Source organism: Solea solea, chromosome 20, assembly GCF_958295425.1.
Source record: "Solea solea chromosome 20, fSolSol10.1, whole genome shotgun sequence".
Taxonomy (NCBI): domain Eukaryota; kingdom Metazoa; phylum Chordata; class Actinopteri; order Pleuronectiformes; family Soleidae; genus Solea; species Solea solea.
In genome coordinates, this window is record NC_081153.1 from 14621309 (window position 1) to 14690774 (window position 69466).

The 69466-nt window shown below is 42.0% G+C and overlaps 7 protein-coding genes across 11 annotated transcripts; 5 read left to right on the top strand and 2 right to left on the bottom strand.

Moving 5' to 3' along the window:
- The first annotated feature begins 1648 nt into the window (after nt 1–1648).
- Nucleotides 1649–3973, top strand: LOC131446994 (ras-related protein Rab-25-like). The gene is made up of 5 exons (XM_058618429.1): nt 1649–1959; nt 2444–2639; nt 2732–2925; nt 3506–3586; nt 3669–3973. The coding sequence occupies exons 1-5, from the start codon at nt 1923–1925 to the stop codon at nt 3794–3796; spliced, it is 636 nt and encodes a 211-aa protein (XP_058474412.1). The 5' UTR covers nt 1649–1922; the 3' UTR covers nt 3797–3973.
- A 5069-nt stretch (nt 3974–9042) lies between these two features.
- Nucleotides 9043–24372, top strand: LOC131447756 (zinc finger protein 385D-like). 2 transcript variants are annotated; one of them, XM_058619774.1, is made up of 8 exons: nt 9043–9187; nt 12959–13074; nt 18084–18191; nt 19967–20135; nt 21205–21456; nt 21914–22095; nt 23250–23351; nt 23628–24372. In XM_058619774.1, the coding sequence occupies exons 1-8, from the start codon at nt 9178–9180 to the stop codon at nt 23868–23870; spliced, it is 1182 nt and encodes a 393-aa protein (XP_058475757.1). In that variant the 5' UTR covers nt 9043–9177; the 3' UTR covers nt 23871–24372. The 2 variants fall into 2 exon arrangements, with proteins under 2 accessions (XP_058475757.1, XP_058475756.1); XM_058619773.1 differs by lacking the exon at nt 12959–13074 and having other exon boundaries at nt 9096–9187.
- Nucleotides 24373–30784: 6412 nt separating this feature from the next.
- sgo1 (shugoshin 1) lies at nt 30785–36311 on the top strand. Of its 2 annotated transcripts, none has more exons than XM_058618435.1 (9): nt 30785–31244; nt 31942–32153; nt 32249–32301; nt 32392–32456; nt 33089–33946; nt 34034–34165; nt 34342–34509; nt 35601–35703; nt 35807–36311. In XM_058618435.1, the coding sequence occupies exons 1-9, from the start codon at nt 31100–31102 to the stop codon at nt 35964–35966; spliced, it is 1896 nt and encodes a 631-aa protein (XP_058474418.1). In that variant the 5' UTR covers nt 30785–31099; the 3' UTR covers nt 35967–36311. The 2 variants fall into 2 exon arrangements, with proteins under 2 accessions (XP_058474418.1, XP_058474417.1); XM_058618434.1 differs by having other exon boundaries at nt 35532–35703; nt 35807–36310.
- A 524-nt stretch (nt 36312–36835) lies between these two features.
- On the bottom strand, nt 36836–45128 carry kat2b (K(lysine) acetyltransferase 2B). The gene is made up of 18 exons (XM_058618798.1): nt 44800–45128; nt 42890–43016; nt 42657–42802; nt 42464–42550; nt 42179–42360; nt 41896–42087; nt 41656–41759; nt 41414–41539; nt 40999–41132; nt 40661–40869; nt 40452–40578; nt 40245–40355; nt 39945–40088; nt 39737–39851; nt 39609–39639; nt 39316–39379; nt 39140–39224; nt 36836–38278 (listed from the first exon to the last, which is right to left on the bottom strand). The coding sequence occupies exons 1-18, from the start codon at nt 44998–45000 to the stop codon at nt 38085–38087; spliced, it is 2379 nt and encodes a 792-aa protein (XP_058474781.1). The 5' UTR covers nt 45001–45128; the 3' UTR covers nt 36836–38084.
- Nucleotides 45129–45841: 713 nt separating this feature from the next.
- Nucleotides 45842–52917, bottom strand: rab5aa (RAB5A, member RAS oncogene family, a). 3 transcript variants are annotated; one of them, XM_058618802.1, is made up of 7 exons: nt 52735–52917; nt 50462–50502; nt 49840–50061; nt 49517–49668; nt 49252–49374; nt 48997–49090; nt 45842–48295 (listed from the first exon to the last, which is right to left on the bottom strand). In XM_058618802.1, the coding sequence occupies exons 3-7, from the start codon at nt 50003–50005 to the stop codon at nt 48180–48182; spliced, it is 651 nt and encodes a 216-aa protein (XP_058474785.1). In that variant the 5' UTR covers nt 50006–50061; nt 50462–50502; nt 52735–52917; the 3' UTR covers nt 45842–48179. The 3 variants fall into 3 exon arrangements, with proteins under 3 accessions (XP_058474785.1, XP_058474784.1, XP_058474783.1); XM_058618801.1 differs by having other exon boundaries at nt 50412–50502; XM_058618800.1 differs by lacking the exon at nt 50462–50502.
- A 497-nt stretch (nt 52918–53414) lies between these two features.
- Nucleotides 53415–56772, top strand: otud6b (OTU deubiquitinase 6B). The gene is made up of 8 exons (XM_058619254.1): nt 53415–53668; nt 54419–54567; nt 54679–54777; nt 55027–55227; nt 55820–55940; nt 56054–56115; nt 56197–56303; nt 56411–56772. Exons 1-8 carry the CDS (start codon nt 53593–53595, stop codon nt 56493–56495), a joined length of 900 nt encoding a protein of 299 aa, XP_058475237.1. The 5' UTR covers nt 53415–53592; the 3' UTR covers nt 56496–56772.
- Nucleotides 56773–56876: 104 nt separating this feature from the next.
- lrrc69 (leucine rich repeat containing 69) lies at nt 56877–59171 on the top strand. Its single transcript, XM_058619253.1, has 8 exons — nt 56877–57368; nt 57472–57598; nt 57696–57768; nt 57857–58052; nt 58180–58251; nt 58349–58450; nt 58528–58707; nt 58862–59171. The coding sequence occupies exons 1-8, from the start codon at nt 57171–57173 to the stop codon at nt 58967–58969; spliced, it is 1056 nt and encodes a 351-aa protein (XP_058475236.1). The 5' UTR covers nt 56877–57170; the 3' UTR covers nt 58970–59171.
- Nucleotides 59172–69466: the final 10295 nt, after the last annotated feature.

A 69466-nucleotide genomic window follows, 5' to 3' on the forward strand; every position in this document is an offset into this window, starting at 1 on the left:
CACTTAAATGTAATGAATCTAAAAGATAAAAAAAGGTCTTTGATGATATTCTTCTGCCTGCTCACTCTGGAAACATCTTTCTACTGCTTGTAGACTTGACTGCTGTGTGTGTGATCTTCTCTTGTCTGGAGCACTGGGTGGTGGGTATTAAAGGTGTCGCCTTGGAATGGTTTCGTTCTTACCCGGCTGACGGAAGCTTCTGTGTTTTTGCTGATTCTGTGTCTTCAACAGCATCTCTTCCCCCTGTGGAGTCCCGCAGGGTTTTATCCTCTAACCCCTTGTTCTCGCTCTGTCTGCTTCACTTTGGATTTTATTTTTCGGGAAAATATGGCATTCCATTTTAATGCCGACGACTGACTGCCTGCCTGTGTGAGAATGAACTGTGTGTACCGCTGTCGTGGAATGATGATGATTCTGTCCAACCTCTAGTTGAGGTGTCTCAATGACACCACAGCATTGATTGCAAGTTTTACTGACAAAGATGCTGAAGTTGAACAGTTTTGCTGGGGCAGGACGTCTGTCAGCCCCGCTGTTGACCCCGTTCTTTGGCATGGTCACTAGCCTGGGGGCAATAATGGACTCTGATTTTAAACTTGACAAGCAGATTAACTTAAATGAGCTCTGCTTTTTTTTTTCCAGTTTAGGCAAATGGCAAAAATCAAATCTGTTTTTGCTGAGGCATGACTTTTTGCTTTTATTATGACGACACTGGATAACTGTAATGTTCTCTATATTTGGGTTATTCAGGCTTCCTTCGCTCGCCTTCAGCCCGCTCAGAACGCTGCTGCTCGCTTTCTAACAGGAGCTCATGTGAGCTCATTTCCCTTCCTTCTATTTGCTCGCAGTAGACAAACAATATCCACTTGAAGGTGTTATTGTTTGTTTATAAGTCTTTTCATGATTTGCTTCAGCCGTACACGCCATCGCAGTCCTTGAGACTGATCATCTTTTCTTGCTTGTCCTGAAAACAAGGGTGAAGTTCAGGCGAGGTTGGGCCTTTGTGGTCACGGCTCCCTGACAGTGGAACGAGTTGTTTGATTAGGCAGTTGCGCCTTGTTGCTTTCTGTTTTCGGTTTAACCTCGTCGGTTCTCTTTGGCCTTTGACACCGAGTCGTTGCTCTGTGTGCTCTGTTTGTGTTGCATAATTACTGTACAGTACTTTGGTCTTGGACTTTTGTTGTGGTTTTAAATGTGCTTTATAAATAAACTGGATCGGATTGGTACTGTGCACAGACGGCAGTTTGCTTCCTGGTGTTTTAACAAATGAATTGGTTCCAGGAAGATAAGAAAGAGGTCATTACAGACCTATCAAACTAAGCATTAGCCTAGTAATTTGTGGAACAGGAATGCATTGTTGTTCTTTCAGTTACGGTATGAGCCTAAACATTTCCTATTTATAACTAACTGCTTCTGGGCTGTGCTCCACGTGACACTAAATGCAGCTTAAGTGGCAGAATGACAAAGACGCACAGGTGCACCTGTTGTGTTGCTTTTATTGTCATACAAATGAATCGAGTTATGAGTGAAAGGAGACAGTAGGAGAGGGTGGAGTTTGTTCCTGATGACTACCTGAGCAGTTCTACCTGTTTCACCTGCTCTCCTCCCTCCCTCCCTCCGTCCCTCCCTCCCACCTGCCCTGCCTCTCATGTCAGCTGATGAGGGCTCGGCAGGCGGGCAGGACTCCTGTCTGCCTGCCTGTCAAGTAGGAGCTGCCCCATCCACATGTAAAGAAGGAAGCGGGTGGGTACAGCCGAGCCTGTTCCCCCCCTTTTTTTTTCTATTTTCCTCTCACCTTTTAATCTCTGTCCACACTGGGTCAGAAAGAGAGACAGAGAGAAAAAAGTCTATTTTTTTGTGTGTGTGTGTGTGTCATCTTTGGACTTGCTATATTTATTCAAGAGCCTGTCACCACTGCATGCAGCATGGGGTCTGATGACTCGTACAATTTTGTGTTTAAAGGTGAGTGTTGTTTGGTTAAACTGAGATTGTGTGTGTGTGTGTGTGTGTGTGTGGCTGTAAAGTAATGCTGTCAGTTTACAGCTCTGGTTGTAGGCGAGGAGGACAACAAGGAAGTGATTGTGTTCTGTTCATTTAAGTGTAAATTATGCTTGACATAATAAGAGTCTTACATTTCCTGCTGCCCCTTCTAAGACAGTTTTGGTCATTTGTACTTCATGAGAATGTCTTTTTTTTATTTATTTTAATTTCCCATTCCATTCATTCCAAAGTAAACGGCCGCAATTATGTGATGTCAGGTGTCGTGAGGGTGAAAAACTCTACGTGTTCATTCAGAGGAAGCGTCTGTGATTGACTAGTGAACACATACAGATTTTTTTTGTGTGTTTTTTGTTACATATTTGATATAACATCTTAACAAATCCCCAGACAAGCATTAATACAACAACTCTCCCACTTCTACTATAATGAATTATCTCCTGTTCAGTGGTTTTGATAGGGGAGTCCGGCGTAGGAAAGAGCAACCTTCTCTCCCGCTTCACCAAGAATGAGTTCAACCACGACAGCCGCACAACCATCGGTGTTGAGTTCAGCACGCGGACCGTCCAGCTCAACAACTACATCATCAAAGCTCAGATCTGGGACACAGCTGGACTGGAGCGCTACAGGGCCATCACCTCAGCGTGAGTACACACACACACACACTCACTCATACAGTTTCTTCTTTCATCAATCTGAACTTAAAATCCATGTATGTTTAACTTGGTGGTCCCAGGTATTACAGGGGAGCGGTCGGGGCTCTGCTGGTGTACGACGTTAGCAAGCACCTGACCTATGAGAGTGCAGAGCGGTGGCTGAAAGAGCTGTACGAACACGCAGACCCTCACATCGTGGTCATGCTGGTGGGAAACAAGAGAGACCTGGACACCCTCAGGACTGTGCCCACAGAGGCGGCCCGGGACTTTGCAGGTCTGTTCACTTCTAACTGTGCAGCTTTAGGAATTTCATGGCTGGTTTGTTGAACGTTCAGCACTGTGAAGCTTGCTCTTAACCCTGAGCCGATTTACCATGGGAGCAGGTGCACCTATGGTTAATTGCTGTGGGAATAATACACAACTCCTTATATGGACATCCTGGGCGGTGTGTGTTTGTAGGTTGCATATACAGGCTTTAAAAAAACTGTAGAGTCAAAGTTGTGATTCATTTTATATCGCGTTTAGTTTTTGCTTTTCTTTTTGTTCATAAAAACGAGCCAAGTGAACTTTGAACTGTGACACATTTCCAAATTTTAGGAGTTCAATCGCGATTTTAAACATTTTGAGTACTTTTTGCTCAGGTGTGTTTATGTAGTTGGTGAAAATGAAAATTGCCTTTAGGTTGTGCTGAAAATAAAGGATGTAAGACACTCTATATTACACTTTCTTGTAGCCTAAATGTGTGTAATGTGTGTGTAATGTGTGTAAAGCAGCCTAAATGCTGCGTTCTAAGGGTTAATAATGACCACATGTGTTGATTGTGACCTCTGCTTTGCTTTCCCTGATCAACCCAGATAAGAATGGTCTTATGTTCATGGAGACGTCAGCGTTGGACTCCACCAACGTGGAGGCTGCTTTCAACGAAGTCCTCACGGGTAAGAGTTCACTGACTTTGTCAACAGACGCATCCTCTGTTTTTCCATGGAATAGCCACTGACGTGTCTTCACTTCCTGCAGCGATCCATAAGAAGGTGGCTAGTAAAGAGGTGACCCGTGGCTCCATTAGCGCTGTGACTCTGTCCGGCTCCTTTGGACCGACCGGTGAGGCCCAAGAGGAGCGCAGAAGCTGCTGCAAGAGCTCTTAACTCAGACTCTGCTGGGCCCATGTTACAGCTACGTTCTGAGTATGACATCAAGAGCACCGTGTGTACCGTGTGGTGGCTGATGGATGCTTTTATCCATGTGTTGTGAACGTGTGTAATGAGTTGTAAAGTTTATAAAGGAATGCACTGGGATTACTTTGGAATAAATTATTTATGTCATTCCGTGTCTCCATGTAATATGTTCTCTGTTATGCGACAGGCAATAATAACAATAATAATAATAATAATAATAGTACTAATAATCTGAGGCAGATCAGGGGATGGGAGAGAGGCCTGATGTATGAGAGTCAGACCAAAGTTCATGTGATGATTCCTGGAGGGGAAAAGTTCACTTCTGCTGCACAGGATGCTTTTGTTTTGTATACTGAGTACACGGGGGAGTTGTTGCCAGTTCACAGACACGGACGAGAAACTCACTCACTCACTCACTCACTCACTCACGGAGAGAGTGACAGAGTAAGTTATCACAAAGTTGTTAAATTTTAAAAAGCCTCAACTTTTCCCCAAAAAATTGGGGAAAAGTATCACAAGTTGAATGTGTTGTACAGCCTGTCAACCTCTAGGTGGCAGTGCTGGCCCTGAAAACTGAAAACCAAGTATTTAGCCTCTTCCATTTCCTTTCTTTCTTTTACTCTCTGTTTTTTTTTTTAGCAGTACATCTCATCTCTCATTCATTGCATTATTGATCATGGTATTATGGTCATGCGGTGCTGTCGTGTTTGTCGCCATGGCAGCAGCCTGTGATCGCCACTTCACAAACACAATCAACCTGCTTATTAAATAGGAAATTAATTTCCAGTTTCCTCACCAATCTCACCCTGTGCCAGTGTTTATGGACGCATTTTTGACAGACACGCGTTAAGGACATCCTGGACGGTGCTGTGACTCCCCGTGTGTCCCTGTGCTGAGCTGTGAGTCTTTCATTTTCACATTTTTTATTATGTCCCCACTATGAAAGCCTGATAGGGGAGATTGTGCAGGATATTTCTTATGAACCGTGTACAGGCGGTGTAATAATCCACAGGTTGATTATTAAGTCGATAGGACGGCGGTGAAGTCTGTTAGGTGAGGGTTATGTTTGCAGGATTCACAGGTTAGGTCTTCAGTAAGAGAACTGGAACAATTAAGTGAAACAGCACAGAGCATGTGTTCATTTCTCACCCCAGCATGAAGGGAAAGGTCAGAGGAGTTCAAAAGAACTGGATTTATCTTTTTAACGAGGACTCCTGCTAACCAATCAGTGTACGGCACCCACAGATTTTTATTCTAGTGTCAGATTGGTTTATATCTCTGCCATGTTTTTAAATAATACACTCTGAAACCTTTGTACTTGTTGCATCTTTGACCCTGGAGATATTCTAACCCTCTTACCTTCTCTCCCCCAGACGTCTGATGTCACAGACTTCCTTCCTTGTGATGCGGCTTTGCAAGTTTATTTCTTCTTCTCCTGTTTGTTTGTTTGTTTGTTTGTTTGTTTGTTTGTTTACACATGCTGGCTCCTACATAATTATTAAAAAAAAATGCATTCAAATGTCCTTTTACACTCGCGGATGCATCTCCACCGTCTTCTCCCTTGTTTATCTGCTTTCTCTCTGTGTGAATGGATGTACTCAAAGCCCCAGAGGCCCACCATATTTCTATATATTCCCTTGTCGATTGGCTTTAGGGAGTAGGAAAAACATGCTCAACCCATTTAAAATCACATAATCCTCTGGTTTAAATTTGGGAAGGTATTTGCAGCTGTGGCTCCAAGAGATTGTCTAATAATCCACGGGTTGGTGGTCCAATCCCTGGCTCCTCCCGTCTCACTCCTCCTCACTCAATCAAAGTGCTCATTGTGCTCTTTTTTTTATCGTGGCTCGTAGTAGAAGATCTTTACGGTGGGTTTTTAGAGGAGAGAAAACCAGAAACACACACATGTATTTGTACTGAAGTTGTGTCATACGAAGGATTTGAACGTGCACCTGTCACTGACGGACAGATTTCAAACTTGTCTCTGTGTCAGAATGGGTGGCTGGCGTGTCATGTGAGGACACGCGTCTGCATCTGTGACCCAAAAGTCTGAATTCCTCCACCGCGCTGCATCTGCTCGAGCGCGTCAGTGCAGAGAGAGACACACACATTTGAGATCGTTACATCAACTCACATCATCACATAAATAGAACTCAAAGTCAATACATACTGATTACCATGGTGATGTTGTTATGGCGACCAATCAAATGGGAAGGTGAGCTGATGGGAGGCTGTGGATTCCGACTCTTTACTCCCCAAAAATGTGCAGCCGTGCAAAGAGAGAGTGGAGAGAGTGAGCTGAGAGGTGGATTATGGGCTGTAGGTGACTGCAGAGTTCATGTCAGGCGTGTGTTTGAGCGCTTCCCTCTCAACTCACCTTACTGCAATTGAATTAAAAATGAATAGCAGTGTCTCTGGATGTCTGTGTGCACCCATTGTGTTCAACTGCATCATATACTTTTGTCAATTAGCTCCATTTAAAGGCTCCTCTTTCATAATGGAGCGTGGAGTCGTGTGCAGCCGTCTGCATTCACGGCCCAGCAGGGATCGCAAGATTCGTTTCCAGTGAGCAATTAAATAAGCGGGCTGCCAGCGACAAACACAGCCAAGAGCCTTGTTTTTGGCCCACTTAACATAATATTGCATACTTCTGTTGCCATGACAGCCACAGTGTTTGTGTGTGACGCTAAACCGCTGCAGGTGTAAAGAAATGCACCACAACTATCGGCGGAGTGCTGCTCTGAGCTGCAACATGAAACCGATAGCAGAGTAAAATGGCAATGTCATTATCTCCAGTGTGTCGGGTCCACATTTGTGCTTAAGTGATGACATATGGAGAGTATGAGACGGATCATGCTTTTGTCAGTGAAGGGCAACATTTATCACTCATTTTTAGCAAACTGACCCTCTGTCATGGGGTGATACTTGAAGCCGCCCTGACCTCAAATGACCAAGACGTTTCAACAGTTCATTTCACACATTACTCTGGTGATTTCCTTCCCTTGGCACCACTTCTACTCTTGAGGAAAGACGACAACTGCGAAAAAAATCCCAAGCTTTCAAACGGATCTGACTCTTCGAGAAACTTGTCAGCAGCTGCCGAAGAGGAGCCAAGGGAAAAAAGAAGGCGATAATACCACCCAGCCCCACAACGCGCTCTGCTGTTTCTCAAAGTAACACAGAATGTCTGGCAACACAGGACGTGACAAAAGAGGCGATAAATTGAGTTTATGAGTAGATCTTTCCATCTCACTGTGTTTTTCTCCTTCATGGCTTTTGTTCCATGGTAGTGTGGTGGAATCAAGGAGGCGCAGTCCAGATGAAATGGCTCAGCCTGGAGATATGTTCTGAGCATGTCATGCGTATAGAAGCTGCAAGTCACATCGGATTTAGTTTGAAATCGTGACGCCTTTGCAGCAGGAAGACACAGGGTCGCGACGCGGTTGGAACAATGGCCTTTCCTACATGGAGTTTGCATGTTCTCCCCTTGTGTGCGTGGGTTTTCTTTGGGTTCTCCGGTTTCCTCCCACATTGGACTCTAAATTGACCTTAGGTGTGAGAGTGGATGGTTGTTTGTGGCCCTGTGAAGGACTGGCAACCTGTCCGGGGTTTCCCCCGCCTTTGCCTTATGTCCGCTGGGAGTGGCACCAGCGACCTTCATGTGGAGGAGAAAGGGGATGATGGATGGATGGAACGTCAAAACATCTCTCGAACAGGACCTAAGTGGGACCCCACCTGTGAGTCAGACTCTGTCGTGCTCTCTCATCACAAACACAGGGATGCAGCCACAACAGTCAAACACGTGGCGGCAGTTTTTAATGTTGCTGCTGATCAGTGTACGTTTTGACTTTGAAGTCCAAGCCTCCAAAATCATGGACAATCATTTCAGGTTGAAAGCGAGGGGAATAGATCGGCACACTTTGAGCTCCCACTCAAATGTTTTTTTATTGCCAGTCAGGCTCCTCCTCCTCCTCCGATGACGATTGATAAATACAGAGCTACCGTCTTAAATACCCACAATCCATGCTGATCAGCTAATGTCATACATCACCTGAGTCATCAATAATGGTGACGTTTTAAAGGCATATTAGTTTAGGAAAATAGACACACACACACACACACCTTCATACATGTTTTAAAGTAGAAGTCCACTGACGTGGTGGTGTTAGTTGTGTGTGTGTGTGTGTGTGTGTGTTCCAGTGCCATGTGCACTCATGAAGGTTCAAGACGCCGTGTGCGTTTGCCTTTATTTTCCCAGAGTTGTTAAATTCACAGCCTTCCTGAGCTTAATCTCTCTGGAGTTTGGTACTGTGGGAAAACACATGTTGTTGTTGTTGTTCACGTTCCTCACACAGAGGCAGGATGCTCGGGCTCGAGGACAAGAAAGTTGAACCGCGCTCTCTTTTGCCAAGAAATACAGTACATGTGAACTCTCCGAGGAAATGTGTGTGTGTGTGTGTGTGTGATAGAGACAATGCAAGATGCAAGTGAAATCTCCTGCATCTCCTATTTTGAAGTTGCTGAAGTCCAAGTGAGCAACATTATGTGCATATATATATATATATATATATATATATATATATATTTATATTCATGCATATGTATGCATAAATGATTACAAGTGTGCCCGCCAGCTGTTGTGATGTTTTGAGCCGGACTGATCATTTTCCTCTCTGCACAGTGAAAGATGCATCTAAAAATACCGCGCGCTCGGGAGGAAAAGGAGTAATGATGGAAACCATTTCCACGAGTCATAAGAAGAAGAAGAAAAACACAGAGCTCCTTCCAAATGACAGCAGTGCATGAGGGGAGCCAGAAAACAAACAAAAGTCCCCCCCCCCCATCCTCTCACACGTTGGCTACACTTTGAACGAGATGAATGACCTTTGTTTCATGAAGAGAGTCTTGCTGTCTTTGTTGTGTTGGATGGACGTGAGCAGCAGCTCTCTTTGAACACCAGTAAGTGCCTCTTGCTTTAATGTGGGATGACACGGTGAGGACTGCATTTATCCAGGGGCGGCACTGAACGCTCATTAACTTAATTTCCATCAATCTGCCGGATTAAAAACAGGTTTCTGGAGGTGTTTCGTTGCAGGGACAGACTTGGTCATGGACCGTGAAGCGATGTGGAGGAGGAGGAGGAGGAGGAGGAGGAGGGGGCAGGTGGTGAGGAGGAGGAGGAGGAGGAGGAGGAGGAGGGAATCCAGATGGGAAGGAGCAGCATCAGCGCTGCTGCAGGAGACACAGAGAGAAGAGTCTGTGGAGGAGAAGACGGAACGGCAAATCTCTGCCCTGGACATGAAAGAGACTTTTATCAAGCACTGAGCAGTTGGATCTCACCTGGTGCAGCCATGTATTTTGGTATGTAAACGATCTCAAAGTGTGTGTGTGTGTGTGTGTTTGTGCGTGTGCGTGTTGATAAGGCAGTTCAGTCACTTGTTGCTATGTTAACATGAATGTAAGAGCTTATTTGTGAACTCGGTCTGCGCTGTGGTTTGTCCAGAGCATCTCTTTGAATTCTCACTAGTGTGCTATTATAACAGGAGGTGAGGATTACAGTTTACTCATCAGCATGAAAGGAGCTCTTGTTCTTCTGAAGATGAAATGAAAGTTTTACAATGAGACGAAAGGTTCTGACCATTGACGGCGTGTAATTATCCTGAGCTAAAGAACTGTGATTCACCATATAATTACAATAATTGTACAATATGCTTTAATATAGTTTGATAATATTCTTAATCATACTTTTGATTCATTTTTGTCAAAGCTTGCAGACACAGAGGAAACACATGAGCTTATGTTACTAATACTAAAATAACTACTTGGTTACCAAAAAGGTGGCAGTGTTATTCAAATATGTATAGATATGCATATATATATATATATATATATATATATATATATACATATATATATATATATGTAAGGGGAAAAACAAGAATCTCAAGACCCGGTCTGTTCTCCTGTCCCCCTTACAGTCCAAAAACATTCAGGGGGTTAATTGGACACTTTAAATCAGGGGGTGTTAAACTCAAATGACCTGGGGGCCAATGAGCGTCTAGTCTGGTCTGGAGAAAATAACAATTCATTAGTGAGTGCACAGTATGAGCTTAAAATGATCATTAACATCATATTCCATCATGGTATCGCAATAAAGATATTCACGATGATATTTCACAGTATTTCCAGAGTAAATATGCTCACTTTGATGTGTGAACTTCACAATTATTATATTATTAAGTATTTATGACACAGAGAACTAGAAATCAAAAATGAAGTGAACCGTAACATGGACATGATTAAAACACCAAACAAGCTTATATTTGTGTACTTTAATGTTGAATGTAATACATTTCATAATGTGACAAATATATTTAGGATTATATTCTGTCTGTGTTGTATCACCTGAGCCTCAGCAACACACACACACGTAACATGATATTAAGTGGTGGGCTGCATGTTATCGATTGGGGGACTGCATTTGGCCTGCGGGCCGCCAGTTTGGCACCTCTGCTCTAAAATGACAAATGTGAGTGTGAGCGTGAAGGATTGTCTCCAGTGTCCCCGCGATACTCATGTGGAGGATAAAGCTGTAGGCAATGAATGAATGAATGAATAAATAAATCTGAGGTCCTGAAGTGGAAAAAAATGCAGGCTCCCCCTTGTGGCATTTCAGAATAAATCACTAGGTCTGTATATTGGTGAGCCTCTATCAGTCGTCACCATCATGCACTGTGAGAGCTTTTTATTGAAGGTTTCTGTTTTTAACAAATGCAAGAAATGTATCACACACTCACTCTCTCACACACACACACACACACACACACACACACACACTCAGGCGATAGCTCGTTAAAGGCAATCAGACTGTGTCAGAGCGGATGGGTGTGTTGTGGTTGTGATTATACATGTGGGCTGGTCCTGAATCAAGCTGTAATCAAGCTGAGAGAGGGAGAACGTGCACGCTGACAAACAAGCGTCTGGAATCAGAACTCGTGACAGTGACAACAACACACAGCACTTTGACCACACTCGACCAGAAGCTGAAACCATGTTAATGTTTGTGTGAGCCGTATATGCACGAGTACGTTTATTCTTAATATATTAACGTCTTTGTGTGTTTTTGAAGTGTTATAGATGAAATAAGCTTCTTTTTTTTTTCTTCTCAGAGCTAATTTATTAGGTGTTAAGTGACGATGGAAGTCAGTGGAAGTGTCTTTTCTTTACAGTTATGAACACCATAATCACACAAACATATATATATATATATATATATATATATGTATATATATATATATATATGTATGTATGTATGTATGTATATATGATGGAAAGTGAAGTGTGGACATTCTCATACATGCACATACATGCCACTTATGTTTAGTTTATTTAAGATAATTAATATCATAACCTCAGAGCGTGGATGTGGAATAACTGATGTAAATGATTATATTCCTTAGCTCAGTCACTTCCCATCTGGATTAGTCAAACTGATGATCAGTCATTTCATTATTAGTGTTATTATTATTATTCTTGTTCAGTTAAAATTTTTCACACCAGACCCAGGTCTATTTAAGTAAAAATAACAACAAAATGTTATTATTGTTGTTGCTGTTGTTATTAATAATTATAAAATGATTAATTAGCTGCAAATAATGATTATTTTGTTGGTTGACCGATCTGATTTACTACTGCACTTAACGAACATGACATAAAAAAAGCATTTTAGTGTGCCTGTATTTCAGATGCTCATGTGTTGCTGCTTTACAGTCTCCATTCAGTTTGTTTCATTTATCTACTTTTGGTCAAATGTCCCCATACTTTGGAAAGTTTCGCTCTCTCTCCATTGCACCATCCATCGTCCATGTGATCTTCTCCATTAGTTTCAAATGCATGACAGACAGTGAAATTGTCCTCAGCACTTCATGTAGCGCACTGAAGTCACAAATGAATATTTATATGCTATCATATCCACCAAGGCCACGTTCACGTCGCCGTCCGTCAAATACGTTTCCCATCAGCTTAGATGTTTGTTGAGATGTACATGACAACAACTCCCCTCTGCAGCAAAACCTGTCAGATGTTGCATACAATGTCACATTTGTGAGATGCAGGAAATATGAACGATAAGAGAAATAAAATAAATAAGCCTTTATTTTTGCTCCTGTAGGGGAGATTCGGAAAGGGAAGTCATCACAGCAGATTTTGTGGGTGAGATTTAGCTCCAGAGGACGACACTCTCCTGCATTGTTGTTTGATTTTGCTGAGCTGCTGCTGCTGCTGCTGCTGCTGCTGCTGCTGCTGCAGCTTCATAATGACAAGGTGTAGAAGCAGAAAAGCCTCACGGATTCTGATGTGACCGCTCTCTTTATCCAATCTAGAACTGCATTCTGAAGCTGAAGTGCCAAAAAAATCTGATTTTAAGACCAGAACTGATGATTAACTGGATCACTTCAGCCTGGTAATGTGAATGTGGCCTTATGCCGTGTTTCCACGACGTGGTCCCAGCTCGCCTCGCCTCGCCTCGACACGGTTTGGTTGGTTTTCCATTACAAAATGGTACCTATTCAACGTGGGCGGAGTCATCATCACTGCACGGCTGTGTGAAACAAACTAGTGACTTGTAAAGCAGTTGTTTTCGATGTAACTGAATCATAAGTTAATTAAAAAGATAAGTTTGGTACTTCCTGCGTGAGCCAAGCACAGACTCCGTCTTTCACAGTCACTGAACTGAAATACAGCGGAAGGGATTGTGCTCGCAGGCTTTCGGCAGTGCTGTGGCTAAATATACCAGACTCTGTTAAAATTATGACATTTCCTTACTAAATGTAACGTTTTTAGGATTTTTAAGTCTTTTTAACTGATCTGCATTTCGGCATTGTTCGCGCATCAGCTCAGCTCGCTTGAAACCTCGCCAGAGCAGGTACTAAAAAAAGTACCAGGTACTATCGCTAATGGAAATGCAAAATAATCTTGCCGTGCCGAGGTGACGCAAGAGTCGTGCTCTTGGAAAAGGGGGCTTTAGTGTTGCAGCCCCTGTACTCTGGTCTATATGTTTTTCCTCATCATCATCATCATAAATCACCTCACCTGGACTGAATCGTGTCTCCACTCTGCTGTGATGTTTCTCAGGTAACACGTGTCACAGTGTTACGCCGCCACTGGCCCATCCTACGCTGTGCAGGACCCAGCCGTCCCCTGACCCAAAGCCCCTCCTCCCCTTCCACCTGCTGCCTGGATTCACTGACGTGAGTACTGTCGGTCACCCGAAGTTGTTATGACAACCGCAGTCTCCTCTACACCACTCAGAAGAAAGCGAAACATCATCGCTATCACGGAAGAGTCTCGCCTGCTCGAAGTTCTTTTTCCAAACACGCTGCCTACATCTTTCCAAATATATCACCGCTGATGCAGGGAGCTGTGACATTTCCACACATTCCGGGGGGTAGATCTGGTTCCTTGGTATTCCTCACACAGAGCTTTTCATAGAACTGTCTGCCCCAGTGTTTGTGACGGGTGAGGATGGAGAGAACTAGAGCAGGTCAAGTGCACGCCTGGAGCAGAGCTGATGTGTCAGAGCTGATGTCTGCGTTACAGAGGAGTCGTGCCGTACGTCTTCATATATTTCTGGTTTAGTGGCTCGATGTGAACCAAGCACAAAACCTGGGGAGACGGAGCCTTCGCCCTCACTACCCCAACCCCAGCCGTTCTGACCTCTCCTCATTCAAATCCCTCATCTCTTCTAGACTGCTTTTAATGTTTAATGGTTTTAACCTATTTGACCTTTTGTCTTTTGCTTTTCATTCTTGTGCTTTTACGGCTAGGCTACGTAAAGTGACTTTGAGTCCCTGAAAAACGCTCTATAAATTAAATAATAATATAATTATTATTATTATTATAGTACTTTTATGTATTTTCATTTTAAAAATAGAGAGCTGAATTACACTCACATCGCAGAACATCCTTTGTGTGTGTCTGTGTGTGTGTGTGTATTTGTTCTGAGCTTATAAAGCCAAAAGAAAAAAAACCATGATGTGTTTTCGTCCTTGACATGCAGAAAACCACTAATAAGACCATCATTGAGTCTCGCTGAAAACCCACTCTGAACCAAAAGTGACAATTTTCCCATTTGTTCCCCCTTTCACTTTACTGCTGCCTTGTCTTTAATGTGTGTGTGTGTGCTCGAGGATGTTTAGAGGAGACGCACAAACAGACAGATTGAGGATTTAAAACAAGCGCGTGTGTGCACATCTACGAGACTTAAAGTGTGCAATGTAAGAACCGCACTGTTGGCGTAGTGTGTTCCTCTTGAGGAGAAATCACTCATCAGTCTGGGTCGTGGCTCCCTCCACTTCCATTTTAACCTGCGCTCTCTTTCTCTCCAACCTCCTCTTACATCCACTCATCTATTCTTCTTTGCTCTTGTTGCGTCGCACTCTTCACTACACCGCGCTGTTTTCCACTTCATCTCCTTCTGTCAATTTCCCCTGTCCTTCACCCTCTTGCACGCTTTTTGTTCCTTTGTAAAGTTTTTAGCTCCTCGCCTTTCCATTAGTCTCTCTCAATCACTAAATCTTCTCTTCTCTTCACAATGTTTGTCACGCTTACTTCCAGCATACTCACACTCAAGTTGGAAAAGCTTTCATTCAGCACATTTCTGTTTTTGATAATTAGAGAAGAAAATGCTCTAATTCCACATGTGCACTGAAAGATGTGTAGGCATGTACACCTTTGTGATGCGCTGCAGGGAAGTTTGTTTTGTGCCCACATGTTGGTTGTCATGGTTATAGTGCCGTTCTGATGTTTGTCATGAGCCAAAGGATCCAAAGCTGCAAACTGGGATTTCATCAGCCTGATTTTAGTTTGAAAGTGTTGTTTTTTTTTCCCTTCCTGAAAATGGAAACAAGAAACGTGTTTGATTCCAGGCAACATACACATTTAAATGACAAAGAAGCCAAAGCAGCAGCTCAGTCATCATAACCCACGTCATGTCAATCAGGAACATTCGTTATTGTAAATGTTGCGACTTGACGGCTCCAAGTGAAAGTCTGTTTTACTTCACTTGTGTTTCAGTCATAACTGACTGACAGGCCACCGCTGCTCTCTGAGACCTGGTTCTAACTGATGCTGTGAGGCACGAGTCACATAGCTTTTATTTCTCTTAATGTAAAAATGTAAAAAAAAAAAATGGATCAAGGCTGATATGATTCAACAGGTGATGCACTACTGTCATTTGCAATCATGTCCACTCATATGTGTCCTACTTAATTATCTATTTTTCTCTAATGGGAAGAAGACTTAAAACTACCAATGAGACCAGTATCTGCTGAGGAAACTCTTTACTGATGTTATCAATTATAAATCAAGTGAGAAGTAGGCTCATTTTCCCATGGACATCCATTCAAAGACTTTGGGTAATGACCAAAAGAATGAGATTGCAAACTCCGGAATTAGTTTCCTCTGCAGGGTAGCTGGGCTCAGCCTTACCAAACTGCTGCTCCTCCATGTCAAGAGGAGCCAGCTGTGGTGGTTTGGGCAGGATGCCTCCTGGACGCCCACCTGACGAGGTGTTTCAGGTGTGGCCTTCTGAGAGGACCCCAGGACTGACCCAGGACATGCTGGAAGTCCTGGGAATGCCTTGGAATCCCCCCAGAGGAGCTGGCAGAAGTGGCCAGGGAGAGGGCTGTCTGTCTGGGCTTCCTTGCTAAGGCTGCTGCCGCTGCGACCCAGATGCAAATAAGCGGAAGGCAACGGAACAGAGCAGAATTTCCATTCAAAGATAGCTCTTTCACACCGGCACGAAGCCCTGCTGTTTCTGCTCCAGAACCTAATTTTGAACCAACCGGCGTTCCAAAAAAATAAATCCAAAATTGGTTCGGAACCTGAAAAGTTTGTTCTCAGCTGGAACCAGTGGGTGTGTTATATTCTGGATTTACTTCCGCCTGAATAACGCAGAGTAACGTCCTCCCACTTTGGTTCCTCTTAAACTGGTGTGAGCACAGGCTGGTTTGCCAGAAAGTACCAAGATTATGAGACTGAGAACTGTGTCTGAAAGCACTAACAACCACCAACGAGCAGAGTTGCCCCCTGTTGGCTGATTGCTACTCCTATTTCTAGGCTTCACTTTTCAAACTGGAATGCTTTTATGTCTTATATATGGTCTATGGTCATGTAGTATCATAGGCATGTTTAATAAGAACATTTTAGCCCATAAAATATAGTGATATTTAATGGTGCGATACTGCGTCGATTCTCTGAAGTGCTATATTGATAGGGAATTATTCTTGACTGTGGTTTTGTGTTGTATTTAAAGCCTCCATCCACTGTTAATCAATAGTGTTTCCCAATCCTGGTCCTGGGGGACCCGGCCCTCCATGTTTTAGATGTTGCCCTGCTCCAACACACCTGATTCAAATGAATGGCTCGTTATCATGATTACACAGAGCTTGATGACGAGCTGACCATTTGAATCCGGTCTGCTGGAGCAGGACTGGGAAACACTGCAATACCTAGAGGAAACAGCACAACATTGTTTTTTGTTTTACTTTGGGAAAGTACTTTGGTGTACTTTGGTGTACGGCGTTTGGAAAACGCCGTACACCACCTTGCTTATTGTTTCCCACAATGAGAGAAAATGGGGCAATTACTAACTTACGTTACTTTTCCACAGGTGCTACCGTGCTAGTCCTTCTCAGAGCGTAAATTGGGAGTGAAGGGAAGGAGAGGGAGGGGAGACTACAGGGAGACAGCGAGGTGACTTTGATCACGCGGAGACTCGGGGAGAGGCAAAGGGTTCAGACGGGAGCAGATGGAGGGGTGAAGTGTGAGGAATGTGAGATGGAAGGTCAGACGGTGATAAAGGAGCCGGGGAGATGAGGAGGAGGGAGGAGTGGACAGAGACACAAACCAAACGCTCACATATTATGATTTCTTATTCTTTTTTTTTTCCATTTCACGTGGGACGCCGTAAAAGACATGTATCTGTGTTTCAGATGCAACATATATATATGTTGCGTGTACACAAATTGCTGCAAGGAAACTGAAGGAGATAAGAGACTGCAGAGAATATTTTCAGAGCAGCCGCCTGGAGTGATGATCAAAGAAAATACAAACACACACACACACACACAGATAGAGAGAGAGAGAGAGCGAGAGAGAAAGAGAGACATCTTCTACTTTTGAAGAGCAAAGAAACTGCCTTCAGCAGTAAAGCAGCAGGCACTATCTCCAGTGCTGTTCCCAGGATTGACAAAACGAGAACATGGCTGACCTGTAACAACACATATACATCCAGACACATTATTTCCACAGATCCTCGGCAGCTGTGCTGCCTGTGTGACTCCTCAAATGTCGTCACAGGTAATATGTGCAGCATGCTGAGCTGCACCGAGCCCTGGTGGGGTTTTTATTGTGCGGAGCACGTGTGCTCATTAAACCGTCCTCCAGTCGGCATAACGTCCATAAGTGCACCACATTCACTGTGTGGTCAGATACAGGCGAGCAGAGAGACACGTGCGACGGCACCAGGAGTTTACGACCTGTGTCTGACACACACACACACACACACTGAGAGGTCACTCATTTTAGCAACACAATCACCTCCACACATTGTGTGATCTTAAAGGGATAAAGCTAGCTATGCGTAGAAGTGAATGCCGGTCACACCTTACAAGGAATGTTTTGCTTTATGCTGCTTGAACATTTAATAGCTCAGCCCTAGAACAGGGCTTGGCGGGGGAAACTCTCACCCCCTCTGTAAGATTTAGAGGGCTGCAAAAAGTTTGTAGTTTGTCCGTTCTGGAGAGCAGAGGATGCGGTTTGAGTTGTTCTTATGTCACGGCCACAACATTTAAAGACATTTTCAAACGTTACATCATCTCCTCCACTGTCTATTTAATCTGTAATGTACTACATTACTGTTATGCAACACTGAGTGTCTCTTTAAACCTGTTATGGTCTGGCCCAGGTCCAGACTCTTTTCAGCATTCTGCTGCCTCAATGGCAGTAAATGTTGCTGTATCTGTGCACACACACACACGTGTGTGCATGTACTGCACCAGCTGTGTGCTGGTTGTTGTGTTGGTGCCAGATCGACTTCATTCAGCTGCTTCTCAGCAAACATATTATCTGTGCCCATCTTAAGGGAAGGTGCGTATGCAGACAGCAGGTATTTCACGACACACAGGTGATCACCCACTAGTCACTCTTGCCTTTTCAGTCGCGGCTGTTACCCCCCATGTTTCTCCTCGGTTTGCAGATGGATCGCGCCCATAAGGCTCTGACTGGTCCAGGCTTCGGGCTAACCTCGCCCCTGAAGAGGAAGACCAGTTCCTGTGGAGTCTGTCAACGCGGGTTCAACTCTGAGGTGGGCGGTGTCACGTGGGAACACTTAACAATTGTTTTTCTTTTTAGGATACTTGTTATTTTGCACGCACGCCCTTGCATGACAGTTGAATGGCTGAGGAGACCTGCCCTTGTGTTCTGCTGTTTGTGCTGGATCAGAGTGGTGAGAGCTCGTGGTGAGAGTGTGCACACCCTAATATCTCACATATGTGACCTTTGCAGAGTTGTTGTTTTTTCATTAGGCTTGTGTACACGTGCTGTTAATTCAATGTAATGTTTAATCAAGTATTTAGCATTGAAACTCACATGATTTAACTGTTATAGGCCATGGAATGGGTTTTTGCAACCAGAAATTCAGATGCCACCTGCAACCAGGACCTTATACCTGATTGCAGGTCACTATAGATCAGAGGTGTCAAACTGGTGGCCCCCCAATCGATTACGTGCGGCCCACCACGTGATATCAAGGTATAATGAAAACATGGCCCGCGACCTCACCTTCTTTTAAAAACATAGACTGAGGCACAGCTGCCAGCGTGGTATAGAATACAGACAGAATATAATACTAAATATGCTTTGCTATCAATGTTTTTACAACACTAATAATAAGACATTTGGTCATAATTATCACATTATTATATGTATTACATTCATCATTAAATGATATCATACACATATATATGTAAGCTTGTTTGGTGTTTTAATTACAGTTGTGAACATTATTATTTTTTACGTAATTTTAAATTGATTTCTCTGTGTTTGATTTATTTCATTGTGAAGTATAGATCATTCCATGTCAAAAACAGACACTTTTACTTTGAAATTCTGTCAAATATCATCATGAATTTCTTCATTGCGACAGCATGATGGAATATTGTGTTTTCATTTGGCAGCAGGCGTTCAAACGTTCATGCTACTGAAGAGTTTAGTCTGGCCCCCTCTTGACCAGACTAGATGCTCATTGGCTCCCTGGTCATTTGAGTTTGACACCTCTCTGCTCTAGATGATACCAGCTGTCAATCACACATGGTGTCCACTCACATGTGCTGTCATTTATCACGTTTTCCTCTAAATGGCAATAGAATTCACAAAATTGACACCATGTTCATCGTTGCGACCTTTAACTCCTCAGGTAAATGTTTACTGATGTAAATCAAATGTGAAATATAGGCTCATTTTCACACTCAGACTTCCATTCAAACGGACTTCTTTTAGCAACCAGTAGAGTCACCCCCTGGTTGTTATTCAATATATTCTTACTTCCTGACCAGCGTCACCTGGGTAACAATATATAGTAACAATAATTGTGCCTTTCAAACACTTAAGGACACTTTACAGAGACAAACAATAAAAACAACGACACAGTAAACAGATAATGGAGTTAAATTACAGAGAGTCTGGATTTGGAGAGCGGGAAGTCAGAGAGTCAGAGTTGCAGATGTCTGGTGGGAGAGAGTTCCAGAGATGGGGGCCAAAGTGGCTGAAAGCTCTGCTCCCCATGGTGCTGAGGCGGGCGGAGGGCACAGGGAGGTGGATGGAGGAGGAGGATCTGAGGGAGAATGTGGAATTAGTAAACTATGTCCACTTTTTATATGTAGCTCATGGTTGCTCTGTGTTCACTTCTCTATTAAAACGTCTGGCAAACGATGTGGTTTTGTGCTGCAGCTTCTAATATTTTTTTATTATTCAAGACAGACATTGTCACATAGAAAAACGCCACACTGTCAGGTTCACATCACTGAATAACGATGCGTCGTTAGTTCACACACACACTCTTCCTTGCTGTCATCCGCACAGGTGCAGGCGTCGTTGCATTGCAGTGGCGCCAAACGTGCAAAAATGCTGAAAGCTGCGGATGCCCCAGATTCAAAGATCAGGACCTCTGAACCCGTCGCCAAGGAAACCGCGACGCAGATCCTCTCGCCGCCCTGCTCACATCCCTCCAGCTCTGACACAGCAACAGGAGGTGTGCGTCGTCCATACACTATATGATGTGACCGTGTGCATGTCGACGTACGAATGTATAACTCTCCTCTTCCCAGTCACGACTTTAACTCTTTGATGTGATAAGCCTTCTGCTCCTTTGAGTTACACAGTGGAGAGATTAAAGGTTGAGCATTATCCTCCGCTCCTCTTCATGTCTACATTTACTGAGCTCGTTCAGTCGCCTCCTGAGATCAAACATACATTGCAAATGCTTTGAATATGATCTGTGGGTAGCTGTGTGTGTGTGTGTGTGTGTGTGTGTATTTGTGCAGTGCCTGGAAATATGTCAGCATAAGGGTGAAACTTCAATGGCTCTCCAACATGTGTGTGTGTGTGTGTGTGTGTGTGTACGTACTGTAAATTAGCCAGTGCTGAAATGCTACGCTTGCATGTGTGTGGGTGTTAGGAAATGAAAATAATATATTTGTTGCTGCAAGCTAAAGCGAGAGAAAAGAAAAATAATAAATAAATAAAAAGAAGGAATCAATTTGCCACCAGTGGGGAAAAAAAGAGAAAAGAATGATCATTTTAGTGTGAGAAAAGTGTATTAGAAGGCGGGAGAGCACTCTGAAGATTATTGTAGCAAACAGCCAGCGTGGCCAAATCAATGGTAACAAACAGACACTTTTTTCAACCAAGCAGAGCTAATCATTGTTATTAGCAAAGAGAGAATCCTTAAATCCGTACACAGGCTCCTCCAGGGAACCTCCACAAGTCAGTCGCACAAAAGATAATGGAGCCAAATAATTTCTGTACAAAAGTGTTCATTTAGGTGCTGGGAGGAGACAGCTCCTCTGGGAAATCATTGATTATTCGTGTGATTAAAGACGTTATAGAACTAGCAGTCACCTATAGTCTGGCGACTTTTCGTTTTGTATCCAAGCAAGTCGTGAAATGTGTGATTCTGGAAGCTGTCAGGGTTCATAGAGTGGAACAATGTTTGTTTCTATCCCATCCATCTTCCTCTCTGTTTGCTTTCTTATTATCTTTTTGGCTCTCCCACCTCTTATTTATGTACTCTGTTTTATTAATGTCGTATTTTCTTTTAGAACCCTCAGTCCTCAGCCCGACTGCCGAGGTGGCCCCTCTGTGCAGCGGCCCTACTGAAACTGTGAAAGCGCCGCCTGACACCTCCCTGTCACTCAGCCCCGGGATGTCAGAGAGGGAGACACAAAGAGATGACGACGTGGAGGCTGTTCCAGAGGAGGAGACCGAAGAGGAGAAAGCGATGCGTCTTCTCTACTGCTCCCTCTGCAAGGTGGCCGTCAACTCTGCCTCGCAGTTGCAGGCCCACAACAGTGGTGAGAATCTAAAGTTATGTGCAGGTGTCAGATTTAGCCTCGCATGTCCTTTGATTTCATATATATAAAAAAAAAGGATCAGAACAAGGGCCTTTCTACATGGAGTTTGCATGTTCTCCCCGTGTGTGCGTGGGTTTTCTCCGGGTTCTGCGGCTTCCTCCCACAGTCAATATAGGGATTAGGTAAATTGGACACTCTAAATTGACCGTAGGTGAGAGTGGGTGGTTGTTTGTCAGCTGAGACTGGCACAGCTCCCTCATATGGAGGATAAAGCAGTAGAAGATTGATGGATAAAACAAACAGCAAAAAGCATCAGCGCACCAGTTGTTGCTCCCAGAGAAAAAACTCTTTATTACCACCCAGGTGTCAAGCAGTGTGCCATTTTGTCAACCCAGCTCAGCAAATCAGATATTCGTGCCTTCCTTCATACACGTTCTGTGGTTTTATATCCGCACAGGTACCAAGCACAAGACCATGCTGGAGGCTCGAAGTGGCGATGGAGCCATCAAGTCCTTTCCGAGGACGGGGGTCAAAGCCAAGTTGGCCGCGCTGTCTGAGTCGCCAACTGGACTCCAGAACAAAACTTTCCACTGTGAGATCTGCAATGTGCATGTCAACTCCGAGACTCAGCTCAAACAGGTTCATTGCTAAAAAAAAAAAAAAAATGAAGTTTAGTTGGACACAGACCAGTGTTTTATACAGAAACAAAGGCTTTTTCCTCCAAGTTAACTTTGTTTGTGAATATACCTGAACAGTGGCTCTATGAATATTTTACATATGGACATACAGGATATAGTGAAGTGAAGTTTTTTTTGTATATAATGCACACAATAGGAGAAACTGCAATCTGTTCATATTTGGACCCTAAACCTAATTTGCACACTTACATTCACAGTTAAAACAAACAGCATTAACAATGTCTGCCCACAAAAAAAAGTCTTTGGAGATTGAGATCTTGTTTGTGTTTCAGCTCTTTGGGCGACTGATGTAGCGACTTCCCTGTTTAATGAATGCCTTGAAATTCTGCTCTTTTGTGTTTACAAAACATCTGCAGCTTTTTTTGTGGCAAGATTTTATTCGTCCAGCTCCAGGCGGGATGTCTCTTTCGAGTTGCATCCTTGTCTGACTAAAATATCGTCACACCGATTCTTTTTGGCCGAACCCTAACACTAATATGGGGGCAAAAACTACATAGTGAACACCAGATACTGGCTCATCACACTGACTGGTTAGTTCCTTTAGTGGATGTGAAGCTGCGAAAACTGGCGCTCACAGTCGGTCTGACAGAGCCACATCTCTCGCCTGTCAGTGCAGAGAAATGACAAATCCCAATCAGAAAATCACACGTCCCTCCACATCGAGCACTGGAATGTGAAGACATGACACTATAGCAGCAGAGTCTTTGCGTGTGAATGCATGCAGCAGTGCTGCTCCTCATAGCTGACTGTTTAAAAGTTATCTTTGGCCAGGTGCTCATGAATATTCAACAGTTGACTGTTGATTGTTTGCCGCGCTCGCTGGCTGGAGCCATCTGTTTGTGCTTGTCAATAATAAAAAAAAGAAAAAAATTCACACCCACCCTCCATGAAGTCTCTGCCAGCAAGATATCAGCGTTCTGGCTGGATCGTCCAAAAAGGGAACTTTGATTAAGCTTCTCTTAATTTCCTTTACACTGATTATTCACATGTCCACAAACAAAGGCGACCAGCGCCTTCTGTCTGCGTCTGCTTTCGCCTTTATTGTGCTGCATGTGTCTGTCCATGCTTATTTATTCTCACTCTACTCCTCTGCAGCACATCAGCAGCAGGAGACACAAGGACAGAGCTGCAGGTAAACCAGCCAAACCCAAGTTCAGTCCCTACACTCCCACCCAGCGTCAACAGAGTTTCCAGGCAGTGAGTACTGTGTGTCCGCTGCTTGATTTGTTTTTCCTCTCCATCAGTGTTTTTGTCTACAGGATGTGATTCTCTAGAGCCCTTTCCAGGAAGTTCCACTCCCTACTGAGACAAAATCTCAGTGATAAGGGTTGAAGAATCTCAACAAAGTTTCACTATGTTTATTATGAGACAAAGAGCAGAATGTTAGAATTGTTTGATCCGTAGTGGTCAAAGAGCTACTAAGACTTCAGGTAAAAGAAGCCTTGACTACAGATCGTTTGTTTGTTTCCTCAGATTCGATTGTCTCTACGGAAGAAACAAGACCTGACCGAACCTCTGGGCTCGTGTCTTCTACAGCGGCAACTTTTTGTTGCTGCTGCCGCTGCCATGGCAACGCTGGCCCCCTTCCCTCTCCGGTCCGCCTCGAACTCGAGCCCTGCCCTTTTTCAGAGTCAGCCCCTCCCGCAGGCGCTTCTACATCCAGCCCCTGGACCCATCTGCTCAACACACCCGCCAGTCCTGTTTTCTCCCTACTGACCACGTCAGTGCCTCATTCAGCTCGGAACTGCAGGTGAAAACAGACCTGAGACCTGAACAGATGTGAAATAGAACATCACTGAACTCCACGGTACAACAGAGACTGGTGGGCGTCAGGGACCAGGACTGAAGACTGGACCAAAACAACAGTGTCGGATGGAGGAAGCGAGGAAACAACAAATGAGTGAAAACAAGTCTTTTCTGATGTGAGTGTGTGAATGTGTGCGCACAGATGTCGTCGCAGCTTCATGCAGTGTTTGTGCTCTGTTCCATTAACTCTAAAGTTTAAAGATGAACTTTGCAGAGATGCAGAATTGTGAACCTTCATGATGACTGAAGCTGTGTTCATCCATCCATCTTCTACCGCTTTATCCTCCACATGAGGGTCACGCTGGTGCCAAGTCACCCCCTGGACAGGGCATGAGCATATGAATGCCAATCAAAGCATGCTTGACTAAAGATGTGTATTATTTTACAATAAAGGAAAGATGTGGATACTCAAGCCGGATTCCAGAAAATTCTTTGTTGCCTTCGTTTGAATGCAGCCTCATGGAACGGAGCATACGCCTCTTTGTGCACTGATCGTGCATCCTTATGCTAGCGTGCTAAATCCAACGAGACAGTTGGAGCAACGTTCCACCTTCATTGCTCGAACAGTTTGTCCAGGATCTCCAATCCCACCTTTAATGACAATAACACTAATGCTTCAAAACATGTGGATATGCACACTGGCTTATATTAATCTATAAGACTCTTCTTAGCTTAGTTCCTTCCTATTTGCATCCCAGAAGTCACTATGCTCGTCCTTCGTGTGAAATCGGCCAAAGAGTGTTTCCCCATTTGGCACTGAACTCAAAACCTGATTTCACTTAAACACTTTCGTTCTATCCTATTAGACTATATTCTTTGTATCATGTCTCCTGGATCTGGTCTATTTCCATAGCGTGTGCTGCTGACCTCTTGGCCAGGTCACCCTTGGAAAAAAAGATTAACATAGCATCTCAGCACGTTACTTTGTCTTTGTACTCTCTGCTCCGTGTGTACGCGTTCACCCAGACACGTGATGTGTCGAGACACCGTCAGGCATCACCTTCTCTGAGTTGGGAGTCGGACATAACCCCACTTTATCCTCCTTTGCTACGTTGCAGCACACAGAAACAATCTTTCCTTGGTCTGTGTTCAGGTATTTGCCAACAAAATGAAAAGGACACATCCATCGCCTTTATTTGGCTTCGGGAAACTCTTTTTTTTTCTCCAAATAATTACTACTTGAGAGTTCAGATAATCCTGACTCACTGCATCCCATGCAGGTTCTCTCTCTCTGAGATAAATCAAAACCGGAATGTTGTGTCTGACTTCATTGGGTCTTTTTTGATGAGCTTTACTACATCGCTGCCTCAAGCAGCATGAGTCTCATTTGGAAGTTAATTTCCAAATCCTAACAGTGTAGAGCAAGCAGAGAAAACTGCTGATTTGAGGAGGTGCATTATGTTTATGATTCATATCTTCAGGCACTCTCTGTGTTGTTGTTTTCTGGTGTCGTCTCTGCTGAAGACTGAAGACTGAACTATGTGGAAAAACACACACGTATAAACTACTAAATCAGATAACACCGACATTATCTGATTCATCTGTCACTGTGTGAGTGATGGTTACTGTAACTTTATCTCAGAGGCCACACGCGGCTCAGAAGGTCAGAGGTCGTGTGATTGCTGCCTTTTTTTAAACTTAAAACTCTCCTTCTTGTTTGGGTCTTTCCTCAGTCAACTGACACCAGGCTGAATTTATGAGACATTGTCTGCCTTTGCCTGCCACCGCCACTCCAAAGTAAATAATTCCACCATCCAATTCTGAGAATTATCATCCAATCACTCACTGCCCGTGATTCTTCGAGTTGTCACAGCAGTCATTATTATTGTTATTAATTATCTGGCGTAGTGATTGTGAACATCTGTGTGTGGGATGCGCAATTCTCCACTGGCTGTCAGAATTCAGACCTTCTCAGGCCCCTTAAATCCCTGGCTCAGTCCCTCGCAGCCTCCACTTTTCTCCTTCACTTTTTGTCATCTTTTTTTTTTTTGTTATCCCACAATTCAGTTCGGTGTCTCCACTGGTTTTCCCTTCCACTCCTTTGTCAAACTTGTGGCATGCATGAGCACATGCACGCTTAAACAAACAGTGTGCCAGCAACACAAAAGCCTGACTTGGCATCTGGGGAATTTATCGCTCTCTACCTGGAGAGAGTACAAAGGTGCAAGGCAGAGCTGTGCATGCCTTGCAAGGGCAGTTCTAAAGACCGTGATAAGCTTTTGTCAAGACGACGCGGCGTTTTCACTTCTTCATTTTGACTTCAAGTCTCACAAAACAATGTAAACCCAAAGAAACAAGGGATAGGCATCTTTATTAAAGCTCAAATGAGAACCAGATCATGTTTGTATATGAGAACTGGTTCTACCTGGTAAAATAAAGGTAAGAGACAGAAAACGTCAATTTTTACATTTCTGCATGCAAGAAAATACTGTGTAAATTGTATAATAAGTTAAATAAAAGAATACATTTTAAAAGAAATCTTGGTGCTGAAGACATCAGAGATTACATTAGATTAGATTAGACTTTATTGATCCCAAACTGGGGAAATTGACATGCTGCAGCAGTCAAAGGACAAAGAATAGAAATATAACACGATCTATCCATAAGAGATGATCCAGTGACTAACTCAAAGAATATTGTAATCACTATTCTGTGACTATATGGTGACTGTTGATACATGGACTATGTATTATACACTGCAACACCAGTCAAATCTGTACCGTAAAACATTCAAATGCCACATAATACAAATATTGAAGTGTTTTATACCACGGACATCGTAAATGACAGTGGACTATTTCTTACCAGTAACTTGCTGGAGTTTAAGCTCAACTAATATAATCAAGTCAAGTGAATTTGTATTTATATAGCCCAACATCACAAATCCAACTCTCCTCAAAGGGCTTCACAGTCTGTACAGCGAGTATTATTCGTGTGACATTTTTTAACAAGAACATAACTATAAATAACATCTAATAACTTGTCTTGAGCATAATGATAAACAGCAGCCGCTGCATTTTAGACGTGGCCATCGGGTTGACAGTCCCACACTGTGGACTGCTCTGTGGGTATTTGTATACTTCCAGCTCGAGTGGGCAGAATGGGACTATGGTACAAGGACAACATGCTTCCACAGCTGCCCAGACAACAAAAGTGAAGTCGTCAATGTAATATCTTTTCTATTTCTATTCCTCAGGAGCAGACATACTTTATTTAGTCCCCTGTGAGACTTTCCGGTCCTACAGAGGCAGTGCAGCCAGTGTGGTATGGAGCAACACATCAGTGAGTGGAGGGGATGTTGGCTGTGAAGTAAATGGCACAGCAGGGTGTTCAAGAGCAGCCAGTAAGGCATAATGGCCAGACTGCAACCCACAGAGAGCCAATGTGTGTGCTGCTGTCATCCAGGTTCAAAGAAATGTGCTGGTGCCAGTGCAGCCACTTACCAAACTCACATGGATGGAGAAGCTCCTGCGTCTGAAATATAAAATATAATAAATCATTTGCATCTTTTGCTTCATTTCAAAGTTAAAACGGGGGTTTCGACTTTTTGACTTTAGACGTTTCCTTTTCATGTTGTGTTTTATTGTTGTATTTGCTTTTAAAATTTTCTTTTCTTTTGTTGTGAAGCACTTTAACCTGCAATTCTTGTATAAAAGGTGTTTTACAAATGTGTGTGTGTGTGTGTATATACTTATACATATGTCCTTATTATTGGAATATTTTTTATTGCACCAGTTTTCAGAAGAATCCACCACTAATTTCATCTTGTACAGTTACATTGAAGTAATTCCATATACTGTAGGTTTTAATCGTGTTCTGATATAATTTCCTGAACTCTTGCATCTTTACTTTCTTAACGACAAGCAACTGACTCATACACACACATACACACACACACGTTATAACATTTTAATCCGTAATCTGATTTTTAAAATGCATATCCTGCATTGCGATGAATTTGTGAGTATGGCACCATTTACCCATTTCCCATATTCAAAGAGAAGGAGCTGAAAATGAGAGTGGAGCTAATGCTTTTCATCAGACAGAAAAGCATATGATCCTTCCATTGGCCGGGCACACACAGTCTGGACAGACGTAGATGTAATAAGGAAATGTGATTGAACAGGGATGAATTTGTAATCTCCCAATAATGCAGTGCAATCACAGTGGCAGAAATTTGAGCCGCTGTTATTCTAAACAAGGGAATGTCTTAATTTGTGTTGACATCCACAGTCATCTGTTCTTTGTCTCTTTATTGTGCCGCGTTTTTTTCTGGCTGCCACAGAACTCGGCATATTTTTTCAATTTTCAGTCCCTTCTGTCCTTTTCTTGTACCTGAGATAATAAGTTTCTCTCCAGGCGTCTGACACGTGGATCGTCATGGGTGGCATGAAATGACTGCATGATGGATTTATCCATTAACACAAGCTGAGCTAAAACCTGTGGAGTCCCTCTGGCTGGCTTTCTGTCAAAATGTCTATGCTTCTGTCAGCATCATCTGTCACTCCCTTTCTTCTCATACAAAGACGCACAAACACATAAACACACACACACACACACACACACAAAATACACCTCTTGATATTTAGCCGTGGTAAAATAACTGCTGTAACATCTTGCCTTCAGCAAAAATTATATACCTTTTATGTACACAGAGGTGATATGGTTGTTATTAGAATAGTGAGTCATTTACATAATAACAGAGCAGTCACCACTATTATAACTATTATTAAAAAAAGAACATATGATAGTAATTTGAGTATGTAGGATATTCAGCTCTACGGTTTTCATGAATTTATTTTCTTAGTAATAAATCTTAACTGCTACATGATCATTAAGGAAATGATCCCAGAGAAAATTAAGTTAAATCAGCAACTGACTACCCAAGGGTCTCGCCTGAAAGCCCAGGCCTGAGGTACCCTGCTGAAGTCATTTGCTTTACCAAAGTCCTCTCTGTAGCCTCAATATGCCATTCACTTGGCTGCCACAGACACTTTCTTGGATCCTCACTGACAAAAGGTCCAAATGGATGTTACATTAGCCGCAGTGCCATGCAGGAGAGATGCGAGTTTCTTCCCAGTAGTCGGCCAAATAAGACAAGCCTGGTCGACTTTGACATGAGAATGTAAATGAGATCATGAATAGGTATTTACTTAGATCCAATATTTTCGGAAACATTCACAGAGCAAAACCTGAGGAGGATAGGAGTGGGCACATATGGCACTGAAGCAGGGTATCATGGAATACACGGAAAACTCGCCGGCTACTTTATTAGGTGGCGACAGCTCTTCAACTGCTTTTTAAATAAAAATGTGTAAACAGGCAATCACATGGCAGCAACTCACTGAATTTAGGCACGTATACACGGTCAAGATGACCTGCTGGAGTTCAAACTGAGCATCAGAAAAGGGACTTTGAATGAGCCACGGTTGTTGGTGCCACACAGGCTGCTCTGAGTATTTCAGAAAACTGCTGATCTACGTGGGTTTTCACACACAATCATCTCTCGGGTTTTCAGAGAATGGTCTGAAAAAGAGAAAATGTCCAGTGAGCAGCAAGTGTCTGACTAAAAATGCCTGTTACAACCAAGATATGCAGGAGACTATGTGAATTACTTTTTATCTTTTGGTAACTTGTCTTACTATTGTATTGTATTGTATTGTATTTTTATTTTATCTTATTTTTATTTTTATTCTATATTTTTATTCTTATTTTTAGTTTTATTCTATTCTCACCTTTCTTAACTGAGCTGTTGTGAATGTGTGTTTCCCCCCTGGGGGAGGAATAAAGTCATTCAATTCAATTCAATACACACCACATCAAACCTTGAAGAGATGAGCTACAGCAGCACAAACTACATGTCACTGTTGCCACTGTATTAGAGTCAAGATTTTAATTGTCACACCGGTTATGCAAGTATAAATGTGTGAAAGTGCTTGTGCTGGTTCACTCCAATATAAACAGGACAATAGAGACGTGTATGCAGAGGTGTACTTGGACAAACACACAAAAACAGGAGGTTGGTTATTGGTACATAATGCCAACTACAGTTTTCATTCAAATAAACATGCTTCCTGATGCACTGTGTTATCTTAAAGTTTGGATGAGTCATGAGATTTACGTATAGACCACAAGGAATATCGTGCAAACACTGCCAGTCACTGGGCTTATAATATTAATACAAATATTAGCTCCATCTTCATGCAGCTGAGTACTTCAGAGCACCTCAAGCTCTTATCTCCAGCAGTCAATTATAAATTTGGTTGTGTTGGAGGGGCTGAATAAGCTCGACCCTTGGGGAATATTGAGGAATATTAATGACATATTTGTTTTAAACAAGAGGTGCAATACACCCTTCTGCACTTTGTTTGTTCATACAAACAATAAACGCATTATAAAATAGTGAGGAATATAACAGGATTATGAGTACCTAATCCAATGTTTACAGAAGTGTGGGCCTTGGAGGTAAAGCAGAGTTAATTGTTGTTTTAAATGGCAGTTGTTAACTGACTGTAATGTTACATTAATGCCTTCATCCTAATGATTATCAGAATGATCTTTGGGTAGTACTGAGATTATTACGATTATCCATTGATACTTCAAGTGTCAAGTGTTATCTGTTCACTTCTGTGTTATAATACATGATACGGGCGTGGACCTCTGAAGTCTTTGCATATTATTTGGGGTCTCTGAGGTCTGACACATCTGGAGCAATCAGTTTTTATCGCTGCTCTGCATTTTTGTGTTGCACATTAGCGCCATCTTGCGATCTCTTCGCTTCAGCCAGGCGGAAGTGACGTCAAGCCCAATTCCGACCAATCAGCAGTCGCGGCTCAAGATTCGAACGACTACTCTCTGGTTGTTGGAAGAAATGAGTTACTTGTCTTATTTTGTTTATAAAATAAACACATGACACATTAGTTAAATTTATTCAGCAACATTTTGGTGAACTATACATGCAGGTACGTTGTTTTCATTTACAACGTCCAACTGTAGCTCCGGGGGGTAGCGTTTACTAACGTTAACGTAGGACAGCATGCTAACTTAGCTAGCAGGTTAGCCGAAGGTGCAGAATCGTGTTTCGCTCTGGATTAACTGGACAAGTTACATCACTTTGAACTCAACAAGTATCCCAAGCCATGGGGAAGGAGCGGGCCCAGAAGAAGTCCTTCCAGCAGAGTCTGGAGGACATCAAGGAGAAGATGAAGGAGAAGAGGAACAGACGGCTTGCCAGTGCCTCAGCTCCCAGCAAAGGACGGTCCAGAATCACAAACAGGAACAGTGGTGAGGAAATGTGGGCTTAACATGCACACATGTCAGTTATTTTCCCTTTTGTTTATTTATTGAGATCAAACTTTATTCGGAACATACAGGTGTTTATATGAACATGTCGTTTTATGCCTCAAACCACTCCTTTCACACATTCAAAAAGTACAAATGGTAATCTAAAATAAAGGCCATATCAGAATCCTCTATTATTGTTATCATCATTATTACTATCATCATTATTGTTGTTATTATTATTTTTTATAATAATACACCTACCAGTCACTTTATTAGGTTCACCGTGCTGTTTTGTGTTATCTCGAGCATGTCTGGCTGTTCTCTGCTGACAGCTGGCAACAACAAGACATTTTCACTCAGAGAATTACAGCTTTTTGTTTTCCAAAAAAATTCTCTATAAACCTGAGAGATGTTTGTGCATGAACATCTCAGTAGATCAGCAGTTTATGAAAGTCAGCACTGTGCTGCTGCCATGTGATTTATGTTGAATCAAGTAAAGTGGCTGATGAGTGTTTTTCTACACCGGCGTGTCTCGTAAGCCTTTGGACTGTCACTTATTCTTAGCAGACTATTATGGACTTTATTTTAAGATTAAGAAGAACTGCACTATTTTGTTTTTTTGCTGACATTTTATGATCCAATGCAGTACATTCCATGGTGTTTTTCAAACATGTGATCTTGTTATATTTTATCCCAGTGGTTAACACTACACACACCATTCTGAAGGGTGTCCAGTTGAACAACAAAGAACTGGCTGTAGCCCTGCAAGCTGAGAAGGATAGAGTGAGGCAGGGAAATGCAGTGATCCTGCAGCTGAAAAGAGAACAGCAAGCTCTGTTCCTTCACCTGCTTCTGCTCAAGAAGAAGCTTAAGGAACAGGAAGCACTGGCAGCTTTAAAGGCTGCAGAGGTGAGCCTTGGAAACCTGTCCATATTCACTTAATTTTTCATCATTGTGGGAGTTGAGGGCTGTACTCATGTCTATATTTTTATGCGTTGATTTAGACTAAACCTGCAAAGGTCCCTGTTGAACCTCAGCACCACATTAATCTGACAGGGTACGTTTTTGATCTCATTCAAGTTTATCACATTAAAATTCAGTTATATTGCTGAGTTGTATGACTGAATCTGTTGACTCTTATTTTCAGGAGAAAACTTGCCAGACAAAATGTTGAGGAGCCCAATGTGTTTGAAGACTCACCTATCAGGACAGGTATGTGAACACATGCTCTTTTATTCCAGGTCTGTATTGGGGATTAAAGGCCATAATTATTAACTTATTATCCAGTAAGTATTTATGACTCGAGGCTGTGGGTTTTTAATGTTTTTATATTTTATATATATATATATATATATATATATGTGTATATGTGTGTGTGTATATATACGTATATATATATATGTGTGTGTGTGTATATATATAAATATATATATATATATATATATATAGACACATACATATATATGTGTATATATATGTATGTGTGTATATATGTGTATATGTATATATGTATGTATATATATTTTATATATTATTTAAGAATTAAAATATAATCTACACTTCAGTTAGACACTGAAACAAATAAAAGTATGCAAGATTTGAATATATACTTAATTTGTTTAATTTTTAAGGCAGTCATTTTTCTAGCCTTATGCCCTATGAATTGTGTACACAAAGTTGTTCTTTTTATTCTAAAACCAATCCACTGAATTAAAATACAGCCAGTTTTTCCAGATATTCATATTATATATTACAGCTGTAGTGTATAATGTCCAGTGTAACAACCATTTGTATTATTATTATTATTATTTGTCCTAATCATCATTTTTTTGTCTTTTTTTCAGAGCCTCGGTCCTCTGAAAAGAGTGGACAATCTGAATGTTACAAACAGATCACTCTGCCACCTTCTGTGGGCGTACGGCGTCAGCACACTGATAGAAAAAACAAGAGGAGATCTGAACGTGTGCAGAAAAGGCAGTCCTTGAGTGAGGGTGACACCATAGCAGGAATGGAGGCTTTAAAAGCAAGTCCTATTCATGGTGATGATAAAAATCGAAATCAGGTGCAGCGAAGATCTGAACCAGAAATGGCAGATGCCATTGACACTGAAGATTTTCAGCATTCTACCCCTGAACCTGTTCCAAATACAAAAAAAACCCAGCAGTCCAATAGGAAACAAGCCCAGCTTCAGCCTCGTACCAAAACAGAACCAGCTCCCCGGAAAGCTGAGCGTGGCCGCAGACCTGAGCGTGCCCAAATGAAGAAACCATGGGAAAATCCCAAACCCAGAGCCCGCTCTAAGAGTCGAGACCGCTCAGCCACACGTTCCAAAACAGCACCTCCACCACAGAGCAATAAGCTCAACACATCACTGGGATTTAATGACACATTTGACTTTGACTGTGAAGAGGCGGTTCACGTCACACCCTTCAAGCCAAAAGTAGATGACAGTCAGGTGGCCACCCCTGTCAGTGAAGAGCCTCCACGAAGCAGACAGCCTGTTACTGAAGATACGGCTTCCAGAAATGAGTCCAGCTCGTCATCGTTGTCCTCTGAATCGGAGGACAGTCTTTACGTCCCTCAAAAAACCAAGAGGAAACAAACTTCACCAGACCAGACCAAGGGGATCACCACTCGTAGAGGCCGGCCCTCCAAAGTCATCAGACAGAAAGAGAACATCTATCCGAAACAGGAGATCTCTGGTGAGAATTAAGGCTTGGCAGCTTTCTAACTTAATGGCATGATATAATTATGTTTAGATAACTGATGAGTATCTTTGCATTCCATAGTATTTAGAAATGAAGATTCAAGTCCTCAGGCTATGCAGCCTGAAAAGAATCAAACTCCTCTCCATCGGTACCCCGACTCTCATATCTCTAACAGCCCTAACCCCACAGAGATGGGAAAGGAAAATCACCAAGGTGAGTGAAACATGTTATATTTGTTTTATACTGTTAAGGTTTCTATGCCACTCGAGACTTGCAAAACATGGTCATGTATTCTTAGTGTACCTGCATCAAGAGTATTCAGACAGTTGTTGGCAGCGTCATAATAGAATGTTAATTTAAGATTATTTTTGTTTGTCCTGGTTTCTCAGAGCCTCACAGGGAGGATTTGGAGGACTGTTTGCTCCCTGTCAGCCCTCTGGTTGAAGCTGAGATGATGAGAATAGGCGATGTTCTGTCCAACTTTGGAGATTCCCCCAGCGATGCTCCACCTCTTTTGTCCCACCAAACGCCCAAGAGGATCAAGACGTGCAAAAAACGTAGGTTTATTTTTGTCATTTACTGTGACTGTGTATGAGGACGGATGATGTGTTATACTAAGTCACACGGAATAAAAAATGAAGAAAATTCAATACCCCGCGACCCTCATGTGGAGGATAAATCGGTAGACCATGAATGAACAAATGAACTTCCAATACACATTAGGGATGGACATTTCTAGCATAGACAGTATTTGAATATTCAATGGTATTACATGTTGAATATTTGAATATTCTAAACTCGAGTGCATTGAAAGTAATGCAGGGTTCACAGTGCTAACGGGAGCAGCGACCAAGATGCATTTAAAGACCCCGGTAAATTTCATCATTGTGGGATCTACAGCATGTTGAGCTTAGAGGAGCAGCTTCAAGATGCATTCAAGAAACCTTCTAAATGTGGTCACTTCTGCAAGTGCACATGAAGTCCACTAACTAAATGCTTGCTGCTGCTGCTGCTGCCACCTTGTGATAACAGAATCACCAGAAATAAGGTAGGCATTGCACTAGAAGGATTTGTTTTTTTTATTCTTTTTATAGTCAAGTGAACAACTGAATAGTTGGTGACATAATTTGGCACCAGGGTTGTGTAGTCATTATAGAAGAGTTGAGTCAATCGCGACGTCACACACCATTTTTATAGCATCAGAAAAATAAGAAGTTGAAATGCATCTTTGGGGTAATTTTATGTCGGTTTCTTTTTGCTAAACTAGGGTTCATCAGGGTTTTTTAGGCCTCACTTCAAGGAAGGGGTCTTACTGTCCATCTTAATGTACAGTCATTGGTCATTTCCCAAACATGTTAGTTGTAATAGAATCCCAGTTTGACCACTAAGGTATGAGCACTCCATTAAACACAAGTGTGCACTTGGGACGCATGGTCAGATTCACCTTTCAGTGTTATTACTTCTCTGTGCATTTGCCTTATTGCACTCTATACTTTAGCTGCTCACTGGTGTAAACGCACAACTCCTGTTTCCCTTTTCTCTTTCATTGTGTATCACATTATCCTTCACGTTTCTACAGGTGGGCTTGGTATAAGGACAGCAGGGCGGGGCTTGAGTCTGTGTGATGTGACCAATATGTCCCCCGCAGCCTATCGCAAGTTCCCCTCTGATGCCCGCTGTTCCACTCCTGTTCCTGCACGCAAGCGCCGCTGCACCATGGTGGTTGACTACAAAGAGCCCTCACTGAACGCGTAAGTTGGTACACTAGTACTGCTCTTACTGTAATTGGTTCTCAATTGTGTACTATACTGTGTGAATGCTCAACAAATCAAATACAATCAAATTCCTTTACAGGAAACTTCGGCGTGGAGACAAATTCACAGACCTGCAGTTCCTCCGTTCTCCTATATTCAAACAGAAGGCTGACCGGAGGTCTGAGCAAAATTCAAGGAAATCTAACACTGGCCAAAAGCAGTTTGATATGTACAATGAGTCCTTTGTTGGATGTCGCTGAAAGCAGTCACCTTGTATTTACTGTTGGCTGTCATTGCCAGTTTTTGATAGAGTTGTGGTGATCTTTTAATGTTTTTGCTTGCAAGGTTGTATATCTTTGACATTGTTTGTAATGTGACTGTGAACTTATACTTTATTTTCATATCTATGTTCATGCTCTACATGTGTTTAGTCTGCTCTTCGTCATTTCTCTGCTTTATCACTAGATAAACGAGAAAGTAATGGCTATTTTTTTGAAGTGGAATGTTTTGTGATTTCTCTTAAACCATGTTAACTGTTATTATAATGAAATGACGTGAGCTCATACTGCTGTATAATAAATTCCAATTTCTATAGAAATTTTTTCTGAAATATTTTTTAAAGACAATAACTTTTCTTCTATGTTAAGGCCTATGCTCGATTGAGCAATTTGTTTGTCCTTGTGAGCTAGAAAACTGAGTCACATTCAACTATGTTTTTTTTTTTTTTAGATGGAACTAAGTTAGTGTCACGCCATCTTTTGCAGATTAAATAACCCTTGCTAATGCAAATAAAAAAGGCAATCAGAGATGGCAGACTTCACCCCATTCTAAAATTCTAAAAAGGTTATTCTAAATTCTAACAAGCCTCTGTTGGCCTCTGTTGCTCATATTGCAAGCAAGTGCAGAAGTACACACACACACAGCCACCAAAAACAATACTTCATGTCGACTTTGTGGGGAGAAGTAATAAAAACTGACAAGATGTACCTTGATTATAAATATTCACTGCACCATATCTGAAAGGTATTTAAAAGTCACATGGGCAACTTTGTCCTGTTGTCTTTACAAATACAACCTACTGTATTGGGAGAACATTTAATGTCACTAAGTTGAAACAACACACACAGAATTAACCCCACTTCTCTTTTATTCAGTCTATAAAATAGGGTAACACTATGTCATTAAAACCAGTTGTACAAAGAGCATGAAGTCATTTTTTCCAGACACTACAAAATGTATTTTTCCTAAAGTTTGAAAAGTACAAACACCTTTTTTACAAAACAGCAAAACTACATAGTATTGCACAATCTTTTCATTTATCTCCAAAGTATAAAGTTCAATCTCCATCTGCAGGAAAAAATAAGAAAATAAATTAACCTTGTCTTTAGCATAATTCTTTTTAAATTACAGCACATAAATAAGAATAAACTCCAGATAATTAAATTAGCTCTTGGTCAACAGCCGTAATTTATATGTCAAACAAAATCTGAAGAAGACAAATGCTCTAATTTATGTTAACTAATACTTGGAAAAATAAAAGTGCATTTTGATAGACAAACTGCCCTTGGTGGCTTTTACTAAAAAAAGATTATTTAGTTCTGAAACATAAAATATATGTTATATACACATTTAAAATATACAATGGGTATAAGTGCTTTAAAATGATAAGTCCATACAAATTTAAAGTATGTGTTCCTCTTTTGGCAGGATGAACTCATCACAGACAAACTTTGACCTCATTGATGGCGTGCACACTCACAGGTACGAGATTATATAGACAGGAAAATCTATTCTCAATCACAGTCCGTAAAGGTAACACTAGTGTAGTGATGTAACACACAGTAGATGTCTATGCTGCTCATGACAAATCTACCTGAGTCAACTGAGAGGATGTCGCCATTTAAAACGGCCGGATATGAAAAGAGAGATGAAGTTTTACCGCAGTCAGCTGTCGTACCCTTCCGAAAAATAAGCCCTATTTAGTATGTTTTCCTATTTCAGCTTCCACTGTCCTCTCTTTCCATGGCACCCTGGGATTTCTAATGAAATATGAAGACACAAGCTTTTTTGTTTCTTCTCAGCAACAGACTCGCTGGTTGTCTCGCAGCGAGACCTTCCGTTGTGGCCGTTTGTTCAGTGTAAATGGTACTGATTCAGGATCTTTGCCTGCATGCATCAAACATTAAGAGTGCTGATCTGAGACCTGTGTGGACCTTTCACACCTTCCTGAAAACTAACTGCTCCAGAATCAGTAGTCCTATCCTTGGCTTGTCTCTGCACACAGCTGTCATTGGAATCATCAACACACTATATCCTCGCCTTGACCACTAGTTTTAAGGTCTGTCTCATCCTCTGTCAAGGAGAAACGTCTTCTTCTCCTACTTCTCAATGAGGCCTGCTTCTTTGATTTTGGTGTAGAAGAACTTCTCAAGTAAGTTGGCACACTTGTAGTACTCGCTCTCTGGTGGGTTGTATTCACGACAGTTGGTGAAGATGCGCTGCATGTCCGCCATGAACAACTTGCGAGTCATGTAGTACCGGCTCTTTAGGCGTTCACTCATTGTCTTGAGGTCTGTGAGGAGAAAAATTGGGAATTAGTGAAATGTGAATTGTACGGCTCTTTAAAGGTCCAGTGTGTAAAAATGACTGCCATCTAATGGTGGGAATGCAGGTTGCAACCATTGGAGAACACCACCTCTCTTGACTCCCTATTCCAAGCATGTCAGGTAATTATTGGCTTTTTTCCATCATGGAACGTAACCCTGGGTCAGGCTTGCATTTTGACACAGAACAGTACCTTCACTTGGCAGGCAGGGTGTGTGCTGTGCCTGGCAGCCACATCAGCAAGGTGTGTAGCGTGACGTTGTACCAGTGCACGGACAACGAACAACAACATTGAACGTGACACAACATGTAACACAACGGAACAACAATAGAGCAGTAGGGTTCTTTTCTGCTCAGTTTGTGGCTGTTTGTCTCAACAAGACGTCAAGCTTTGTGTGAGAATAGACTGTGGGCGTTGAAATAAACAGTAGCAAGGGAGTGATGCTTTTCTGGCTCCACCCATACTGTACCATACCATTACTGTAGCACCCCAAGGGAAGGGTACCAAAAATGGAATCTTTGGGGCCGGTTATTCCTGGCACTATTCCTAATGGAAACGCCAAAAATGTGTACCATACCGAACTGAACAGTTCCACTCAGTACTGTTCAGTTCGACACATACCAGAAAGGTAAAACTTAACCACACTTAATTCTTGTTCTGATACTACTTACTGACTGAACATTGTTCATAATCATCGTGGATGACATGGTGTGACTCCATATTCTCCCTTAAATTGATCCTTACTAAACCTGATAAACCTGATATATTGTTTGTTTCTTAAACCTTGTCCCCTCCCTGCTGCGTAACTGTGGCCACGCAACTACATACCCATGGGGAAGCGAATCACTTGATAGTACCCAGGAGCCTCTGTTTTCTTCACAGGCTCCATGAAAGGCCAGGCGTTCTGGTGACTCTGTGGCATAAGTTAGAAAACGTTGTTAGAAAATTGTTGTGTTTACTTTGTTAAACGTTCTCTGCATGACTCTCTGCTCTTCTGCCCTCACCTTCACATGTTGGAGGATAGTCTTCAGCGTGTTATACAGTTGATCAGGGTCTTTCAGTTCCTTCCTGGAGGAAAATCAATAGAGAGAAAACGGGTAATAAAAGCAATAATGGCAAACAATAGTGTAAAACAAATAATAGGATTAAAGTGCTGTTAGCGAGGAGTTCCCCATCGTTTTGTCCAAGTTATTGATTTATATTTGATGTTTAATTATGTGACTGTCCACTGGTCCTAAATTTGGAATCCTGCTTCTTGCCAACAGGGAAAACCTTATCCAAGTCATTTCACACTTACCCTTTGCCCACAGGTTTCCATCCAGTTTCACCTGGCAATGACATGACACCACAGTTAGACATGTATGTCACATTAAAAGTTAAATAGTGTAAGACAGAGACATGCTGCACTCTGTTAGTGTAACATACGTATGCCTGGAATACATTCTATGGGAATTTGCCGAACTCCTTCCTTAAAACAGGAAAGTCCAGGATAGACTTTTCGGATCTGAGTCTGCTTCCTCTCGATCAGTTTCTTAATGATCTGAGAGACAAGGAGAGAGACAGAGACAAGAGTCAAGAGTATGGATTAAAAGATGTTAAGCTTTTTAATTTTAGAATGTAGACACCCACACACCTCCTTCTGCTTCTTGATGATAACAGAGAACTCTGTGTAGGGGATACTGGGGTTGAGTTCACAGCCCATGAGTGTGGCTCCCTCATAGTCCTTGATGTAGCCCACATACTTGGCCTTGGGAACCTTGATGTCCTTTGAGAAACCCTGAGAGGAAGAAGGAGACGTATCAAACTAGAGAAATGGTGGATTAAAGGTGGATTTTGACCACTAGAAAAACTAGAAAAAGAAGAAGTATTACTGACCCCTGTGACCATAGCAAGTATAATCAAACAAATCTGTGTATATTATTAACCATGGTACCTGTTTTTTGAAATAGCCAATGGCGTACTCGTCAGCATAAGTGAGGAAGTTGAGGATTTCATGCTTGATGTGATATTCCTTCAGGTGGTTCATCAGGTGGGTTCCATATCCCTGCAGCCACAAAGGCAAAGGTCAAAACTGACCAGTCTACTGACCAGAATATACTTGCAATGAAATGCCACGCTGGGAAACAAGGAGTGCTCTCACCTTGACCTGCTCGTTGGACGTGACAGCACAGAAGACGATTTCTGTGAAACCCTGTGACGGAAACATGCGAAAGCAGATCCCTCCGATGACGCGGCCGTCTTTGATCAGTGACAGAGTCTTGTGCTTCCTGTGAGTGAAAAGATGAATTTCAGTCACCGCCATTACACCTCCAACTGTGAAAAGTGATAACAAACTGGGACGCCACCCACGGATCAAAGACCAGCCGCGTGATGTACTCCTTGGGCATACGGGGAAGTTGGTGGGAGAAGACATTTTGGAGGCCGACGAGCCACATCAAGATCCGCTTATTGGGCTTCTGGTTTAGGGAGTTACCAATGACATGGAATTCAATCACCCCCCTGCGCTCCTCTAAACGAGCAGCTTCATCCCGCGCAGAGTGAGCTGACAGCAGATTGGTCTGAACAGAACGGAAGGAATTAAGTCATTATCTTCTCTACCATCATCAACTGAATATCAGCATGATATCTCTCACCAAAGTCTATCTGTGAGTTTCTATTATTTCTTTATGTTTTTTTTTTTTATTTACCTCAGGGATGGCGGCAGGGTCAGTGATGGTTGCCATGACTTCATTGATGAGGTCCATAGGGATGTCACCCACCACCCGTGGTCTCTTGGTTTCCTCATGTGGAAGGGGCTCGGAGGGTTTACGCTTCTCCCCAACTACGACATAGTAAATGAGGGAGAGAGGAAGTTCCGTCATTGAAATATTCTAATCAGCGGTGAAGCAGTGTGTCTAAATGCAAACAAGAAACTAACCAGCATTTGACATCAGCTGACGACACAAAAACTATCATAGAGTCAGTGTTAGGAACAGCTTTAATGGCAACATTCAGTTAAATTCTAACAAAAATGTGTTAGTTGCCGTGGAGATGTCTGTGAAACATAAATAAAGCAGTCAGATGGAAACAATTAAATAATAATAGTCGGTCTAACTTGCATACCTGGGTTTGACTCCAACACGGACGCTGTTTTCCTGGCTGGACTGACGCTGCCACAGGTGGAGGGGTCCACTGACACTGGACTAGTGCTGTAGTACAAAGGTCTGGCCACAGGGGGCGCACTGATAACTGCAGAACAAAAGAGAGTAAAAAAAAACAACCCATCACCCATCATATTCCATCATATGTTTAAAAATGTAGTGATGCATGTGTGTTTCTGTGGAGCCTGTGAGGGCGTTTGCTACCTGTGTGAATAGGAATCTGTCCCCCTGATGCTCCTGCCAAGAAATCTTGGCTCCAGATCGGCGAGCTGTGGCTGTAAACCTCCTCCTCCAGCATCGACAAGAACCTGAGCCAAAGAAAACTAGGTTAAACAGGTTGCCACGTGTGCTTATGAGACTACTCTGTGGTTTTGATATTATGAACGTGCATGTATGTTGGTCCGTGAGTGATCTCAGAGTTCCAGTGTGTTTGTTTTTCCTTACTTGGGAAAGTGTGTCAGGATGAGTGTGCGTTTCTCAGGTGGCAGCTTGTCCTTTTCCTGTCTTGCCTGCTCGAGCAGCTGCTTCCTCATCACAGTGAACACAGAACGTAACAGTGTCCGGCCGAAGATCTGAGTGGTCTCGTACCGGGGGAGACTGTCACAGAACTGAGGCACATTGCAGTAGCAGAGCCACCTGTGATCATCAGAGAACACAAGTAACTTACTTTCAACATGACAATGACACCATGCAGCATGTTCATGAGCTATGCGTTGGCGTTTGCTACCTTGTGTAGTTTGCTTTGTACCCGGCTAAGTCATCATTGGGCACCCTTAGGCGTCTCTGTGAGGGCGTCTCCAGCTGCCAGTAGTTGATCTGGTTGAGAAACATCTTTGCCAGCTCCACGATTGTTTGGCGTTCCTTCGATGGAAGGTGGCTGAATTTGTACTGGACAAAATTATTCACCCCCTATTTTGGGAAACATGATAAAAAAAAAAAAAAAAAGAAAGATACAAATTAGAGACAAGGTGAAACACTTATTTGTGTCAAAGTGTTTGTTTTGTGTAATTACTTGCTCAATGCTGGGTTTTTCAAACGGAGGACTCTCCTGTGCTTCTAACATTGGTTTACCCATCTGCAGAATGGATTTCCTCAGCAGCTGAAACATAAACAAAAGAGGCTTGAATATACTGTATTTGCTTGTACACAATGCAAGTAGTAAAATCCATTGTTGGGGTATTTTGATTGCAAAAGCAGATGCTTACCTTGAAGAGCGAAAAGTAGACCTGCTTAGTGTCGGCGTCCTCCTCTTTGTGAACGCATGTGTAGAGATACTCCACGTCCAGGACGATGCCCAGAAGTCTGTTCATTTCTTCCTCTGATACGTTTTCTAGGTGGGTCACGTGATCACCTGGGCGATAAAATTGTAAAGCAAATCACAAACGTTTCACGTGATGATAATGATGTTCCCGTTTCTTTCTTCATCGTGCTAACATACCTAAAGTGTGAGAGCAGCTGCGGCAGGGCTCCTGCAGGTTGACTGTGTTGGACTGCTGGTCGGTTCGCGGGGGAGTAGGAGGGGGGTTCTGACTTTTCCAGCCATTACATTTACAGGCTCCCTCAACCTAAGAAAAGAACATAGCATTTTTAATCTTTTCAACATAGATTTAGATTCAATTGTCACAGTGAGTCAAAATACAAGTTAAACAGATTTTAAAAGCTTCAGTAGGCAGAGTTTCAGAGTTCCATCCACAAGTTTGTGTCTCTCTGTCCTGAGCCCCAGACACACTTGTTTCATATGTGACAAATGACCTAATATAACATCTCGCAACCTTTCTCTGCCATTATTGACATGCTTGGCATTCTTTGTCTGACTCTCTTTAGGACTCTTAGGTTTCTTTGCAGCTTCTTTGCAGCCTAGAAAGTCATAGCAAACACTGGCGTAACTACAGTATCTTCCCGTGCAGAGCGGCAGTAATATAACAGACCCAATAAGAGTTTCCTCTCTCTGAACTCTCTCTCTCCGTAATATGTCAAAGTCACCCATCCCAGGCTAAATGTCCCCAGGCCTGGAAACAGAGACTAGAGGAGGTGCAGATGTGTTGATCTCTCACAGATTTACCTTATGATTTACTGTAATTGTTTTATATTGTGCTGTCAGTAAAAGGTAATCAGCAGGGATGGGACAATATATTATATAGCCGCACATTGCAATAAAAAGCTCTCACAATAATTTGTTTGTGATACATTTTAATAACAGCGATTCTTGAGTATTTTAACGTGAGTGACTTGGAAATAGTTTTTCCCACTCACTCCAGAAGCTCCTTATCCACAATGAGCTTATTTAAGATTTCTATTTCACCTTTGATTGTTCCCTAAAACACATGAGTCCTTATTTGCAACATTTCATAAAATATATTTGACTTAAAAAAATAATAATATATATACATACATATATATATATATATATATTAGTATGTTTTCCTCCCTGCCCATTTACAAATCAAATTTTTTTTTTTTTTACAATAATCCCAATTAGATCATGAATCTGAATTTTGATTGAGATTATCATGATAGGAATTGTTGTTAATATCGGGCCCAGTGGAAAGTTATGAGTAATTTGGTTTCTAACTTTCCTTCACTGTGTGATTCATACATAAATGTGTTAAAAATGTCCCAACGATGAAAACTTTAAAGCCTTTTATATGTTCATGGAGGCTTGTTATGACGGCCTGGTCAGTGAGAGGTGGGGGTGAGCAGGACTGTCACCCGCTAGAGGTGCTGCACGACGCATGCGCTCTGCAACAACAACAAACTCCGCCCCCCCCCCCACCCCCTTTCAGCAGCTGTCACCCTGTCATAACAAAGACCCCGTCTCTCTCTCCGCGGATCATACGCTGCATAAACCCAGTCAAACCCTCATTCTCCACCACCGCGCGCTGACAGGAGGCACGGGGCACCGTGGATCTCCCCCCCCCCCCCGTGGAAAACACCAGAGCAGCACACGCACACACCCACACAGTGGAGCTGCAGCCTCTGAACACACGCAGCCTCAGTTACTCCCAAAGACACAGAGCCAAGCCAGTGTTTACGTTCACAACCCCCCACCGTGACAGAAACACAGTCCCAGTGTAAAAACGGCGGACAGAGCACAGCTGGAGGCCCCGGCTTCACGGCCCCGTGGTAAAACACAACAACACCGCTGTTCATTAACAACGTCCTGATGTCGCTTTTCAATAACTGCTTCGTGCATGCATAAGATGAAAAAAAAATGAAGTGCGGCAATGGCTTCCTTTGCTGCGCTTGCATTTTGCAAACTCTTGCAGCCGCGCACAGGACAGGACACGGGCTTTAATCAGAGAACGCGCTCGCGCCGGTGTGTTTCACAAGTCTGCAAATACAGCATACTTTGCAGGATGAATACACTCCGAGTTTTTCCAGTTTCTTCGGCCGAGGAGAGGAGCGGAGTTGCGCCTTCTTCACGGCGATACGTGCAGATCCTCCAGCGGCGCCAGAGCCCTCCGTCCCCCCGGCTCCAGGAGCGGCCGGAACCGAGCCCGCAGCTCCGATGGCCGGCGAACCTTGCTGGATCCCCGCGCTGTCGGCCATTATCAGGAACGAACCCCCACAGGGACCCGTGGCCCGGGAAATATTCGCTCTACCGTCCGCTCTATTCCACAAGCGGAGGATCAGACATGGCGCTCATCCTTATTTTCAATTTCTCGCTGTAGGTTCATTTTCCTCCGCTAGGGGACTCAGACGGGACAGACCATAACTGAGAGAGAGGTCACAGAATGCAAACGAATGTGTGAAAAAAAAAAAAATTTCAAGGTCAAATGAGATGGAAATCAAGCACATACGGAGTCACACAGTGTCTGACGGACCATGAGATAAATAACAGTGAGCAATGCTTTCTTTTTAGACTACATGAATATTTATGTTGCACTTCAACATCATGGAATGCTTCAAACTTTCTATATAGGAACCCATTTTTTTTTTTTAAATATGACAAACCATTGCAGCCCAGTTTCAAGTAGAAATTATATTAAAAGCAAATTTTTTACTGACACTTCTGTAACACAAAGCCGGACAAACACAGCTGCTTATGTTCCCTAGTGCTATAAAAAGTAAATTATACACTAATATTAATTGTCCTATACATTTCAGCTGGTCCCTGACTTCATACAGTGTGAGAATAATCAAACACAGGCAGTAATTGTGTTAGTCCATGTCAACTTCTACTCAATGTCCATGACAATGTTAGATATAAATCACAAGTAAAAGTTTTTGAAAAAAACTAAATTGCACAATCTCTGGAAGAATATAAGACAAATTTAAAGAAATACTGTCTGACCTCTTAAAATTAGTTGTTAAAGATGAAACTAAATCCAAGTCTTTATTAACTTCAGGTTGGCAACAACAGTCCATGCACACACACATACAGTCAGTCTGATTATAATAAATGATCAAATTTATTTCAGTATTTATTTGGTCATTACAGAACAGTACTGTCAAATGCTTGCATGTAATTAATTAGGTGTTTATGACAAAAAAAACCCCCAAAAACCTTAACCCTGATATGTTAATCCATTCATTTATGAACCACCCTTTTTTACAGCACAGAGCTGTTTACTGTTTTCAATGAGATGGTCACAAGATGCTTTTCAGGGGCGGACAGTTGGTTCATCAGACCGTTTTGTACTGTGTCCAACTCCTCTGCATGTTCTGATACTGCAGGTTCTTGCTGGACAAGAAATCATAGCTTAATACAAAAAGAAAATATAATATATGATAATAACAATAATTTGTGAGTGTTAAAAAATAGAAACCAACATATTTGGATATTACTTTTTTATCATTTGAGAAGAAAGTACAAGACAGATGAGTAAATAAATGCAATTTCATTCTTTTTTTATAACACTACATACAAGACCACCACTGATTATAATTTAACCATTTGTGTGAAAAAAGAACAGCAACAAAACCAAAGCTGTTTTTTTCTGATAACTGTACACTTTTTTTTTTAATGATTATCTAGACAGCCCCCTAGCAAGCATTAGTCCCGTCACTGGTAAGTCAAAAAAAAGAGAAAAACACCTACACTGCAACACCCTATTTACAGTATATTATTTATATATATTTATATGTATTTATATTTATTTATATATATATATCACACTGGCTGAAATTATGACAAGATATATTCATGAGCATCATTAGTGCAAGGCCGGAGTAAGACAAATCTGTAAAAAGAGCTAACCACATGTATGACTGTGTGTGTTTCCATGTGTTTGTATTGAACAATGTACAGCTGAAAGGTTTATGGAAAAGAAAACAAAAAAATATGTGGCCAACATAAGTGAGAGGGTTGTGTAACAGGCTGTGTGTGTGCATGTGCCTATGTACAGTGATGTTTTGGTTCGACAGTTCAGAAGGAAGAAGTCAACGCAAACGTGTGTTCATGTGCAAACGTGTGCTTGACGATGAACATACGGGCAAATTAAGGTATGAGTGAGTCTATAGATGAAACCTGTCACCAGCCAGTCAGGCCCAGTTTTTTACGTAACCGTGTCTTAAGCACTTCCTAATCAAGAGAAAATGAAAAATAATCATCATTCAAAGGTGACTATGAAGCAACCACATTGCAACTCCTTGCTCGCTACCATCACCTTTGCTTTTTACGATGTGCAAACCCAGCTGCAGCAACATAAACACAATAGAAAACGTTGTCTGAATTAACTACTGAATTATCCAAAAGGACGAAACCCAAGAGTCCCCGGTCTAACCATCGAAGGGTGGTCTACAAAAGATTTATGAAAAGACACTGCATGTTCTTGTTGTGATTAGAGTGGGGTGTAACAGAGGGGGGATTGCTGATTTCCAATGGTCGTTGCGGACATTTAAAATCACAGAGTAAATACCGTGAAACATTGCACAATGCCACTAGGGACAGCTACAAGCAAACACAGGCCCATAATAGAGACTAAAGTTGGTAGAAGAGAATGTAATCTAGTGCTACTTTAGTGGGGAAAGGATGTAGATAAAGAGGCAGAGGTGAATCAAATCTAAAAACAACTATAGTCCACAGCTGTTTCAAAACCATCAGATAAAAGGGTCCCAGTGGCAAAAGAGAGACACTTAGGGTTCTGTTCGGCATTTCTTCCACTCTTTCCTCTTTCTTGCATACATAATACACTCCTCTTCTCCAGTAGTATTTGTCTATGTGCTACTGCAGACAACAGTTTGTCTATTTTAGGCCATGTAAGTGTGTAGATATGTGCATCCACATTTTTGAAATTGTTATAGCAAAAAAGGGAAAACAAGAAACAAAACAGAAAAACCAGAAGACACCTTTTAGTATTTCTGTAGTTAAGACTTAAGCTATTCCAGAAACGGGAAGTGAGCACTTCCCCTTAATGAAACTCATATCTACATGATGGAAAGAAGATGTCAAACAGCAGGGTTCACCAATATCTGCTGCTGTCGTTAATCTTGAAGAACTGATGTAAGAAGCTAGATGACAGAAAGTAACGACAAACGGTTAGGAGTCTTTATCACGTAGCAGCAGAACCATTATGTGGGACAAGAAGCAGAGCGCCATGTTGATCAGTGTCATGGCATTGACTTCACTACTGAAAAATTAAAGGCGGGAACTTTTTCTTGTTTTGCCAATCAGATAATTGGGGAAAGGGCACAACATGTTGCATTAGGAACTGCAGTGGCAGTCAGGGCATCAGTCGCATTAGCTACTGCTATACAGGTTGTTTGGAAGGAAGGCATTCTTCAGGTTAGTTACTGCAGCATGGAGCCTTGGCTGGCTGGGCCGCTTCCGTCAGGTCCACTCCCCGGTTCCGTCCACTGTTGGCTCCTGCAGCCTGAGGCTCACTCTTCGGCAATCTCTTTGCTGAAATTAGACAATATAACCCAACATGAACTAAACAACAATCAAAGAAATTACAACTCTACAAGAGCAGAAGAAAAAGGATACAGCTTCCACCATACAGTTCTAGCACAACTCATGTTTTTTTTTGCTTTTCCATCAGTGATAGTACCTGATACCTGGTGCTTTTTTTAAGTACCTGCTCAGGTGAGGTTCCAAGCGAGCTGATACTAAAATGTGACACTGACAGACTGCCAAGCACTGATTGGCAGAGAGCGTAACGTCCGACACAGGAATTAAACTGTAGGTCAGTTAAAAAGACTTAAAAATCCTGAAAACATACGCTAATCTCCAACATTTAGAAAGGACATTTCTTAAATCTGGAGGAGTCTGTTAAATAAGATGTATTTAGTAACAGTCTGTGCTCTGGTCATGCAGGAAGTACTGAACTAATCTATTTAATGAACTGATTCTAATGATTCAGTACACTGAAAACAACTGCTTTGCCCGTGTGTTGCGTACCAAACGATGTCACGGCAGTTTTGTGCAGCCGCGCTATGACGACCCCACCCACATTGGGGAGGTACTTTAGTGCATATGGAAAACGACGTGCTAGAAATGTTTAGTGGAAAAATGCAGACTAGCAGTGGAAATGATTAGCTTGGTTGCCACTCCACAAATTCTCAGAAAAAAAATCAATGAATTATGTGTTAAGAGTTACCCACCAATGGCCATGAATATCTCATTCACATTCATCGATGTCTTAGCTGATGTCTCCATGAACAGTAAGCTGTTGTCATCGGCATAGGACTGGGCATCCTGGAAATAGAACGCCATGAATTTTCAATTCATTCTCATAAATGCATGCTTTCAGGTTCAACATACTTCTCATGTAGTGTTATCACATAAAACAAATAATGATTAGATTCTCTTTGATTACAAATAAATAACTGTCAAGGCACTGTTATTTTTTGTCTCACCTGGAAGTCGACAGCTCTCTTGTTGGCAAGATCAGCTTTGTTTCCTGACAGAGCGATGACTATATTAGGGCTCGCTTGTCTCTGCAGCTCCTTTACCCAGTTCTTTGCCCTTGCAAAGGACTCCTGCAAACACAGGAAATAGTTCCATTTGTAAGAAACTTTATGCGATGTGTTTAACTTGTCAACTGAATGCATAGCAACTACTTTAAGTACAACTCAGAGTAAGAATGTGTTCAGAAAATTGCATAAAGGTGGATGAACTTGCCTCATTTGTGATGTCATAGACCACAATAGCAGCCTGTGCTCCTCTGTAATACATGGGTGCCAGACTGTGGTAACGCTCCTGACCTGCAGTGTCCCATATTTCAAACTTGACTGTTGTGTCATCTAGACACACTGTTTGCGTGAGGAAGGCCGCTGAAAGGACAGGAAAGGATGATAGATGAGTCAGCAGTGCATTATCAGTACCTGCACAAAACCGTCTGGTGTGATAGGAGGTAATAAATTCACCTATCAATCAATCAGCTATAATTACATACACCTACCAAAGAAGTGAGAAAAAGCCTGGTCTGTTGATATGAAACTTACCTCCTATTGTACTCTCCTGGAATTCATGGAACTGGCCCTTGACGAAGCGAAGCACTAAGCTGGACTTTCCAACAGCTGACTCCCCCAACAGCACCAGCTTAAACTGACATATTTTGTTCCCTGAATTGGGTCCATTGGGTCTTGTAGCTCCTCCCCGATTGGCCATGACCTAGTCAGATCCCTCGGTGTACTGTATGCTAAACCTCAGGAGCAGCAATTCTACTGCAAAAATCAAGAGATGAGAAGGGTTAATTGAACAATAAAAAGCATATGACATTTGACTGCATCGTAGCATTATGAAATAACACACACGTTAACACTGAAACAGAAGTAGCTTGACATATCTACTTAAAGCTGAGTTTGGAAGGATACCCAGAAAATTAGGTGATTGTTAAGTTCCATTCTTAGGTAGTTAAACTACTAAACGAAATGGGACCAAGGCTTTCTGTCCTGGGATGAGCACAGACAGACAAATGTGTTTAAGAAGTAACAGATGACCTGAGACAGTCCATGAAACACCCTACCCATATTGACACATTGTTGGTTATAATCAAACTTTTTCTTTTTCATGCCTTTCAACCTGTCCACAAAAGGTGTGCAGTCGAAGAGTCAATAGGATCACCTTCTCCCTGAACTGTCTTGTGAAGTCTCCCATCATGGCTTCTGGTTGGAAACAGAGATTAGAGAAACTACAAAAGTATAGTTCTCTCTTAGACCACTTGATTTACATTATGTTGAAAGTTTAATTATGGAATTATTGCTCAATACTTACATTAAAACATATGTTACCTATCCCTGCTTTTAAGTTTTAGCGTGTAACTTAAAAATGACATTCAGACATACAATGCTGATTAAGCCTATCAGCTCCACACAGCTCTCTGTGTTTCTCAGTATAGCTGTTTTTGTGTCTGTAGTGACACAGCGTGATGCATTTTACATCACAACTGATGGAAAGAAGGCAGAAACATAACAGCTACAGTAAAGTAAAACACCAGTGAACTTTGTGTGAAGGAATTAAAACTGGAGTCTCTGAAACATGAGTGAGGTGAAACAAATGTTGGAAGAGGACTTAAAGTCAAGGTTATCCCCGGTTCTCTGAAACATGAGGGAGGTTGTGAGATATTGAAGCAAATGGTTGAGATACGGACCTAGAGTCATCCATTCAGAAAGCTCTGAGGTGTAGGTCAAGTCCTCCCAGACGCTAGCAGCATTTTGGTGACAGAAGTTACACACTGGACGTGTAAGAAAACAGAGGCCAGACAGACTACATTACGCTTATTTTCAAAATACAGACCTAAGCTGTGACCTCTCTGATAAGCCGAATATAAAGGGTTTAATGTCCCTTTTCTGGCTGACACTACCAACCTAGTTAGTATTTGTATAGTGTGTCACAGTATACTACATTATGATGTTACAGTGCAATGACATATGATTCTTCCCCCACTTTGTATTTGGTCTTTCTTTCATCTGTCAAGCATGAAAAGCCTTCATTTACATCTCTGACATTGTTTTTCTAGATACAAAACACAAACAAGCATATACTGCCGACAATGCCTTTGTGATTGACATTATCCAGTAGAGGGAGAAAACCCTCCAAAACCACATACAGTGACACAAGCAAAGAAAGGCTTGTCAAAACTCCCTGCAATTTCAAGAGTTCGGCCCACCCACGTGTATGGTTACATACCATGCATTCATGCATTGCTTACTAATTTATATAGAACACACGGCTGAATATATAAAACAAATGGTGGTTGTCAACTAAGTGACAAACACATATCTGACGTTTGCAGGGGGAATTTGACCCGAGCATGATCGGTGCAAGCAAATTCCTGACCACAATGTCTCTCAATGTGCACACCAACTCCCTCATGCAGGTGTTTTAAATCAATGTAATACTGCAGTTATGCCAAGATCGACATAAGAAACAGCATTATTGTTCAGATGCACACTTCAAGTGTACCTGTAATAATGCTGAACAGAGTTATAATTTTAATATAATAGTATATATATATATATACATACACACTACCCCGTGGTGATATATTGGTTATATACACATGGAAGCATCGAAATACCAACACAAGGAGTGTGATTCGCATAGAGCTACATTTTTAAAGACAATAGAAGAAAATGATTTGGTTATAAACACGTGTGTGTATACAATGTAAAAGTCGCAATATCTACATTTGTTAGGAGTCGACATAGAAACGAGTAAGAAACAGCAGTGAGAACAGACTCCTGAAACAGACTTGTCAACAAACGCTGCACACTACAGAACTGCACAGCTCACATATAATGAACAACAAACACACCTGCTCATGTGAGGTGTAGCCAAGCATTTATTTGGATTAAGAAAGGGGGAAGCCATTTTCCAAACTGTTTTGTAGTCTAGACAGTTAGCTTAGCTACAATCGCCATAGTTAGTCTAGAAACACCAGTGTCTCAGTTGCTTTATGAACAGCAAACGAAACGGTATACGCAATGTTATCAAATAAGCGACTGTATTGAAAGATAGCGTTATCAGTCAGAAATCATTAACAGCTACGCTACAGTCGCCAAAACCACAACAAACAAAAGCTAACATTAGCTTGATAACACTGTTAGCATTCCACCCACTAACCTGATTCCACCCTTCTAGTGGTTGGACATTACAAAGTCAACTGTAAGACGTTTGTATTGACTACCACGCTGGACATTGCTATTCACGTCTTTTTGGCAACACCTCAACACATAGCAGGACTCGCTGAGACATGACAAAGGCCCACATTCTCCTGGTAATTAAACAACAACGACATTAGCTGGACTAGCAACAGCGCTAGCTCACATTAGCAGACGTTAGCGTTAGCCAGCTCGCCAGCTGGAAACAGCAACTTGTCGCCTCATGTCAAGTACCTGAGAGCAGCCAGACGGTGTTCTGAACTTTAAATACCGCCGCGGTGGTATCTGCACGCGGGACTTGGGAGGCTGTTGTGAGACGGTGCAGGGGAAACAAAGAAAATAATTTCAAAAACCCCGTCACGTCTCCTCCTTTCTTTCTTCTCGCAACTTCCCCTTAGAACCAAAACACAAACAAGACCTTCCGCCCCCTGTGCCACGTCACACGGCACGCCTGCTACTGCTGCTCCAACCTAGTTCTCACCCACATAAACGTTTTATTACATTACATGTCATTTAGCAGACGCTTTTATCCAAAGCGACTTACAATAAATTGAAAGCCAACTGTTTTATATAGGTTTCATATTTATTTGATAAAAAAGAAATGCAAGAAAAACAAAATTAACACATTTAAACCAGTTAAAGTTAAAGACTGATGATCTGTTGCACTTTACAATAAGGTAGGCTTAATTTTACTAATCGTTAAATTATTAAATTATGATTGTTGTAAAGAAAGCTTTAACTGTAACTATACTTAACTTACTTACGATGTGAAAATCCAATCAACACACTCAGGAAATTAAAACAATTATTCTTCCTGCCTGCCATGAAATGTTGCAACTGCAACACAGTGACGAGCCACGAGGCGGCGGTATCGCAACATTAGTGTCGGCGGTGAAGAAGAAAAAGAAGGAAGCTCCACCTTTCTTCTTCGTCGCTTCCTGATAAGGCCATAACAGCACGTTGTAGTTATTGCACAGTGTATGTTTGTCTGCCCGTGTCAGTTGCATTACAACACTTTTAGCAGTCTCCAGGTTCATGTTGCTCACAAAGACTTTCACTCAATAAAGCGAGCGCCGGCAGCAGCTTCCAGTCATGGAGGGAAGGACAGTGGAGACAACAGAAGATCTGTTGGTAAAGCAGCACCGCAAGGAAAAGAAAGACCTGCAAGGTAGTGGAGTGCAGCTCTTCTCATTCATTCATATATTATTCATATAATATTAATCATGTCATTGTAATATGTAGATCATGTTCTCGGTAGTTTGTATATTCTGTGTTGTTATTTCATTTAGAAAGTAGCCTAAATAACCCACTAGCAGCAGTAATGGTTTGTTATGTTTATTTATCTTACCCCTGCTTTCTAGTACATTCAGCTGTATGTCTATTTATAATATGCATAAGTACACTGATTGCAGACAGTCAGATCCCATGTCTACTACACATACTTGGCCAGTAAAGCTTACATTCTGATAAATATTTCCTGAAACCTTCTACCTCTTTTTCTAAACTGTAAACACAAAACCATTTTTTTAAGCTGCATTCACAAAACCTTCAGATTATTCTGGTAAAATCAAACAATTATATTAAAACAGTTTTTTTTAGTCTGAGGTCAAAATCAATCACTGTTTGCATTACAAGTTTTTTAATAAAGAAAACACAAAAAAGCATTTGTGAGAAAATAGTAAGGAATAATTTGGCTCATTGTCATCAATTATACAGTTACTACAATGAATGCATTTTAAATTTTGGGAGAAAAGTTGTCAATGACACACATCTGTCATAGAGAATTGGATTTAATGTTTTATCAAATTTATTCAATGTTATATCATCTATGTTTTTAAAACGGTTTTTGAATCTCTTTTAATAAAGATTAGATCGTATTGTTTAGATTGTTTATTTAAGAATGTGCTTTGTTTTTCAGCTAAAATCCAGAGCATGAAAAATGCTGTCCCCAAAAATGACAAGAAAAGGAGGAAACAGTTGACAGAGGACATTGCCAAGCTGGAGGCTGAACTCAATGAAAAACATGAGGAAGAATTCAGGCAACTCAAATCTACAAGTGGCTCAGCGGTAAAAGCCTTCTGTCTGATTTCTGTACATGTATAAAATGCATCATGTACAAAACAAAATATGCTTTCTTAGATTAACTTATTTGAAATTCTTGTCACTCACTTTTTCAAGTTTGAAGAGGTTATAAATGGAGTCGAGACCATGAAGACGGAGAGTGTAGAAGACGATGAGAGCAAACAGCCACGAGTAACCAAGGCTCAGAAGAGAAGGGTGAGTCACAGGTGGATGGTTTTTAAGTGCTGTTGCCTACAGCAGCATGATTAGTCGTTGTCCTAGAATCCCCATGTATAAAATACTACATTCTCAATCACTTTTATTGAGCATTAAGGCCATTAACACTTCATCTCTGATTTGTAGATTAATCAAACATGTTTGTTTGACGGTTTAAATGAAGTTTAAATTAAGTTAGTGACAGTTACAGCTATTAATAAACAGTTTTATTGAAATGATCTTCTCTAGGACAAGAAGGCTGCCCAGGACAAGGAGAGAGAGAGCAGGATAGCAGACGCCGAGGTGCAGAACCTGCAGGGTGTCAGGCACCAGGAGGGATTGAAGCTGGCTCAGAAACTTGCCCAGCAACAGCTGCAGATCAAGGAGATCCCATCTGATGGCCACTGCATGTACCGGGCCGTTGAAGATCAGCTGGCACAGCGCTCAAAGGTACATATAGTTAATGGAGTATTTTACCGTAGCTGTGTTTTGAATATCTAATCAGAAAGGGTGTGCAGTTTGGAGTTGCTAAAGCATGACATGACAGTATCAGTAGGGTTCATGCTAGGGGTTGGTCAAAATATTGACTTACTGACATGTCGTCGTCCTTCCTCGTGCAATATGGAAATTGATACTTTAATTGATAATGTAAGGCGCTCTAAACAGTCCCTGCCAGTTTCACTCGCTGGCCATCACAAACGTCTCCTCGCGGTGGAGCTGTTCAAATGAATGAGGGAAACTTGGGCGGAAGTTACCTGGTTGAAGAAGAGGAAGTTTCTAGTGGAGAAGAGATGCCTCATCCACGTTCAGTACATATAGACTTTAGACCCTTTTTTTGTGAATAAATAGAGATTTCTATCCTGCACTTTGAACTTTTTACGTACATTTCATTTCTTCAGTTTCAGACAGTTATCGTGATGTATCGCTATATGATCGATATTGATATATTGATTATCAAAGAATCGTTGTATCTGATATTATTGGTATCGTGGACCATGTGTTTGTGCGCTAAGAGGCCACGTTGTTTTGTGTTTTGTTTTAGCCTGCGTTAACTATGAGTTTGGAGAAACTGCGCTCTCTTACTGCCGAGCACATGAGAAGCCATGTTGATGACTTCTTGCCTTTCCTCACCAACCCGAACAATGGTAACATGTACACACCAGGTAAGTGTTGTCATTTAATCTTTGGTTATACCATCAGAAAATAGCAGCCTCAGGTATTTAATGTGTGTGTATATTATTCATGTCTGTGTATGTGGTTGCATATGTTTTCTCAGATGAGTTTGAAAAATACTGCAGTGATGTGGAGCACACAGCAGCTTGGGGTGGACAACTGGAGGTCAGTTGTTTTTTTGTTTTTTTGTCACACATACACTGTGCTGTTGCTCCTTTTGTTTACAATATGTTAATTACCCCACAGCTGCGAGCTTTGACCCAAGTCCTCCACTTGCCAATAGAAGTGATCCAGGCTGACTCGCCAGCAATAAAGATTGGAGAAGAATTTGACAGTGAATCTATCACCCTCGTGTATGTTGTAAAATGGTTTATTTTTCGGTTGTGTTCGGTATAAAAATATATTCAGCTTTATCTGAGATGTTTTGACTCAGAATTTCTTCTGTTGGTGTGTTTTACAGCTACATGCGTCACGCCTACGGACTGGGAGAGCATTACAATTCTGTGGAGCGGCTAAAGGAACCGGCCAATGTGGAGGACAGCTGAGCTCCGGCGTAGTCCTGATGGGGAAAATAAACCCGTTTGTTTAATGCAGAGGGTCTTAACCTCTCACACCAAGGGCCCCTTTAATACCAACTGATTTTAAAGGGTGAATTGTACTAAGGTGTGACACCTTAGTACAATGATGTTCCAGCGGGCCAGAAGAGAAGTGGGGAGCTGTACACCATGCATGCTGTGTGCTTGGAATGAACTGAGTTGGTGAACCTGTAAATCATGTCATTGTTACATAAACACAAACGATATTAAAGACAATATGCTTGGATTTTGGTTTTCCCGACCAGGAAATATTGATTGGATTTGATTTATTTTGTTCTACATGAGTAATCTTCAGGACGCACACACTCCTATATGCACATAAACTCAAAAACAGGACTAGAGTAGTGCTGTGAGGCATTTCATTTATTTTACAAATAAGCAATCTGTGCATTTTTTAGTCTCTTTCTAGTTTAATTTTGACATGAAGTTTATGTCATGTCTGCTTAATGCGTGTACTCATTACATTACATTACTCACCTTTCACCACTAGATGTCACCACTGCACAATATGAAATCCTCGATGGCATCTTGTCGCCATGGAAACTTAAGTTCATGGATTTCACCACAGACTTTTAGAACTGAGGAAGCATCTTGGATGAAAGGTGAATTTGGGTGGTAAAGCAAATGGCCGAGTCAGTGGTCGGAGCCATTGATGTTTCTGTGGTCAGAGCCTTGTATGGAAATTCCCCATCGTTGAATTTGAGTTCAAAGAAAATAAGAGAGGTGCCTAAATGTGTTTCTAGACTCACAAAGCTGTCAGTTCTCCTGCTGAACAACAACTGTATCACTAGTCTGCCTGCTGAGCTGCTCTCCCTAAAACATGTGAGTTTCCTGTATGTTTTCCAACTAAGAACATTTTGACTTTTTTTTTTTGACACAACATAGGTCTGTGATTACTAACTTTTCTGGATACAATGTATTTTAGCTAACAGAGCTGAATTTGGGAAACAACTCCTTGAAGGAAGTTCCTGCTGCTTTGGGCCATTTGGAGTCCCTGAAGAAACTGTATCTATTCAGTAATCAGATTACAGTAGTCCCACCTGAGGTGATAGGTAGGTTCTCACTCTTCTGCATCATCAACACCACAGGGAATCAACTCTCCAACAAGACAAAATGAACACCTGGAGTGTTTTTTTTTTTATCTTACAGATGGCTTACACAACCTTGTTGTGCTCAATCTGAACCACAACAAAATTCAAAGTCTTCCACCAGAGATTAAAAGGTGCAGTGTCCAAGAGTTCTCCATACCTGCTGCTGTCAACTTACCTGTTTTCATTAGTTCAGTTTTTGATCTTCCATGTTTCCCTCAGTTTGGTGAAACTTGAACATCTCAGTGTGCTGGACAATAAGCTGGAGGAGCTCCCCGCTGAACTGGGTCACCTCAGTAAACTGTCCGAGATAAACTTGACTTCCAACCGGCTCTGTTGTTTACCCCAGCAGCTGTGCCAATGTAAAGACCTAACCAAGCTCCATGTAGCCAGAAACAAGCTGACCAGCCTTCCAGAGGTGGGTATTTACTCCTTTCTATTGTTCTTGGTCACACCAAACAAATTACACTGTTTTCTAAATAATTGTATGTAATTTCTAAATATAGTCTATGGTTTTGTACCCTGTCATACGAAATGTAACTCAGGGAATTACAGCCCTGGAAAAACTCCAAGTCGTTGATGTGGCTGGCAACAAGTTGTCCATGTTCCCTGTTGAGGTAAAAATATATAGCATCATTTTACTTACACCCATTATGTTGTAGATGAATTTGACAGTAAACCTGACAATCAGCCGTGCGTGTAAACCCTGTCTAGTTTCATCGGCTGCCCTTGAAGGAGCTTTACTGTGAAGGCAACAGATTTGTGCAGTGTGAGCCAATGCAATCGGAGCAGGATGCTGAGGTGCTAACATTAAAGGTAACTTTATAGAAACCCGGCAGACACAACAAGAGTCACTTTGTAAGAAATCTCACTGTGACATCTTGGATTTCCAGGAGCTGGTTGCCAGATTTGTCTTGTGGGAGGACAGGAACAGGGTTTCTCTGGTCCACAGGATGCTTCCTCACTACCCGTGTCTGAGTGCTCTGTTGGCTAATGGCAGCTGTTGTGCACTTTGCCAAGGCCCGTTCCTCACCACCTGGCTGGAGTGTGTTCATTTTGTCAATCTGAGGAAGGTGAGGTGAATGCTTCTGTCCTATCAGTGAATGAGCATATTCTGTAGAAACCTTTTCTCAAACATTCTGATTGAAACTAACTTTCTTTGACATATGAAATAAAAATAAACCTGTTGTGTTTCATGTGATTATTAAATATGTTTTGTCATGACAGGACATGAAAGTGAGGAGTTCACTGACCATTCCAGTGCGAGCTGTTCTTTGTTCATACAAGTGCTTCAACACAGAAGGACACTGCTACTATGGTATTGCGACAAGATAAATACACGTTCTTTGAAAAGGTATTTGCCATTATCTGTTTTCTCTTTATGATTGGATACAGTCTTTTCAATATCTGTGGTAATACAGTGTTCATTTTCCATAGCTTTTGTCCTGTAAACACATCATGATGTTTTTTTTTTTTACTCTCTGGTCACTAGATGGCAGCAAATGCACATTGTAATTTGCAAATGTAGTTGTAGCTTCTTCACACATCTCTCTACTTGATTTTGAATACACATACAATTGTAACTACAGGTTTTTATAACCTTTGTGATAATAAAAAGAAACACTGCAGCACACTATGATAGAGTTGTTGTTTGTGAACGACAACGCTGGTCAACTACACATTGTTCCTGGTCAGGACGTGTGTGTGTGTGTGTGTGTAACTGTTAAACCTGCAAAAAAAGTCAACAGGTTTCAACACTAACTATTCCACTTTATGGCAATGATATATAAACAGTATACCTACTTATACTTGCGTACATAGACAAGCAATTTACAAAAGTGTACGTTGTGAATGTGGTGTCACGCAAAGTGCACACTACATACAGAATATATCTATATTTATTTTTATTTTGATATAATGTTCTCCTGCTGATCAAGCTGTGCCACTGATTCCATCTCCATTTCAAACCGGTGGCATCTGTTCCAACCTGCCAGACGAGAAAGATAGAGACAGTGAGGGAGACACAGACTGAAGGAACTTCATTTGTAGCAAATTAATTTCCCATCCACGCCTCCAGAGCTTGCTAGCTCTCCTCGCTAGCTGCTGCGGCCGCTGCTGCGTGTGTCTACTGACTCAGAGCCTCATGCATAATGCATCAGGTTTAATTGCAAACCCAGAAACTAATGACTTTGGACTGGTTAACAGCAGGGGAGCCATACATCTCAAGCAAACTGAATGAAAAATCAGCTCAGAGGAGAGAAAAAAGGAGCCTAGCCCCTAATTGATGAATAATTGAAGCGGCGAGCTACAGGGCATAATTGTGACATTTTGTTTCAATCAATTTCCAAGTGGTGTGGGCGAAAGTACACTTAAAGGGAAAAGGCAATGACAGTAAATGAGAAGGAAAGAGAGAGGTGTAGAGAGTAGTTGGTGATGGTAATGGGCATTAGGTCTTTAGTGATTGCAGTGACTTTTTGTGTGGGGGGGTGGAAAAAAAAAGACCAGACTTTTTCAAACTCAAAAATGACTCTTCTCTCTATCTCCATCTCACTTTGTAGGCCGTATGTAACTGTTAGGTCACTGTTTCACTCCCAGGCAATGGAAGAGTACAGCTGCCATTCAGTTAAGTGCAACTCCAGCTTTGGCTTTCACCTCTCACTCTCCGTTATGAGTGAAGTGGCCCACTCAGCCACTGCGGTGCAACTAAACAACCACACTAGTCTGTTCTGATTGGCTTCAACCCGGCTTGAGCCTGAAGGTCAGGCAGACAAAGAGGAGCAGACAGAGCCACTGGGTCACGACGCCATTTGATCTGATGCATTTGTACCGCATCAAAACTGGACCCAAACAGAAATCACATAAGGCCCTGAGTGTAGACTGTAATGTTTTAACATTGAATATTAGTCAAAGGGGTCTTTGTAGCATTTACAGTAGATGAAAACCACACTCTGCTGTGTCTACTGTGTCCCTAAATAATCGCATTCTGAAAATCCAGAATGGTTAAATCTCTGCAGCTTTGCCTCTTCTTCCTCCAACGCTGGAAGAAAGCAGACACTGTTTTGTTCTGGGGTAAATGTTTACCTTAATGTTACATAAGTCTACACAGTGACATCACAATGGTGGCCTTAAGAGGTGTTTGTGAATATGGCTCATAGATACGTCATTATATAGGCCATTTGGTGAGAGGTTAACACTATATGCCTGCAGCAGCAGCAGCAGCAGCAGCACTAGCCCAGTGGCCTCAGGATGTGTCTCATAGTTGGTCTGGTGTTGCATGTATTCACACATACACATGTGACACTTTAGCACGCCGCAGAAAAGCAAAATACAGTCTCTCCATCCTCTCTGCCTCTGATAGCACATCATCGAGATAACTCTCCCCCTATCGCTTTGTTTTCAACACATCGTTTCACAGCTCGCATCTGCACCCCCCCACCCCCCACAACAACCCCCCCACCCCACCACTTGTGTGCACACATGCACACTTCTTCCATATCATTGAGCTGTCCCTCATGATTGCCGTACTCCGAAAGCCCTGTGTTTTTGTACACAATGCCTCCGAAAATCCTCGCGCTGCCTGATTGACATCTATGGAAATGAGGAGGTTGCATCCTCAAAGGAGGCACCATACGGATGGGAGAAGCACGCCGATGAGAGGCATCTACAAAAGGTGCTTGTAAATTCCTGACATGCCTAGCATATGTTAATGAGCCATTCTCTTGCTCTGATATAATTACTGTGAGGGGATATTGCCTTTGGTGGAAATATCTGTCTCGCATGGCGTGGCTACCTCATGGGGGTGAAAAAAGTAAAGAATGATAAAGTAGCGGCTGCATAAATTCTCATTTACCATGCTCGGAGGTAAAGAGAGTGATGTTGGCAAATTCACTCAGGATGATGTATTGGGTGGAAGGCACCTTGGGTTCATTACATACCGCCTTTGTTAAAGTGCTTTCTGCAGTCTTGTGTCGTTTGTTAGGGGGTATTTAGTCTGTCTTGTCATTGGGAACACTTACTTAGGACGTCTTTAGAGGAGCCCACGGCTGCTCGGGGGCCAAGTGCTAAAACACAAAGATAGAATGCTCTTCTCTTGTTATAGATTATGATGGAAATGTGTCTGTTTGCTGCCAAAGGTCAAATAATCGTTTCTCCTGACAGTGGTTCCTTTAATTTCAACCATCCATCCATCCATCAATTTTCTACCGCTTTATCCTCCACATGAGGGTCGCGGGGGTCACTGTGCCAATCTCAGCTGGTACACCCTGGACAGCTCGCCAGTCCATCACAGGGCCACATAGAGACAAACAACCATTCACTCTCACATCTACGGTCAGTTAAGAGTGTCCAATTGACCTGAAAACTGGAAAACCGGAAAAAACCCGCGCACACAGGGGGAGAACATGCAAACCTTTGTTTTCATATACTATTTATTCTATCGATTGTCAGTCAGTGTCATTTCTTAATCAATCCATCATTTGCGGTTTCTGTGGTTGCATATGAATCCACATGTCCACTACTGTGCTCATAAAGCATTTGCTGCCGGTTCCATCAGCATATCTGTCTTACTTTTGTGCATTCCTTTCAGTGAAAAACAATTTTACACCGCCTTACCCTGACCTGCTCTTCCATAATAGCAGAGTTCCTTTTAAAATGAGTATAATTGATTGCTGAATTCGGGGCCTTGTGACAGAGGAAGGAGAAAAACAGTCATTCAGTGGTGAGTGGTCGAGCGGTGCTACAGTCAGGAGTGTGCTCCACTCGAATCAGTAAAATCTATTATTGTCCATTGCTGCCTGTGACTGAGCTTGGTATTGAGCTACTGGCAGAGAACCAGGATGTTGTCTGCTCGAGGAAGGCATCACTATTAATTCTGTTGTGTATGTAATAATGGTGGGCAGTAGGGGGCAGTATGAGTCTCTGTTTGCCTTCAAGCAGATTGGGAGGGGGGGAGAGAGAGATGCACTGATGCACAGCACAGTGAGATATGCCTGATGAATCTAAGAGATAGAGCAGTTAATAAAGGCACAAACAATGAGCCGTTATTGGAATTCAAAGCTTAATTGAAATCCAGGCATCAGATCGGAGCGTTGTGACCGTAAAATCCCCCCTCAGAAAATACAACCAAATATGAGAAAATGTGAACGTATTCCTGGAACTGGATTGATGCGTATCAACAGAAGCAGAGATGACACAGACACCAGATGTACAAGACAATAACTGTACTATCTCTTCATCAAAATCAATCAACATTTTTCAACAAAAGGGCCTCCTTCATATGAGAAGAAAGACTTGTGTGTCGCACTATAAAAGGATGCTATAAAGGAAAAACCACCCAGATGTAACAATCTCATAACTCAGCCTCCTCCTAATATTGTCAGGGTTTTTTTTTTCCTCCTTTTTTTACATGACAATATAGTCTGAATAAAAGTCCTTTGAGGTTACAAGGAGAAAAATACCATGACTGAGCCATTCCTCATTAGTGAGGCTAAAACAAGCACCCGACTGTCAGGCCATGCAACCTGTCTATGGCAGTTCTGGGTCAGCACCAGCCGCACTGTGGAAACACCACTACCACGCTACATTTGTTGCAGAAGCGATAAGACAAAACATCGCTGACACTTCAAAGAACAAATAAATCTTTAATGCCGAGTGTCTTTGAATGACTTCAAAAGTTTCCCGGTGTTTGGTAATAACGGGGGACTGTGGAGAGGGACGTGTGTTTCTGTTTGTTCACGAGTCTGCTTATTTATTTGTGGAACAAAAACTGGAGGGAAAATGAGACTGAAAGAGATGTAGATGCTGCATTATGTTGTTTGATGTCACCTCGTAGACTGACATGTGAGGTTTTATGTGTGTTTTGATGCTATCATTTTAGGAGAGCACTTCTTCTTTATAGTGTGCTGTTTGTTTTGGTTGCAATATGGCTTTTCATATCCGTCAAAATAGTGTAGCTGAGCTTGGAAATCAAAAATACATATCCTATGACTTAAATGCATGAGAGTTAGAATTATTTAAAAAGAAAATAACCCCCTGAGCCGACCTTATTCTATCATCAGATTTGATTGACGGCAAATAATCGCAAAGCCCAATCTCAGGTCATGTGACGGCCACTGGACCATGCCCAGTGTAGCAGATAGGCAGGCGGGTGGGACACCAGGTAGCAGCATCTGGTCTCCGGGTTTTTCTAGACCACATGAGTGCCTGTGGCGCTGCAGGCCTGGCTGCTTGAACATCTGTCTGCGATCTGCAGGCCGGCTGGATGAGCAGCCCAACAACCCAACCAGCCAGCCAAATGAACGTCCTGCACACATGAATGTCCTTCAGGAATATGTGGGTTAATGTCTCTGTTATCTCAAGCTGACTTTCCTGTAATGTTTCTGGAGCTGCTGATGGCATTTGCTCTTCATTTTAAACTGCATATTTCTCTCCTTCTCCATATTTATTTATGTTTTCCTTCAGCAGCACAGAGTTTGCAGAATAGGCGTCGCCTACAAATTTAAACTAGTATGATTTTAGCTGAACGTTTGACTTTGTTGGCACGTTAGGTTTCTTAGGTTACATGATTTCACACAGTGCAGAGTCTAACTTTTGTCGCATCGCTTTAGTTACCACTTCTATCGCAATCGTATAAAAAGATGTATTGCTTTTTTTTAATATCAAATTGATATTTTGACCTAATCTGCTGACAATAGCAATTGTATTGAAAGCAGCTCTAATTTCACTCAACATTTTTTTTTTTAAATACCACAACACTTTAACTCTAAAAAATTGAAATACATACAGAAAAGGGTTCAATATTCCCGTGTTCACAATAACAAGGACCTGCTGCGAATCAAGAGGCAGCTAACGTAACCTCGCCAGGATAATTGACGAAACCTTGCAGCCACTGCCGTGCCAATCATGAATTCATGTGCTGTCTGTCTGTGAAGAAGTGTAAACATTTCCACGATAATTAGGAGAGAGTTCAATCTGACAAAAGACAACCATTTGCATGCGGTTTTAATGAATCCAAAACATTCTGTATGGGACATTGCTTTTGCGTAATTAGCATATGTTCAATTTCCTGGAAAAGAAAAAGAAGAAGAAAGAAGACACTAATGCCCCAAGCTCCAATTACGTTTAACACCGTGACAACCACGCAATTGTATTTGTAGCTTAATGCAACATTTTGTTTACCTTTTTCCCGTTGCTGAAATGTTGTCGCCAATTAACTCTGCTGAGGACTGAAAACAACACAAACTTGCTACAACAACAACACAACACTTCACACAACTCAGACCAGCAGAAAAGAGCAGCATGATGCACCAGGCCTGCTCGTCCCCTCCAAATCCAGCTTTGCCGACAACAGATGGCCATCTCTCCCACAATGCTGAGCGGTCACAGATGCCAGCAGAAGAGGTGACAAACACTCTGCAGGTGTCTGTCCCTCTGTGTCCATGGCATGTGCACACATTTATGTGTGTGTGTGTGTGTGTGTGTGTGTGTGTGTGTGTGCACCAGGGGGACAAAGAGCATCTTTCTTGCAGGGAGAGGAGAGTGTAATTGATAGCAGAGGACAACCTGCGGGAAGGATGTGCCTTCATATGCTAAATGGATGGCTTGGCACAGACTGGCACAGACTGTTGGCACAGATGCAGCACAAGTCAACATTACTCATTATGGAAACTTATGATAATGTTGACAATCTCTTCCGAACAAATGTTTTGTGAGTGTTGTTGTTTGTGAAACACTGAGGTTCTCTGCAGCAACTGAATGAATAGTAAAGGTCCAGTACGTAAGGAGTAGTGACATCTAAAACCGTGTTAGTACAGTTAGGTCTGGTACAGTACGGTACGGTTTGCCCTCTGTCAGGCTTGTGTTTGGACTGAGAACAGTACCTTTACTGGGTACGCGGGGTGTGCGCTGTGCCTGATGGCCGTGTCCGAGAGATACGTAGCGTGTGGTTGTACCGGTGCGACGACAACGAACAACGGCATTGAGCTTTTTATGAGAATAGACTGCGGGTGTTGAAGAAACGCCTGAAGCATCGCAAGGGAGTGACGCTTTTCTGTCTCCCAATCAGCTGATTGTCGTGGGTCTACCTGAACTATTCCACTATTCCATTACTCTGGTACCACAAGTGAAGGGTACCGAAAAGTGGAACTGTTGGGGCTGGTTATTTTGGTACTATTCCTAATGGAAATGCACAAAAATACGTGCCGTACTGATTCATTCCACACGCCATAATGGTAAGACTGCAGAGTGTAAACAGACAGAATTCTCTGCTTCCCCCTCCTTTTCCCAAGTGAGTCAGGGAAAGGACATAAACAGTCTTTCACAACTCACTCTACACTCTTACTACCATTTCCTCCTTCAACTTTGTTGGTTTATGCATCAGGTTTATATAGCCTGAGCAGTTTTTTTATGTTTGCATATGCAGTTCCTGCTTCAAAATTCGCACTTTGGCTGGTTTGTCTGTTTGCAATCTTGAAGAAACATGGTGGGGCAAGGTAGCAACCTCTGTAAAGCAATTTAAAAGACATTCTAAGATTACAAAAAAAGCAATTTAACGAGGGTATTAAATTCAATTCCTGCAGATGAACCGTGCTAAATGTTACAGACTGGACTTTTAACACTTGGTCATGTAATATCTGATTACTAAAAACATCCCATTCATTTTGGCATGACATTTATTTATAGCTTCTGCAACAACTGAACGGCAGATGAATCTTGTGTTACTGTGTTATTGCATGTTGCAATTTATGACTGCTTTTCACTGCACTGTGCAATCTGTTCCCTCTCCCTGTGTGCTGGCCCGGGCCAGGTGTGGTGGTTGGCAGGGGCCAGCAGAGCCAGGTGAGTGAGCTGCTGGCCAGATGCCCTCCAGAGGCTCGCTAGACTGACCACATACCAGATGGCTGTAGAACAGCAGCAGGCGGGCTAGTACACACACACACACACACACACACATGCACGCACGCACACGCACACCACACACACACTCTTGTGGGCAGTAAAAAGGAGAGCATTAGGAAACATTGCAGCCCTCCAGTGAGTTTCAAAGTGAACTGCTTAATGTGTTTTCACTGTACGTCTTGCAACTGCAGGTAGAACTCGTGCACGACACATAATGACCACAGTACACTTCACCACTTGACCTCAGAGCTCACATAAATGTCACTCACACAGTCTAAAGCCGGACTGTGTCAGAGTGAAACTTCGAGCTTGTATGGGTCCCCAGTTTCGCTGGTTAAACAAACAGATAAATGAATAGATAAGAAAAATAACACATTTTATTTTTGTAGTGCTTTTAAAGGGTGCTCAAAGACTCTTTACATGCATTAAAATGTGTCTTATATAAACTCAGTTCAAAATATACCCAGTAAACATTTATAAACAGATTAAGTTTAATTAAGAGAAACATGCATTGGGCTGCAGATATGATTTATTGTACCCAATTTTTTACAGTGTACATTTACTCATTCGTTTCTACAACGCACTGATTAACAGTGACTTCAGACGAACCATAGATTTAACCACTCTCCGGCCACGAGTCATGTTGTACATCATATGGAAGTTTCTTTAAGCCCATTGCATGTAAAGGCACTTTCAATTGTGTACCAGTAGTTTATCATGACTATCATTCCAGCTCCTCTGTTTCCACAAAACCAACCACACTGGTAACGGACTGGTTTGGATCCAGGGATTTGCTAAATCCAAAGCTCTGAATCTCAGCCCAAGCCCGATTAGCCTGGCTCTTTGGTTTGGGCTTGATTCAGGATCTAATTCCCTTTGGTTCAAATTAGGTCAGATTTAATTTTATTTTCATCCCGACCCACTTAACCCTCATTACCATGGAGCAATATTTTATCTTTATTTTTATTTTGTATGAATTTTACATGAATTGAGGTCTATTTTGTATGTATTTGTTGTTGTTAGCAGAGGTGGAAAGTAATGAATTACATGGACAGGTGAAGGATGAGGACAAGTGAATGAGGAGGACAGGCAATTGATGGGGACAGGTAAATAAATAATGAGGACGGGTGAATGATAAGGACAGGTGAATGATGGGGACAGGTAAATGATGAGGACAGGCAAATGATGGGGACAGGTGAATAATGAGGACAGGCAAATGATGGGGACAGGTAAATGATGAAGACAGGTAAATGATGAGGACAGGTGAATAATGAGGACAGGTAAATGATGAGGACAGGCGAATAATGAGGACAGGTAAATGATGAGGACAGGTGAATAATGAGGACAGGTGAATGATGGGGACAGGTGAATGTTGAGGACAGGCGAATGATGGGGACAGGTAAATGAATGAAGAGGACAGGTGAATTGGCGTTAATTAAGGTCCCCGAGTGATTGAGAAAGTTAAAGCATTTGTGACCTTTGAACCATTTTGACTGATACATGATGAGTTCACATTTTATTTTGTCAGTATTTTAATTAATGTGAGATTGATGTCCTCCAACCTTGTTATTAAAGTACATTTCAAACAAGCTACTTTTTTACTTTTACTTGAGTAAATTTTTAGACCAGTACTTTTACTTGTACGTAAGTAATTTTACTTACATATCAAACTAGTGCTACTTTTACTTGAGTAGAATATTTCAGTACTCTTTCCACCTCATGTTTGTAAGGAGTTTATGGGAACCAGCCTCCACAAAATGGCTTATATTATAACACAGTCAGGATGTTTCAGCTCCCCATTTTCAGTCAAGGTCAAAACTCAGTTTATACCCAATCTATTAGGGTTATTTCAGGGCAGCGCTTTAAAACTTTAATATACTCAATTTACATGTCTACAATTATCCACCAGAGACCTGACGGTGACCGAATGCCATGGCAGCTGAATCCAACCTGTTTAAACTCTCAACAAATGCATTCTGACCCAAAGTTCCAGCTGCTTGCATGCATTGACACAGCTGTGTCTAAGATATGAAATACTGCATTTAATCCATAATATTCAGCCTCCACACAGAAGCAGCGGCAGTTGTTTTTTCAGCATTAACTGATGGTCCATAAATCACACTTGTGAGCCGGGCCGAGACAAGACAGATTGGCCATCTGTAAATATTTATTCAGCATCTCTATAATTAAACAGAACCAATGCATCATGTCATGGATACATGTCTGATAACACGGGCTCACATACAGCGCTGAATAATACAGTGCGGAACAACTTGGTCAAACATTTGTTGTACATCAGAGGGAAAAAACAGTGAGACAGAGACTGGCAGAGAGAGAGGGAGAGAGTAACGACGTGACGAAGGACAGATGAGTCCAGCATGTTAGAATAATAAAGGATGGATGGATAAATGCAAGAAGCCATTTGACAAAGAGCGATAGTAGACGAGAAATCAACAGATGGAGTGATAAATACAAGATGTGAGGGAACGGGTGAGAAAGATGAGCAGTGCGGGAAGATGTCAGAGGGAAAAGAAAAGCCACGCAGGGAATCCTGAATTGAAGGAAGAAAAAAACAATTTTGATGGTCTGCTCAGGTCTTGTTTGACCTCATGTGGCACAAAGCCAGCAGAGTTCCAAGCAACTGTCAGGGAAGGGGATGATGCGTAATCTGGTCGAGGTGTCCTCGTTTGTTCATGCTCGATGCATTGACAATGAGAGGGATCAGCAAGTTAATGCAATGGCAGCCGTGGTCTGAGGGTTGTGCTTTGTGGAGCATATTTAGACACTATTTGGTCAGAAGGTCAGTAGATCGATCCCCGGCTCCTCCAGCCTGCATTCACAAGTGTCCTTGGACAAGTTACTTGCCTGCAGAATGATGTGTGCGATAGACTCCTCTGCCTACAAAGCAGGAGCGCTGCCATGAAAGTGTTTCTGTAA

Excerpts from the sequence above, each read along its gene's own strand:
- LOC131446994 (XM_058618429.1), top strand. The coding sequence starts at position 1,923 with ATGGGGTCTGATGACTCGTACAATTTTGTGTTTAAAG. Across the intron at positions 1,960-2,443 it reads GTACAATTTTGTGTTTAAAG|TGGTTTTGATAGGGGAGTCC; the intron begins GTGAGTGTTGTT and ends TCTCCTGTTCAG. Across the intron at positions 3,587-3,668 it reads TTTCAACGAAGTCCTCACGG|CGATCCATAAGAAGGTGGCT; the intron begins GTAAGAGTTCAC and ends CACTTCCTGCAG.
- LOC131447756 (XM_058619774.1), top strand. Across the intron at positions 18,192-19,966 it reads AACGCGGGTTCAACTCTGAG|GTGCAGGCGTCGTTGCATTG; the intron begins GTGGGCGGTGTC and ends TCATCCGCACAG. Across the intron at positions 20,136-21,204 it reads CTCTGACACAGCAACAGGAG|AACCCTCAGTCCTCAGCCCG; the intron begins GTGTGCGTCGTC and ends ATTTTCTTTTAG.
- sgo1 (XM_058618434.1), top strand. The coding sequence starts at position 31,100 with ATGGGGAAGGAGCGGGCCCAGAAGAAGTCCTTCCAGCAGAGTCTGGAG. Across the intron at positions 32,302-32,391 it reads CACCACATTAATCTGACAGG|GAGAAAACTTGCCAGACAAA; the intron begins GTACGTTTTTGA and ends TCTTATTTTCAG. Across the intron at positions 33,947-34,033 it reads TCCGAAACAGGAGATCTCTG|TATTTAGAAATGAAGATTCA; the intron begins GTGAGAATTAAG and ends TGCATTCCATAG.
- kat2b (XM_058618798.1), bottom strand. The coding sequence starts at position 45,000 with ATGGCCGACAGCGCGGGGATCCAGCAAGGTTCGCCGGCCATCGGAGCT. Across the intron at positions 42,551-42,656 it reads TCTACTTTTCGCTCTTCAAG|CTGCTGAGGAAATCCATTCT; the intron begins GTAAGCATCTGC and ends TTTATGTTTCAG. Across the intron at positions 42,361-42,463 it reads AAAAACCCAGCATTGAGCAA|GGGGTGAATAATTTTGTCCA; the intron begins GTAATTACACAA and ends TTCCCAAAATAG.
- rab5aa (XM_058618800.1), bottom strand. The coding sequence starts at position 50,005 with ATGGCCAATCGGGGAGGAGCTACAAGACCCAATGGACCCAATTCAGGG. Across the intron at positions 49,375-49,516 it reads TCTATGACATCACAAATGAG|GAGTCCTTTGCAAGGGCAAA; the intron begins GCAAGTTCATCC and ends CTGTGTTTGCAG. Across the intron at positions 49,091-49,251 it reads AGAGAGCTGTCGACTTCCAG|GATGCCCAGTCCTATGCCGA; the intron begins GTGAGACAAAAA and ends TTCTATTTCCAG.
- otud6b (XM_058619254.1), top strand. The coding sequence starts at position 53,593 with ATGGAGGGAAGGACAGTGGAGACAACAGAAGATCTGTTGGTAAAGCAG. Across the intron at positions 55,228-55,819 it reads AGCTGGCACAGCGCTCAAAG|CCTGCGTTAACTATGAGTTT; the intron begins GTACATATAGTT and ends GTTTTGTTTTAG. Across the intron at positions 55,941-56,053 it reads TGGTAACATGTACACACCAG|ATGAGTTTGAAAAATACTGC; the intron begins GTAAGTGTTGTC and ends ATGTTTTCTCAG.
- lrrc69 (XM_058619253.1), top strand. The coding sequence starts at position 57,171 with ATGGCCGAGTCAGTGGTCGGAGCCATTGATGTTTCTGTGGTCAGAGCC. Across the intron at positions 57,369-57,471 it reads AGCTGCTCTCCCTAAAACAT|CTAACAGAGCTGAATTTGGG; the intron begins GTGAGTTTCCTG and ends AATGTATTTTAG. Across the intron at positions 58,053-58,179 it reads AGCTGACCAGCCTTCCAGAG|GGAATTACAGCCCTGGAAAA; the intron begins GTGGGTATTTAC and ends AATGTAACTCAG.